General features: G+C 40.4%; 5 protein-coding genes and 1 long non-coding RNA gene across 17 annotated transcripts in view; 5 read left to right on the plus strand and 1 right to left on the minus strand.

Moving 5' to 3' along the window:
• LOC139149934 (activating transcription factor 3-like) overlaps positions 1 to 2,743 on the plus strand; it is a 15,063-nt gene extending 12,320 nt beyond the window's left edge. For both annotated transcript variants that reach the window (XM_070721995.1, XM_070721994.1), the window contains one exon: positions 2,401 to 2,743. In XM_070721995.1, the coding sequence (XP_070578096.1) occupies positions 2,401 to 2,598 (198 nt within the window). In that variant the 3' untranslated portion in view covers positions 2,599 to 2,743. The remainder of the gene's footprint in view (positions 1 to 2,400) is intronic.
• A 15,064-nt stretch (positions 2,744 to 17,807) lies between these two features.
• Positions 17,808 to 22,222, plus strand: LOC139149938 (cyclic AMP-dependent transcription factor ATF-3-like). 2 transcript variants are annotated; one of them, XM_070722003.1, is made up of 4 exons: positions 17,808 to 18,029; positions 18,938 to 19,199; positions 19,719 to 19,826; positions 20,408 to 22,222. In XM_070722003.1, exons 2-4 carry the CDS (start codon positions 18,981 to 18,983, stop codon positions 20,654 to 20,656), a joined length of 576 nt encoding a protein of 191 aa, XP_070578104.1. In that variant the 5' UTR covers positions 17,808 to 18,029; positions 18,938 to 18,980; the 3' UTR covers positions 20,657 to 22,222. The 2 variants fall into 2 exon arrangements, with proteins under 2 accessions (XP_070578104.1, XP_070578103.1); XM_070722002.1 differs by lacking the exon at positions 17,808 to 18,029 and adding an exon at positions 18,060 to 18,200.
• Positions 22,223 to 24,607: 2,385 nt separating this feature from the next.
• On the plus strand, positions 24,608 to 60,581 carry LOC139149935 (cyclic AMP-dependent transcription factor ATF-3-like). 4 transcript variants are annotated; one of them, XM_070721998.1, is made up of 4 exons: positions 24,608 to 24,881; positions 53,198 to 53,485; positions 57,033 to 57,140; positions 58,579 to 60,581. In XM_070721998.1, exons 2-4 carry the CDS (start codon positions 53,207 to 53,209, stop codon positions 58,738 to 58,740), a joined length of 549 nt encoding a protein of 182 aa, XP_070578099.1. In that variant the 5' UTR covers positions 24,608 to 24,881; positions 53,198 to 53,206; the 3' UTR covers positions 58,741 to 60,581. The 4 variants fall into 4 exon arrangements, with proteins under 4 accessions (XP_070578099.1, XP_070578098.1, XP_070578097.1 ...); XM_070721997.1 differs by lacking the exon at positions 24,608 to 24,881 and adding an exon at positions 42,170 to 42,292; XM_070721996.1 differs by lacking the exon at positions 24,608 to 24,881 and adding an exon at positions 44,138 to 44,436.
• Positions 28,639 to 35,569, plus strand: LOC139149937 (cyclic AMP-dependent transcription factor ATF-3-like). Of its 2 annotated transcripts, none has more exons than XM_070722000.1 (3): positions 28,639 to 29,117; positions 29,772 to 29,873; positions 31,348 to 35,569. In XM_070722000.1, exons 1-3 carry the CDS (start codon positions 28,824 to 28,826, stop codon positions 31,579 to 31,581), a joined length of 630 nt encoding a protein of 209 aa, XP_070578101.1. In that variant the 5' UTR covers positions 28,639 to 28,823; the 3' UTR covers positions 31,582 to 35,569. The 2 variants fall into 2 exon arrangements, with proteins under 2 accessions (XP_070578101.1, XP_070578102.1); XM_070722001.1 differs by having other exon boundaries at positions 28,641 to 29,117; positions 30,974 to 35,569.
• An 8,814-nt stretch (positions 60,582 to 69,395) lies between the features above and the next one.
• Positions 69,396 to 72,089, plus strand: part of LOC139149941 (uncharacterized) — a 17,047-nt gene continuing 14,353 nt past the window's right edge. Inside the window, exon 1 of the long non-coding RNA XR_011556172.1 lies at positions 69,396 to 69,566. This is a non-coding gene — a long non-coding RNA (uncharacterized lncRNA). The remainder of the gene's footprint in view (positions 69,567 to 72,089) is intronic.
• Positions 71,404 to 72,089, minus strand: part of LOC139149939 (fos-related antigen 2-like) — an 86,255-nt gene continuing 85,569 nt past the window's right edge. For all 6 annotated transcript variants that reach the window (XR_011556170.1, XR_011556169.1, XR_011556168.1 and 3 more), the window contains one exon: positions 71,404 to 72,089. This exon is cut by the window's right edge. The gene's annotated coding sequence lies outside the window, so the exon portion shown is untranslated.

Consider the following 72,089-nt stretch of genomic DNA (forward strand, 5'->3'; position numbering starts at 1 on the left):
GTACACTGAATTTTGTCTTCCCTGTGCCATTTCTATTTTAACATTGTGGCTATGTTCCCCGCCCTAGTCTGGCAATACAATGGCATAATAGGCATAATATAACTTTAATTTGGAACCGCCAACAAAGAAAGAAACTGTCCCTTTGTTATAGGCACATCAATCGTCTTTTCAAACCATTTTACCACACTTCTTTCAGGCTATTGCACTCACCCTGCGGTTTACTCAATGATTTCAACCGGCAGTGTCGAACAAAAGCATTATTAGGTGGTTTTCAGGGGTTTTTTATAGGGTAGTCATAACCAGACCAGATTGCTCACTCACATTGTTTTGGGCTAACTCAAACCATGGATGCTTAAACCAATTTGCACACGGATGCACGGTCCTATCGCCCACGCATGAGCGTAACTATTATGACCGAGCACGGAGAAGCCGCTGTATGTGTGAAAATGTTTGCCACGGTAACCCGGCTTTATTTGTATAGACGGGTGCTACACCACACAAGAAACAATTTTTTATTTGACATTGTACGGATCAGTCGTCTACTTTGTAACATAGTAAAATATACTGGAGAAACAAAAAAATTTATTCCGGGTGACCGTTTTGCTTATTTTCAGCAGGAAGCTTTAATACGCAAAACTTCACAAACTTGTGTATTGTTGCGCGTGCGCTCGTTACAGGGACGTGTCGATGACCTGTCAATGCATGTTGTGCGACTCCCAAATCGTGAGCAGCGCACTCCGCCGGGTTCGAAAGGTTACAAAGACATACATCAGTTGAATTTTCTCCAAGAGCAAGCATTAACTGCCAGAGCTGACCCTCTTCAATAGCGTCGACGGCACAACTCAACAGAGTTGAGCGTGGCGCCTTGAAAAACCTGAATGTGCAACTTTGTTAATTGGTCGTTGAGGGCGGTGCACGAGACGCTCGTGCAGATAGCGGTGTCGGCGTCCGGCGGCTGTCGCAAAAATTATTACGATGAATGTGACATCGAATATGAAAGAGCCTACCAACATATGCCCTCTTCGATTCGTCGGTATATCCGCTTTTAATCATGTTGAGCATGGTAGTATAGAGGAGAGTATCCTGAGCATCAAGTCGAACGAACAAACAGCGAAATTTGAAGGAAAGACCGCGGGTTAGCGATACACCCATGCATGAGAAAAAATGGCCATTAGTATCCTGTATGAAGGATATGCATTCCCGCATGTATCTTAACGGTAGTACCAAAAAATGTTCAAAAGAGCGAGACGACAATTTTCAGTCAGCCACGGTACAAACAAGCAATAACTGTAGCGACAATCTATATCAGAATAATCAGAATGAAAGTACGATAAAATAAGAAAATTGCGTCCCTGCATCATTTCTACCAAATGTCGAGGATCAGAAATAAAATGTAATTTTTCTAGACACGACCTGTACGTTACAGTGTACTTTCGAATGTTTACAGTATAATCTGTTTGTGAAATGCAATTTTTCACTCTACTCCTAAAACCACGTTGAAATACCTAGCGTTTCAACATGTTAACACGGCCGGATGCGTGTTAAATAACCGATAATATTTTCGATAACTGAATTACATTCATACTTCATACAGTTATCGACAACAACACTGCATATTGTGATAAATGCGCTGTTGGTTAGGAGGATACCTTGTGTTTACAAATACTCCATTAAGAAGCATGTGATCATTTGATTATTTTACAGAATAAAATAATGACAAATATTATCAAACGTTACAGCTACTGTCCTTTTAACGTTACTGATTAGGGAAAATGGCATGTACCATTGGCCCTCGACGGTCTATGGTATTACGTCCAACGAGCAACCTGAGAATGTTTTGGAAAATGCTGCACAATGGACCTATGGACCTCGTTCTGATAACTGGGTGGTACCAACTGTTAATCAGTTAATTAATTAATTAACTACCAAATAATAACATCGTGTTTATAAGGATTGGAGTTGATGACACATCGTGAAGCGTAATTTTAAAAATTTGCTTTCATTAAGTGATCAGCTGATCGAATGAAATGGACGGATGTGACAAAGCCGCCAGGTGGACGACTTCAGACGACTTTGTCAATGAATCCTTACACTATTAAACGTCATATTTAATTTCCACTGACGATCGATGTGAAGTGTCTCTACCATCTTTTCGTGAGCAAACCTCATGGATGATCTAACAGAGAAGCCCGTGTGTGTGTGTGTGTGTGTGTGTGTGTGTATATATATATATATATATATATATATATATATATATATATATATATATATATATATATATATATATATATATATATATATATATATATATATTTTACGCATAGTTGTCGACACAACACAGTCCCGTCGTTATTAACGTCTGTCTTCTTTAGCTAAACGAGACATTCTTTCGTTTTCTAGGAGACAAGACAACTGGAAGAAGCCAACGACAAGCTAAAAGCAGACTTAGCCAGACTGGAAGCTGAAAAGAAGCATTTGTCAGAGACGTTACAATTTCACACTGTCCACTGCCCTACGGGACAGACTCCGCGGTGTGAACAATCACCGTACGCGTACGCGCAAACCACTTTGTGGCATCGTCAAGCGGTCATCGACTAATCGTTCCAGTGTTGGAGTTCTTTGATTGGTCCACGTATATGGGACAACACATATAATCCGTTAGTATACGTTTGCGCGTGATATTTATATTTATCTGTTTATTTATCTATTTATTTATTTATCTATTAAATTCTTGATTACAAAAGTTCTGTTGTCACACTGTTGAATGGACCAGCCGTTTGATAAGTGAGTTGACTTGATTTTCATGTCAAACCAGAATCGATCACTCTTCATCTTCTATTTTCCATCTTCAGATTTAGGACGAATCGCTTCCCGCGACCCTTTCAACGGAAAAGGAAGTTTCCGTCTGCTAGCCAAATGATAAAAATGAATAAGTAATCCAAATGAAAGGTCGAGTTCAGTTAAAGGTGGAACGCCTTCCACTCTGAGTAATATTCGCCTAGAATGGACTGGCCATATCCACTTATTTAAAACGATATCCCATTTTCCTAGATCAAATCCTTCAACTCCAAAATACCCTTTCCCTCAACGCAGGTGTGCCTAATTTCAAAGTCAAACCTTTCCGCAGCTTGCTCACAACTTTGTTTCGCCTTCTTTCCTATTATCCCTGACAAGTTTTACACTTGGCCTTTCCGTGCGATTTTGAAAGAAAAGAATTAAGAACAGAGGAAGTCGTATTTTAGAAACAGAACAAAGGCCATGGAAAATACATCAATGTTACAACTGTAGACCCTTAAAATTACACAATAGCATGCTAAAAATACCCAAAAATATTCCGTGATTTGAAAGATGAATACGCCAGGAGTCGATATGAACGAGATTAATTTAGTCATGCTAATTTAAGTCAACATCGCCAGCTTCCTAAATTAAAATAGTAATACCGATTGTTCATTACAGGGCATGCGGGCAAGGACTCTAAACGAAAATCGTTTGTCTCTTGGTCCTTTTGGTTTGCGACCGCGGGGCATAGAAGGAGCCTCATAACATGAATAGGCCTGTGACACCTTTCATAAATTCTCCAAATAATAAGTAATAGAAGGCAATAAAGGTTGGTCTCTTTTCATCATGGGGCAAGACGTAACTCGTTTAACGTTAGGATGAAACCCAAAAAGACGCGCAACACGTTTTGAATAGCTATGGGGTAGGCCTAATTACACACAATGTGATTTCATCCGCTTCTTTTACATCCAACCTATTGTTGACAGCCAACACTGCTTTAATTTTAGAATTATGGTTTGCCTTTAGCTGGGGATACGCTATACATAAAACAGATTCCAAAATGATGTAGCCGCTTAACTTTTCTATTAAATATGAGAACAAAAACAAAATGATAGCCCGGTGAACTGAATTATATTGTTAAAGAATGTATTCGTTTTACAATGATCACAAATTCAATCTCATATTGACTCGATTCTGGCTCTATCTACCGTTCGCATTGTTGGTCTTTCTATCTCCATCTCTCGTTCGTATCTGTCCTTTAATATGTAAGTCTCTGTCTATAGGTTCGTCCGTCCGTTCTTGTTCCAAGCCCTTTCACAGTGTCCGCCCCATCACTTCACACTAGAAATATACGAATCACCAAAGCCACATCTCTACAGTTTTCTTGTTGTTCATTTCGTTAGATGAGACTCACCTTGGTCTGTTTTGTGTTCAGAGAAAGCTGGCTTGCCATTCGGAATACGAGATCACACCCCGAGCCATCGGGTCTCAGAGCCTTACATGAATTTACAAACGTGCTCCGGAGAGCTACCGATTGGCAGGTCAGGCCGTATATCTTATATATGCAGGTGCTTGCGCGCTTTTTTAGGTAGGCACAATTAATAACGTGAAACGCGTAAAATAATGTGTTCGGTTGGATAATAAATAATGTAGTTTGCAATTCCAGAGTCGGTCTATTATAATACATACATTCTGTAGCCATTTCTTACAGGGCAGTTATGATAATAGCATGTACCAGCAAGAAAGACAGCGGTCAACGAAATTACCTCTTTCATGACAGAATTGTTTACAATGAAAAAAAAAACAAAACAAAAAAGGGAATGCCTCTTAGTTTCGTGGGGTAAGCTGTTGCACTCTGAAATTGAATTACCAATAGTATAGATTTTTTATGTATATTTTGTTCAACTCCCAAAATGAAATTGAAATGCCCACTGTTCAACTTATCCACTCAACCTGTAGGCTTAATTTTAATGTCTAGTGTTATTGTTGACAACTGAGCTTTTTGGTGTGGGCTAGAATTCATTTGTCAACAATAACGTTTCTGTTCATATTTTGGCCGTGCGAGACTGAGTTTCTCGTGTCATCCGAGGGCGGCATTCTTCATACCTCACATATGAAGAGTCTTTCATTGTACCACGCAGTATCTATTATAGCTTTTCACGTGCACGCTCGACAGCAAGCCGGGCTTTGGATTATATCGACCAAAGATGACGCACCACCACGTTGAAGTTCTCGATCAACCGTGTACATCTTCTTTTGAGTCACCTTTCCCATGCGAGTACACATTTTCTCTTGATTCCTACGTTCAACACAATGACGTCTGTGAGAGAGAGAGAGAGAGAGAGAGGAGAGAGAGAGAGAGAGAGAGAGAGAGAGAGAGAGAGAGAGAGAGAGAGAGAGAGAGAGAGAGAGAGAGTCTCGAACATTTATCTGCATCAAATACAAATAGCAAGAACAAGAGCATTCAACAATTTATCCTGGACGCTAGTTACCGCTGCAGCCAGACGTTATTGGTTGATTATAAGGGAGGATGTGCCTCGGGGACAGATATTCGGACTCTCAAACTTGTATACTTTTCTAGTCTGCCACTTGTGAGGGTCATTTTAAAACTCTTAGAGTAACAAAAAAATTCACAGTCTCAGTTTTCTTGAAAATAGATAATTTTATTTTCCTCATAGAGTAAACAGGGATGGCGGCCGTTTTAAATTTCAAATATTGGTAAATGTTACGTAATTTATTTCTCTAATACACACCTTTGCATGGTGACCCGTTGATTTTATGCCCGATTTCCTGGTTTGATAAGAGAATAATTGAAAGGTTTCATCTTGGAAAGTTTGAGCAAAAGTTTAAGTCTTTCATTTTCGAGGTACAAACTACTCTGAGACAGCTTCACTTAGTTTAGTGCTGGGATAAAATGAAACTCGGAATTGAGGCATAAAGGTAGGTTGGTTGAATTCCTGAAAGGATATCAAATTAGGTCACCATAACAGAGGCACACTGCTCTTCTGCAGCGAAGAATATCTTGTTCGGACTGGTACATCTGTTACATTGGGTCAGCAGGCATGCGAGGATTGTTGTCATGTCTGCAACGAAGAGTAGTAGAAAACTGAATGAATGTCATGGGGTGGACATTTGTAATATTTGTCACACCATGTTGCAGACCAATGCATACATATACCCACGGTCCCTCCACTGGAGGGACCGTGATATACCGCTTTAAAGGTATACAGTCAACTGTAATCTAAATATGCCCATATGTGATCAAAGGGGCGTTCCTTGGTATTCAAAATGCCCATGTGAGGGAGCTGTTTTTAAAAAGCGGCCACCCGCTTAAAATCTGTGATTAGTTAGATTTTCTCTTTCCATGGTAACTGTGGCAAAATTTGAACAGGTGACAGTATGCCTTTAAGCGACACTGTGCTAAAAGGAAGAAAGATCTAGAGAAGGAATGGATGTGTCGATGGGTATATGTTTACCTTTACAGAATGGCAGCCATTTGCAAAGTATGATTGTAAAATATTTCCTACTGGACTGAATGGAACTAACTCTGTCAGCTGTTTTCGACGAACAAGTCGTTAGACAAAATGCGAAGGAATTTGTTTATAATAATATAATAATGCTTTATTCCCATTCCAAAAGCGTGTGTAAAAAAACACTTAAAAACACAGTCACATAAAGAAAGTATCATGACATGTCTGGGAAAATGAGAGTGAAAAATAGTTGTCCAGCAACTAATCGGGTCTACTCCCGAATACCTGATTGTTTGACAAAATCACAGTATAGGCTGACTGTTATGATTGGAGTTACATAGAAAATGCAAATTAACTGTTAAATCAGTAACTATGGAGACGCACAGCTCTCGGGAAGACAAAAAAGCAAATGCACATGACACATACTTGGACAGTTGTACAACATGTGTTCTTCGATCGATAAACGACAAGACACTACAATGCAAACTGTGTCAGCTATTATCTGCAAATACATTGAGAAACTGAAACTTTCATCAGCCCGTAACGGAGAGTTAGGAAACATGTTCGTAAAGGAATTCCTGTTACAAAATATGGACGAGTCCTGTCCGTTTATTGGAGAATCTTCTAAGAATGTATAGAAAACGGAGATTCCAAAAAGGGAAAATATTGTGATGCGGTTGAAAGTACATGGACAACGTCGTTTTGCATCCATTCAATAATCGGAAATACACAACCGGTGTTGTCTTAAAAAGCCAAGTCTTGGAAATGTTTTACCACTTGGACATGTTACAGAAAATAAACCTTATCACATAGAAAGGTAGAAGAGAAATAAGTGATGATATACTTATTTTCCTATGCCTTTACCTGCGTAATTTAACACTATTTGTGCGTAATTTAACCCTGTTTGCATGATTTCAGTCTCGAGTTAAATTGTGTCAGATTTTCGAAAGATGTGTTATTCTACGAGTTGATATAACAGTAGTATATGGAGCGATCTGAGTGTGGAAATGATATCTCTTTCTTAATAGTGAAAACTCAATGCCATCAGTCACGCTCAGTGATACTGGAAATGCCGATAAAATGGTCCCTTTGTATGAACCGAACACTATGAAGAAAGGACGCAATTTTTAACATTTTGGTTAGAACAAAAGCCGTGACGAAGGCGCGTAAAGTCGTGCTTAATTTCCTCAACGTTGACGACACCGATTGTTGATCACAAGGGACAGACATGTGACACAGCTTTCATTGTTTAAATGGTGGTCTTCAGGGGAACTGAAAGCAATGTAAATGCAAATGCAAAATGCAAAACGATGTCGCAACATGGGTTTCAAAGTCATCCTGGTCTGCTAAAGTAAACTTTATTTTCTCCGCGGATTTATAATATAAAATTTATAGCTAACAAGATATGTATATGTCTTTTTGGTGACCAAAATTTACTTAAGTAAAGTAATGATCAGTTTTCGTGCGATATGAAATTAATAATGCTTGAGGAACTGTGAAAACATGCAAACCATGCGAAAGTCTAGGTGTTTTTCTCGTCTTCTCCTTGGATTGGCAAAATGTCATCTCATACCATTGTATCATACAACATTAAAAAAGAAAACAAAAGACGCAAAACCTATACGTATTGGTGGCGTCCTGATCCACCAGTGTCTCAACTGATTGCATGATACGGTGGCGGACTTCCACGTGCACACAGAGGGCTGAAGTCAACTTGTTGTATCTAGTGTGGCGACGGGCAGGAACTCAACATACGTTTATAATCCCATACATCTTCTCTCAACCGTGTTGAATGGCGCACTTCCAACTCCCAACAAAAGCAAATCATGGACCTTACAGTTTGAGAATACATATTAGCTTAATTTGTAAAATATCAAAGGTCAACATGCTGAAGAAATCGATGAAAATATAACACTTAATTACTCGGTATGTACGGGCACGGTAATACAGGATAATATAAAGCCTGAGTACGAGGGCTCTTCTGGTATATAAAGACCAACCCAACGATAAAATGTCGAGGCCGCAGGCCGAGACATTTTATCGTAGGGTTGGACTTTATGTACCAGAAGAGCCCGAGTACGAGGGTTTTATCCGACTTAAAAACTATCGCCCCTAACTGATATATTTTCGTTTTCAATGTGTTTATGTCAACCGTCCCATTTGTCAATGTAACATGTTTAGGATATGAATTAAAACTTTTATTTGTGAAATAGCCTTCCAATGTAATGGAACATCCTATAAATGCCCTAGGGCACATTATATAAATGCCCTAGGGCATAACAGATTTTGTGTTGCAGCTGGTTTCCGCTGTGTTACAAATTTGAATATTAAAACGTACCAGATGTCTACAGAATATGACATGTTCACTTTGATTGGACAGTACTTTACTACGGCGCTGTCATTCGTTTCTGGCATTTGGTGACCAAGGCTTTACGAGTAGATAAAACACCCTGAATTGAGCACTCTGATTGGTCAATCAACAGTAGATAGTTTTACAGGATAATATCAATATTTTGTACGCTTGAAAGGAGGGGTTAGGATTTTTTTGTTGTGCAACTTTTCCATGCAGAGATATAAATTATAGAGCGGGTTAGGTTTCAAGGTGCCATCTTTATCTTTCTTTACCATTATAAAGTCGAAATTCCAATCGCTTTAACTTTTCAAGTAATTGCAATTGTTTTTGTAAAATGACATTTTTTGCAACTCATACAATCTTTTTCCGATCGAATCCCAATGTTAAGCCCGTCAACACCGTCTGTCTGTGTGTAATTTCAAACGGTACTTTTGAGAGCAGAATATAAGCTTAGGTCCGGACAAGTTGTGTGTTCAAGGTTAATAATTAACACTATTTCAACTCACTCGTATTTTCTAGAACGCCGAAGAAGACAATGTACTTGTTTTATAGAACAGATCGTCTAAAATTTACAAAAAGTAACGACTACTGTCGATATAAAAATGTCCATTACTCGTTGAGAATAAATCAAACAAGGTGGGAAGAGCTTAAACCGTAAAGCAAGGGTCGAGAAAGAAATGTAGTTAGTACAGTTTATAACAAGTCTATACCTTGTGATACGTTGCAGATTTTACAGTTCTAAACAAAACATGGGATTTGACAAAAACATATAAAGCCAAAGATCGTCCCTGCCAACATTCAAATGAGCACGATGATGTAATTTCTCCATATGGGCATACGTGAGCATATGGCGTATCATTGAAGTCGGGCCGTGTTTACACTATATTGTTTTCATCATCAGCCACGCGCATAGCAACTGAAAAGAAAGTAGTTCGGTTAATTGCCCACTTGCCTCTTTATGAAAGTGGGCCAGGGCGGCGACGAGGTGCGACACGGAAGACCATCGAATCACTATGAGGGGCGCTCTTCCGATGATCTATTGTGTATGCAACGGGAAGTAATAGAGTGGCCCTTAAAATGTGATTGACTCAAAATTTATTTTGGGAAGCAATCGAACAGAGAACTGATGGTTTCTATTCGTTTGAAGGAAGAACTTCATTCAGGGATTTATTTGTATCGAAAAACCTTTCGACACGAACATCTCCTTTCATTGATCGAATAACTTCTGAACGTCTCCTTTTTATTTTTTATCAATATAATATTAATTTGGTATGTAAAATCGTAATTTTCGATGGTTGTTTAATCACCAAAAATGCGACCGCTTGCACGATCCCTATTCAATTTTAATTGAAATCCAGTAAACAAATAACGTGGAAGTCTACTGAACGAGATTAACTGTACACCGATAAATTTTGAATTCGGCATATTTCGACCATGTTTATGGGATTTTCATAGTGGGTTTCTGTGTCGCTTGTTAATGATTGCTATGGTAAAGTTTATTTACACCTGGTTTAACTCGACACGTTTGATTTGCACTCCGACTCAGACAGGTTGATTTGCACTCCGAAGCAGACACGTACGCAAACCCCGGGGCTAATATCGTTCACAGAAAGATGAAAAAAAAAAACAATTTTACAACTCTCGCCTCCAAAATGAAACGCTTGTTACTCATCAGTTCCGTTCATTCTCATACACCCGATGACTAACGTTATGTAGTCAGATTAGGGAATGTACCAGAGCATTCATCAGTCTTTTGAAAAACAACATCCCATGAATGCACATAACGACCAATAAATACACAGTATTTCGTCACGTGACCACAATGCGGGGAGAATGTGAGAGTAAACCGGCCGGTACGAACCGGTAGGAATTTCTACCGGTAATACCTTACGCCATGGCTATATATAAGTGGCGTCAACTGTTGACAGATAAAATAATAAAAACATTGCGGTGACCTACTAAAAAATACCTGGGTTATTTGTGTATGACGTCATGGAGAGAAAAAAAGCTCTTATGTAGCAACAATGTTGACCTCATTGTGCGTTCTGGGGATGTTATCATTGTATTTCACTTCCATCGATTATAATGATCTTAGAGAATATTGAAGGCGAGAAAGAAATGATAAATAGTATTGGAACTTTGTTTCCTGTGTCACTGATATTACATACCACGTGTGCGAGTTGAGAGGTGGCGGTCACTGAAGTTCCGGTTCGAAACTGAGTTTGTCATCTATCGGGTGTTCGAAAGTGTATATGGTTACAGATGGTCTAAAACATCAACGGTACATCTCTTTAAATTAAAAACATTGCATTGATGTCCCCGCCTTGTCTCGCACGTATCCGAGTCACTTTTCTAGGACAGCGTGGACGGCGACGTGCCATATATGCGCATATCATAGTTCAGATGAACTAACAGGTGTGCCTTTGCAAAGGCCCCCCTTGGAGCTTACGAAATCGACAAACTGCGATGCTGTTTGTCATCTTTCTGCGGTTAGATATTTCCCCCTCCCCTATTTTAGAAATGATGTAATGTCTGTATTTGTCCAAACAGAACTGAACACCAAAATCTAGGGCGGTTACTACACTGGCTGAATGGGGACCAATGCTCCTGTTTCAATCAATACAGGTATACATTTCTCATGGATGTCCTTCACTCCGATTGTGGCATGATCGCATAAAACGTTCGACATGACACTGCAGTTTCGATGTACAGTGCGTCTAGGAGACTGTCATATATTTTTACTGTTATTTTAAATGAAAAAAACTTTGCTGATCATGCTGAACTATAATTTTGAAGGGTGTGGCACAAGTTAAGTTTTCACCTTTTTGTTTATAGGTCGGTAGAAATCGAAAATTCAAACTTTCAATATATATATATATATATATATATATATATATATATATATATATATATATATATATATATATATATATATATATATATATATATATATAACACAGTGAACAGCGGCGGTTTTTAATTTCATATATAAGTAAACTTTGGGAACTTTGTTTTTTTAATCGGACCTCACGCAAAAAGAAAACCGTTTTTATTCCATTATATATGGAATCTGTGTTCTTCTGGTGCATTGATAGTGGTCCAAGTTTAAAGGCACTATATAGCGAAGATACCTGACTCAAAGTTTATCGCAGTCCTCTTAACGCTGATTTGTTTTGTTTTTTTTTTGTTTTTTTCGATTTTGTTCTGCTTTTTTGAGGGGGTGTTTTTAGAGGATTATTTTTGTTTTGTTAGCGATATATGAAGGTTTTCTGCTATAAACTCAAACCTAATGTCGATGATTCAGTTATAGCTAAAGATGACGTCATACTTTACACAGAGATTCGCAGCTTGGTAAAGAGAACAATTCAACTCATGGGAATTCCTTTATGAAAGCTGCCGGGTATTGTTATAAGCTTCCTCATATCTTTTCCTTTGTTGACTCTGCCAGTAAAGGAGTTGTACTTGTGTTTTGTCGACATCTCTCTGTGTACAGCGTTTCTGACAAAAATATTCGACACTTGATTACAGGACCTGGGCTATTTGTGTTTTAAACAAATGTATTACCCGTCGTCACACTGTATTTTTGATTTTTGTTTTGTTGTTGTTGTTGTTTTTGTTTTTGTTTTGTAGTATACTTTAGTAGTATGCCGTTCTTGAAATTCGCTGATCTACGCAGGACGAGTATCTTCATTTTGGTACGATCATAAGACCTTTGGCGGCCGATCCCGATCATATAGCGTTTGAACGTTCAACAAGTTTTACATATGACCACGACATGATAATGGTAATATTTCCGATTTCATGACGGCAGAGATAAAATTAGAAATGACAAACAGCCCTTAAAATTTTGTGATCATATAGATAAGGGTAGAGATGACTTAGCAAAAGTATATACAGCAGATTCCATCTGAATTCCTGAAGACAACCGGCCAGTCACTAACTCGCTCACCAAACCACAGAGAGCGCAAGGGCTGCTAATGAGTTTCAGTCAAATCAGCGAATAATCCAGTGGTGTGGTGGTTGGATGTAGAAAGTGCGAGTGACACTAACGGTGGCGTGATTGCTCCTTTAGATAAAATGCTGGGTCAGAATAAACAGGCATATCCGTGTAAATAATGGTTGCATTGATTTAATATATTTGCAATCATTAAAATAAAGGACATCCAACGCTGTCGTTATGCGGGTCTGCACTGACCTTACAGTCGATTACGTGATATGACGTATAGCTATTCAAAATGTCCACGAGTTTCTTGTAGGTCTCTAAATTAAAAGTGCTATCGAGGCAGTACTAGAGTTTTAGGGGTCGCCGAAAAGAGCACGCGTCCCACTAGAAACGTAATTCCTTAATTTTGGTACCAATCACCCCTCCCCATCGAAACGAAACTCCTAATTAATGCAATATTGGTTTCAGGACAACTGTGTTGTTTATTACGTATGGCGAATACCAGCCTGTCTTTCACGGACACGTTGTGCAAAATCTACACATGAATACAGATAAACAAACTTTACTTTTTCAACGTTCCAGGTTGTCTATATTCTTCTATAAGATTTCAAATTATTTTTTGTGGTGTCTACATTTTCTCGATGAACTTCGGAGCCGTATAGTCACATTCATGAGTTGAGTACACACGATTAAAACAGCACATGAATACATGTACCGTGTCTGTATGGTCATTCTTTCCCATCTGTTATGATTTCTGATTTATTTTTTTTTCGGGGGGAGGGGATTAAAGCAGGAATGATCCTTATTGCGATTTTTAAGAAAGCAAAACGAATTAGGGTCTTACTCCTTCCCCCTAAACTACGGAATTGCGTTTTTATAGTGTTAGCTTTTATGATTGACGGTCCCTTGTACGGTTAAAGATCAATATTGAACCCTGAAGTACGGTTGTGTGTAGATCGTCACGCATGTGTGTGTTCCCGGCGGCGGCATTGGCGTGCTGCATCACGAGTAACCATTACCACATCGGTAGATCGTCCAATATCTGTGATCATATAGAAGAACGGAAAAGACAAACTAATAATTATTTAGCGCTGTCGGCTACTGCATCAACTTGAAACCAGCTGTCAAACTATCCATCACCGCTTTGACGAAGCGCGGCAATCTATTTCTTGCGTTGTGTAACTTTGGTTGTAAAAACACGTGAATCGTTAGAATATAATATTCATCACATGTTTCTTTTTTTTTGCTTTCTGGAAAGTTTGAAATTTTGCACAAAACGGAGAGCTGTATAAACAGCATCCATAGTCTGATAGTTTGAATTGGCGAACTTTCTCTCAACTAAGAAAGCACAGAAATCATCGCTATTAAGGCAGTTTGCGCCTCGAAATACTTATAATTTTGATCAAAATTTCCCCCATACCACCGTCAACCATTCCCTTTCCAAATCAAGAATAAAAATGTCAACGTGTAACCATCTCTGTGTTAACTCTAACGGAAAAAACTAAAATTCACAATTTTCATAAAATAAGATTATGAAAGTTGTTATTGCGCCAATAGTTATAAAATGAGCCCCCACAAGTGGTAGGCCAGAAAAGTATTGTACAAATGTTAGAGTCGGGATATCGGCCCCGAGGCGTATTTTACCTTAAGCGGAAAGGAAACAGTTTCTCCGGACAACTCTCTTCTCCTGGCCATATTTAGAAGTCATAGCTCAGGTGACATGAATGATGTAATGATCGTTGCCCGATTGGAGCGCGGTTAGGCCTAAATGGGGAGTTTAGACAAGAGATTACCAAGCACACTAGCTAAGTGGCGATAGCCCACATTACAACCTATCGTTTCTCTAAATTATGTTAACTTTCAAGGCTGTTCGGTTATGGTGCATGCCACGCTCTGCCGTGCCAGGCAGAATACCCAGTGAAAGCAGCGACTATATATTTAATTTTGCAGGGTAGAATAGATTCATATTTCATCCATGTTATGGTCATTGTTGATTTTCTGTGGAGGTTACTCCGACAGGGAAATTGATGGATTGATTTCCTTCGGTCAGGTACACCAAGGACATGGTGGACACCCTAAGCTTTTGCCCTGCCTGTACTCTGGTACCAAACCCTATTTCTATCGTATTGTTCCGGACAAAGGTTTCATTTTGACAACGCCTTTCACCTCGAGGGGCGTCAGTGAATACACGTATCTCTGTCAACAAATGCCGATACATTAGCATGGAACATGTGGAGAAAACACATAACGAACACACGAACCACCACCCTCGCAACTCGGGCGGCACTGAGTATGTGCCAAAGGGCTCCAGTGACGAGTTTGTGAAGCTATCGAGTGTGACGAACTCATCGACTGCGGTGTCGTGTCTTGAAGACAAAGGCACTGGCTCTAATACGTCAATACGTTTGTACACATCGGCTATTGATCATAAATGTCAGTCGCGTTATATTCCAATAACATCGCAAGGGTATTTTCCCGGGGTATTTTTCACCAAGGAGATTCTATTCCCACTATATATCTTCTAGTCCTGCAAATAAATGGACTCTCTCCAAGAGCTTGGAAAGAAAGCGAGTAAATGGCAGCAAGGGTGGGGCAAATAAAAATAGCGATATTTATAAGTAAAGGTGTATTTATGATTTATTCTTTCCCGCAATATTATGCAAATATTCATTTGTTGAGCAACAAAGTACACCAACATATAGGCCTACACATACACACACACACGCATGCCTAAACATACTACATCATACACATATACATACATACGTACGTATACGTACGTACATACATACATACATACATACGTACGTACATACATACATACATACATACATACATACATACATACATACATACATACATACATACATACATACATACATACATACCCATACATACCCATACATACATGCATAGATATATACACACCAGAAAGCATATTTTAGACAGATTGGCCAACATCCAACTGTCATCGATATCGCGACCGCAAAGAAAATCAATTTGCAAATTCTAACCACACTTGTCTGACGGCCAAGTCAAACACTCCTTGTGACAGTCCAGGGCGATACCAATAAACAAATTAGACACTTTTTATACCTTGACATTATCTCGGTCAGGAAAAATAAATAAATATTGTTAAGATGTATTCAAGAAATCAAACAATGCCAGGTAAAGTCCCAACTCCTCATTTCCAAATTTAGATCATTACGTAGTATAATTCCCAGGGACCAACTCATTTGCATATGTTAAAACTTTGTTTTTGCTTCGTGGTCTCCATCAGTGTGCGAGGTAAGCTTTAGGAATGCATCCCTAAAGCGTGAAGTCGTTGTGATTTCTGCAAATTTTGCGACATATGAATGTCTTGGTTGTGTCATGGAGGTCGCTAGTAGGCCTATACATTTCATCGTTACACGGAGTAACGAGCGACAGGGCCGGCCGACAGTTGAGTCGGTCTTGCGGTTAACTGTGATGGCGTCTTGTCTTTCAATACTGCCTCACATCCACAACTTTGACAAAGAAAATGGCAGCCGTAATCACTAAAGCATAAACACGGTAAACCGGCCTCGGCGCGCACCCTGCGAGTCGACGGGGACTCGCTTGCCCACGCAGACGCAGACGTCGCGTCGGGGAAATTTACTATCACAGAAACCACTAGCAACATTCAGTTGGAGGATGTCTCCGTCCCCATACCGATGCAGATTACGAAGATACAGACAAAATGTAAACATGTTTGTTATACATTTCGCATTCCACACATTTCATAAAACCGTCTTTCCCACTATCGACGATCATGTATCAAACTATCAGAGTACCCTGACACCATATTTTTGGTTACCGAACGAAAGAATTACTTGAACATCGAATTTGCCCTTGGCGACTACATTTTAACGAACAAACGAACAAAACGTACGTTCATCGTCGTTAACAGGAGAAAAAAAAACATGACAATAGTACAGATTGACATTAAATGTTTCACAATGAAATTTACATCAATGTCATTGACCCATGATTCGTAACAATGGATCAACCCGCAAATCTTTATCTTGCCATTATATTTTAACTTTCCTGGGTTGCTGAACAGCGATGTGACCTGCTTAAAAGCTTCTACGTCCGGCGCGACGCGATCTTTCCACCTCGGAGGCCCAATGGAATAAAAACAACATTTCTATGTTTCCAGGGCAAATTGACAATAAGAGATGTTACTGGCATGCTAGCATCCCTGTCTCATTCCATAAAAGGGATGCAGGGATACAGTGATACACATGGATAAAGACGAATGACAAGAAGGGGCAATGAAGACAGACGGGTAGGGAGGTATACAGTAATTGCGGAGAAGCAGCGTACACTAAGGGCATGCGATAAATTCATGTTGGGTAAACACATCACGGCACAGGGCTTATACTCTCCATGGACGTGATTATGGACTGCCGGACGATGGAGGACCCGACCGGCACCGTTAGCTCAATGGCGGGACATTGGAGAGAGACATACGATGCTGGAAGGCAATTAATAATAAATGTGAGATGTAAAAGTTGCACAAAAGACCCTGGGAGAATTAGCACGGTCCGTGTAGACGTTAAGCGACTAATGCATTGACGGCCAGCGCGATGTAGACCCATGCGTTGGTTGAGTCATAGAGGAGTAAAATCAATATTGTCATTTGAATCTTTATATCTCTGTCAGGGAGGATTTCTCGAGCAAACCACACAGTCATAGACAACACATCCTAATAAATAAATAAAAGTTAAGATATTTAATGACACCCTGCAAGTGTTTTCTTTGTGTCACTTGTCCCGGCTTCGCCAGACGACTCCGCATACTTGCACGTCGCCTCAACTGAACTGCCAGTGCACTGTGGTTATTGTTGATGTACACCCTCAACGGGCAGAGCGCGAGCATGTACGAACATGAACACACCACACGTCATGGCGGTTAAAAATAGGAATGACGTCATCGTTTGCCAGACACTTCGCAAAATCTTGCTGGGCTGGCCAAATGAGTCAGTGAAAAATCGTTTTGCAGACCAGGGTCGCGGGAGAAATAATAATATTAAATTGGAAACTTGAGCACGACCTTGTCTTCATATATTGTTAATGACTAACCGGCGAATTTCATTGCATTGGAATGCAACCTGTACCAAAGCAGCGCGTGTCGACGCGCGCTGGAAGCAGACTTGCGAGCAAGCCCAAACAGAATATGCAAATCACATACATGCTCATGGGATATGATGTAAATTGTTCTAGCTTTGACAGGAGAGAAACATAAGTCAAATCAGATATTCTTACTGAGCAAACATGAGGAATCCGTCGTCACAATAACCGACTGACGTGTGCTGAGTTGATTTCCACTCAAGAGCGCATGCGCGGCATTAACAAAAGCAAAGGGTAGACTTGGAACAAGCATGTTCAGACTTGTTTTGGTTAGCTCGACAACAACACACACACGTGAAGAACTCGCTCTCGCCTTTGGCCCTTTAAACTGCTAGGTAAGGTACTTGAAATGTATTATTTTAGCTCAGGAAATGACATGTTTCGGCAAGAAGTGAGGTAGATGACACGAGTGCTGTCTGTTCGCTGGTTGAGGTGTAAAATGACGATTTTCGGATTGCCCTGTAATGGTATGCTCGGTAGGTCTGCACCCAATCGATTATGAGCAGGTCTGTAAGTTCATTCATTTGGAAAAGTTGCAAAAGTTTACATGTCCTGCTAAAAATCCAGCTCATGACATTTTCAGCTGCCTGCTAGCGGTAAATGAGCACGACTGCAGTCAACTGGGTGCATGGTTGAGAGGCTGTTTGTGAGCATGATAGTGACTTAGATGTGAGAGCTATAAGGTTAGGCGCGGGCGATATTGCACAGTGGCCGAGCTGAGCTGAGACCCGGGAAATCCCCATATTTGAAATTCTGCTGAGACATGGGCAGTAGCCTCTGAAAAATAGCGTCATTTTGGAGTAAGAAACTGCAGAAACCAAAGCGTTTCACTAAACAGGTTACTGTAAATGTCATCACCTCTTTGAGTTTTACAATTTCGGGTTTGAATTTAGAAAATTCAACCCAAAAAACGCGCGATTTTTTCCCCCAACACTGTTTGTCAACAAATTTGGTCGTCAGCGAATCGTCACAACAAAGCGAAATGCTTACGTCAGGAAATTTTTGCAATGGAAACAAAATGCAATATGCCCCATCGCCAGCGTTTCATTTCATGAAAATACATGTCAAGGTATCGGTCTTACTGTACGCCAGCAGGCCGACTTCTAGATATTCACTTGCCGAGATACGCGGTGACTCATTCGTTGCGGTTTCACACGGGCTTCCAGGCCGATCCAGCACTTTCTAACCCTTCGGTAGACTCGCCTGACTTGTTTTTTTTTTGTCATTCTTTGTCATTTTCCAGGAGCCTACTGCCTCTTTGTAACCCATTCAGCTGCACTAACATCATGGACCAGGCAACTTGCATCGATTTCAATTTCTGCGACATGGCGAATTTTCGCCAAGACACGACCCACACAGCTCCGGACGAGAAGCAGTACAGCATACAAAACGTGATCATGCCGATGTTGATCAAGGAAAGTCTAAAATTCGCCATTAACGCCAAACGAAAGTCTAAAGGACTGGACGAGCTTAGGGTGGAACCTAGGAAAGTAAAGCCAGACAGAGTAAGTGTGAAAACAGGACTTGTAGGAACGTTGAAGTCGCGTTTCAACTGAGCGCTGTTATGTCATGTACCGTGTACGGGTAATCGTGCGCTTTGCCGATGATTCGGCCAACAACCCACGTGCGTACTTTCAAATCTTTCGGCCTCTTTTGATTTACCTATAATTATACTGGCATTTTCATAGTTTTCGGGATTTATGCTTCACTCAAAATGGTTTGAGCTGGTCGATTTACCTTGAATTCGATGGATTTGTTGCGTAGAAATGCAGTGCGTATTTCGCGCTGGAACCGAACGGGCGCCATCTTGGTGTACATGACGCCGCTAAATCTGACGACAAAGTGTATGGTTTTTCTGCGAGTAAAGTCTAACTGCTAGGCTCATGCGAAGGCAGAGAAGTTACCACTATCGATTTCCGGAAATATAGCATTATATTTCTAATTGAATAATGTTACGCGGGAACCGCCATCAGGTCAATGAAGTGTCTCGTTCACTGTTTCGCATTTTTGACAATTTTTTACAGCTTACTCCCGAAGAGGAAGAGAAGCGCTCTCGCAGACGAGAGCGTAACAGAGTTGCGGCAGCTAAATGCAGAAACAAGAAGCGGGAAAAGGCTAGTGTACTCGAAACGGTAATTATTATCACTAGTTGACTTTAAAGAGGTTTACCTTTCAAAACAACAGTCACGTTGTGGATTGCGATGCCTTGCGATCGTCGCATGCCATACTGTACGGTGCAAGTTCCGCAGACGTCGCGAACGACTCCTGCCGCACGTAACGGGTTTCCGTAATTTTTGATAGGCGAAAACAAATTGGGAATTGTCGTTCGCCGGAAGTGGACTTTTATTTGATTATCACACCTGTTCAATAACCGTAGCCGGACCAACATTTCGAAGAGTTTATAATGCACAAGCGACACTGAGTGACATAGGTTCGAATGCACAAAGAGGGCAATTTTCCTCCCATTGTATGCAAACAGGTAGAGTGCGACGCCGCTATAATGAACGTCTACCCCATTGTAATTGATAATGAGGATTGACAAATTTAAAATTACTTCAAGATTCTCGTATCTGGGTAAGAAAACCGAATTGTCGAAGGAAATAAAACACACCCGGTCGTGAATTTTCGTCCCGTTGATTGTCTTCCACCTTGTGTGTTAAAGGTGTTCACAAACGTCGGTGACTGACATTTAAACGCCTGTTTATTTTCTCAGGAAACGAGGCAACTCGAAGAAACCAATGCCAAATTGAAGGCAGATGTCGCCCGGCTCGAAGCCGAGAAGAAGCATCTCTCGGAAGCACTCCAGTCTCACCTGCTGTACTGTATGATCCAGCCACCGAGCCCTTGTGCAAATTCGCCCCTCATTCCAGCCACTGCCGTCGATCACGCCATCGCCACACCGTACATGTCTGTAACAGACACAACTGCCTTTTCGCAGCCGCTCATGACATCTATGTACTAAAAACTACTAGAGTTTGACCGTCGTCAGGTGAACGTTCAAAACGTGCCAGCCAAAAAGGACTGCGTTTTTTTTTTGTGTGAGAAAAACGTCTGGCAGGGAGTGTGTATACCCGACATAGATGGAACGCTGAATTTGCCATCATTCCGATGTTTTTTTCTGTTTGGAAAAAATCGAAAAACAGACAAGACCTAAGAATTACCACAAAACCTGTGACTCTCAACCTGACACTAATGTCTGGAGACATAGTTGATGGGATTTAATTCCTCATTTCATGAACAAAATCTGTCATTTTCCCATGAAAACTCCCATGACCGCCCGAAAAAAAATCAGCTCAAGGTTTTCGGTCGAGTTGCGTGTCGCAATCCTGGCGTTCAGCCAAAAAATGAGACATTCCATGTGTTTCCTACCATCCTCAGTTTATTGTTTCATTACCTACCTCAATTTACCCTACACTGTGTCTTTCTTTGCTGATTTTCGTGTATTTCACCTGGTCAGTCTGTCAAAAGTCTTCATTCCGTGAAAATTTTATTTTATTTTTTGTCCGTGGCCGTGGTGGGCGACAAACATTGAAAATATTGAACCTTGAGGCCACAATGTAAACGCCAGAGAGAGAGAGCGAGAGAGAGAGAGAGAACAGAGAGAGAGAGAGAGAGAGAGAGAAGTTGAACTAAAACAGGGAAACAATAGATTGTTACTGGGGAAAGGAACACACATGCCACCTGATGTACATATCAACATTCCCTGTCATACTTCAGTTTGTTTTCTGGATGGACCGATTGGTAAAAAAAAACAATTCGACCTTTCCATTCAGAAGAGTTTTTTTTTCCTCTAACAAACTTTGGTGACATCGATCGTTTAGAGTCTCATTACCTTTCTTGAACTCACCTGAAAAGAACATCCTTCACTTTGAAGAGACCAATCCCTTTTGTTCGCTGTCCGAGAAGTTAAGTTTGTTTTCAACGGTCAGCAAGGTCCATATAATTGTTTTCAAATGTTTATTCTTTCGCTTGTATAGCCGCGTTCTTAATTCCATGTTACCATTTCACACCATGGGATAAATTCTGTTTTTTTCGGATTTGTGAGTGTATTATTTGTGATCTCATCTTAAACATCTGGGAAGAACTTTTACACACAGAATTCTACCATTCTTAACCTGTTGTTGTCGACTGAAAATTAATCATTTCCCATTGTCGATGAATAATCGCCTCTTTTTTTTCTGAGCATGTTAATATTTCTTCGATGATTTATGAGAGCGATGCGGTGAAGAATGAATCAGGGCGTGTGCGTTATCAGTATGCGTTTACTTTGATGAAAATCATGTACTTAAAATTAATTTTCACGAGGTATTCGTGGAAACTGGTCTTTTCCTTAAAACAGACGGCAATGACATTTCGTTTTGGTACTTAAAGCCATTTTGCCTTTTACTATCGTTGTGTAATATTTTTTTATTTGTCCATTGTTTATTATGGTAAGGGGATTACTGTCTTTTTTCCTTCAATCTTAAAAAAATTAGGACATAAATCATGCTATTTCCGTATTTTTGTACAATAAAATGTTTCAAATGAACTGGTTCACGGTTCCATTATGTTGTTTGTGTGTTTGTGTTGTTTTCTATTCTGTTTTGCTGTCCTTATGACTCGACTATGAAATGAATGGACAACACACAAGCTTCTCGTTCTTGACCGACGGGAGACGAAAATCCATCGGGGCCCCCAGCCGACTTTTCACCGTGTGGGACGGTGGACGTGATCGCTCCATGGCCGATAAACACGTGCAGGCTGTCCCGGCTTGTTTTTCACACAGACAGAACGATACAGGGATCGAGCGACATCAGTGATAAATTTATTTACTGAAATCTGCATCTGCGGGCCGCACTTTTCTCTCCCCGATGCCCTCGCTTTATAGGTCGGGAGTATTTATCCTGTAAATCAACGAGACAATCCAGGCAGTGATCCGATGACTTGTCAAACAATGTGCCATTAAGTTGATTTCTTTTGAAGTCTTTTATTCCAAACCGTCGACTGAGATCTCTTTCAACAAATTCGGACAGGCGGCAGTCGCCCAGTTCACTGACCAACGATTTTTTGTTGTTGTAATTCCGAATGCCCTTCCTTTGTCTTTGCCGACTCGAGTCGGCTTCAACCACTCTTAATGTTACTTGCGCCGCCCAGCTCAGATGTCGGCTACCACATAAAGTACCGCTCTTTACCTTGTGGCACAAATTAAAATAGGCAATGATAACTTTCTTTCTTTGCTTCTCGCACTCTGCCGTTGTGAGAAAATGAAAGCCCCGCCGATATCGGATTGGAAAGATAGAGCAGCCGTTTTGGCGCGCAATATACGCTATATGGCTGGCGTTGCGGCGACAACGCGTGTTATGTACGACTGTATGTACTGAGTATCAATAAAAGAGATATGTCTAGTCGCGTGCCGGTCTGAAGGCCCGCAAAAATGACGCGACAATAAACAATCCCTCATGATACTAGTAATTCGCATTAAATTATCCAGACCTCAGACGACCCGAGCTGTTTTGATTGACCCGGAGAACAGTTTCACGTGTAACAGTAGTCAAAAACTTTCCCTTTGTTCGATGATTTTGTTTGGTTTTTTGTTTTGTCACCCGCTACAAAGACGTCTCCCAGACGAGCGACTGCTTTCTTCTGCAACGTTCCGGTGTTTGGTGACATATGTAGCGGCGCATGCGGCGACAACGGTCTGATAAAAACTCAACAGCGCACTTCGGCAATACTGCTCTCAAGGCGCGGGTGAACCGGAACGTTTGTAGCGGCGCGCGGCTACCATACACCATAAGCTACATAAACCTTGTCTGTGGCCAACCGTCTAAATTAAGGGCCATTACGCATCGTCACCCCCGGCCCCGAATCAAGATGACATACACCTATTGTTGTCGCGACACCCGGAGGTTACCGATAGTAAGACAACGGGTTACTGTTTCTCACTCGGGGTCATTTCCAAAATCAAATTTATTGACTTGGCGGCTTCCGCTTAGGGCTTATTTTGGTTTAAGTATTTGGTCAATGTCGGAGGTGTCTTCCTGTCTCGCTGACCGTTATTAATCAAACACCTGTTAACGGCCCCCTGTCTGCACCGAAGAAATCCAATGCACACGTCTGACACGGCGACAAGGACATCGCTGGTATTATTGGCTCAACTTCCAGTCCGGAGGCTTATTGTGATCATTTGCGGCGATAATCAACCAGATTGGAAACACACAAAAAAAACACAATAACGACCTACTTTTCTACATGTGCCTGCCGACCATTTGAGGACGAAAGCAAACAAAGTGCAGACACGCTTGATTACCAAAAGAACAAAGAAATTGAACGAGGAAAAATAAATTCAACTCCAAGGGTGACAAACACATAAATTTTAGCCAACTGCTGAATGCGAGCGATGTTTTCAGCGCTCTGCGTGCCTGCAGAGGCACGCTCTTGCATTGTTAAGCCTATATAGGCAGACAAGTAGGACGAAAGTTACAAGTTAGAAATACTGCCAAAAGAACCAAACATCACAACAGAAACAATTATTCTTTGAGAGAACACCACACAGAATAATCGTGGAACATGTATAATTTATTGTCGGCGAGACAATTATCACACCCGTAGTGAATTCTAAATTTAGATATTAGTGGACGCGCTAAAATGTACACCGCTACGGCGAGGCATAAGATTCACGGGCTAGAAACGCGGGAGATTGATCGAGACAATTATGTCAATATCCGCTCGCGAAATTTCAGTACAACAGCGGGACTTCTGCTATGATAACATCGATGTAAATTAGATTCACTTTGGAACAGGCACGAGACAAAAAAAATTACGTTTGCAAATAAAGCAGCAATGTTTGGTAGCGGTAAGTAAGGAGTGTTTGGAAACCACCCACACAAAGGCCTCCTCTTCCCTAGTCCGCATCTGGTTTCTATACCCTGGGAACGAATCACACTGGTCGCGGGGAACGGACGTACCGGTCTCGGTTGCGGATTTTCATCGTCCCACCTCTACATCAGATACGCCTTCTGGCTGAATCACGAAGATCCCGACATGTACGTATAATCGACTGATGCGGTTGTCTTTCCCCTAACTGATGCGCAAACATCAGCGAGAAGCCGTGAAGTAGGAGACATGCTGTACGCTGATTACACTTAGACCGCCAAAATGGTCGGCTCAACCGAAAGGTACAAAAACACGAGACAAAAATCATCGTGAGGGTAAGTTATTGCTTTTCTTAGGGATGTTTTATTTTTCGAGACCAAAAGAAAAAAAAATAGCGTCCAAATAGGTAAGCAAAGGAAAATGTAGTCAAGAGACATCAAACAGTGACAGTTGCGCTTTCTGCCGAGAATGCGCAACGATCCGGGGGTCTGTGGACGTGAGTCGATAGAGAGCGGAGTCGGGAACGGTTAGCGCAAGCCGATGCCGTACTGCGGTTTTCTGACGCGAATACACAAGGACAGAGTGCTCTAGGTGTTGTTGATTGGCAGGCATGAAACGCAGGCCTAGCCTCTCATCCCAAACGTCTGGGTTCACTTTGACGGTACACAATAACCTGGCCGTATCAAAACACAAACACCTCACTTGTGTTCACATGCATTGCACACACCGCCTGCCTCCATCACCACGCCGCCGCCGCGGCGATACCCCACAAAATGGACTTGCAAACGAAATCAAGCGAGATCCACAAATATAAAAGAATTATTTATATTCTCTCGGTTTTGTTCATCCTGGCCTACGTTTAGAGCGATAATCTGCCAATAATTTACAGCGATCACGCCGACCAGCAACGAAAATCAGCCGCAGAAGTGGCCCCCCACAGGTAAATACTACTGAAGGTAGTGGAATTATTTTCGCTTACTCACCGAAATAATCAACAAATGCTGCTTTTTTAAGTTGAACAAATAAAATCACTAAGCGCGTCTCTCCATGAATTAACATAAAGATATACCGTACAGCTTCAATGTTACGATGCACTAAGACACCTGACGGATTCTGTTCAAGTCAAAATATTCATATCTCAAATATTCTACAACTATAGTATGCAGCTTTTATCCTTCAAAATCTCCGTATTTTAAACAGAGAAGTATTCTGTGTGCGCTATAGAACCCTTTTCACCAGTTCTGTAATCAAAAATTCACCGTGAACTCGAAATTTCGATAAAGAGTGAGAAAAAGTATCAGTGTAGAAAAAAAATGTGTTCTTCTATGAACCTTCTCCGTAGTAGAATAGGAATGAAGACATGTACTACAAAACAAAAAATTGCGATCTGAAAATGCACTACTACAGTGACGTGCTTATTCCTCGGCTTTTAGATTATCCCATGAAATGCCATGATTGTCGTTTTGCTTGTCGTAGTTCACCGTCGACGGAAAAATTCAATCAAATCCGCTTCGCGTGTTTTTTGAAACACTCGACTGCCTGCCCCCAGCTTGGTCACAACGTAAAGCAACCATCAAAGGTAGAGAAATTGTTGATTTACAAACAATACTGACACAAAACTAGTCCACATTTAAAATGAAAAAAAAACAATCGATATTTTTCATTCTACTTTTAGCACCGAGGTCCTTGAACTACGGCTATATTGCCTCAGAGGTCTTGATTGACACAATTTGGCCATTGATTGGAGTCCCTGATATTGTTCGTCTAGCCTGCGGCTTCAGCGTTCACGGTCGCCAACCCTCTCCCACGGGGATGGCACATCTTGTCCAGCAGCTCCGCTCATCAAGCAGTGGGCACGCTGGCGCGTTAAAGACTCCCCCCTCCCTACGGCCCAATCGTGGGCCATGGACTTTTTGAATGACTTCAGAACGTGCTGAGCGCATTTGCAATCTCCTTGTTACCGCAACAAAATTATGAAAATTGACCCATCTTGCCTTGAGCTGTCTATAGTTTGAAACTGTTATTCCCGATTCGGCCCTGAAACCACAGCCGTTAAAACAGTTAGGGTGGCAAGTTAATTACATTCACCGTATTCAGAGTTATTAATGAAACATTGAGCAGAACAATATTAAGTGCGGCTGAAGGCCATGTTCGGAGCTGACCAAAACATTGTTTCTGTAACGAGCAGTCCGGCCATGGCCGTGAACTCAACTCCGACGGCGCAGCCTATGTTATTAATCATGATACATGTATGACTGTTGTCATTCCCGTTTCACAGTAATCAGCGTGGAATATACAGAGACTCATTCCTACATAGGTAAACATGATCATTCGATCGGGTAAAATTTTCTCACATCTCAATTTTCCAGGGGAAAAATATTCTTTTCACACCAATAAGCATTCAATGAAATCTAAGCCGTCGCATGTATGTCAGAGTATAGCCTAAGTAAACTTGTAGTAAGCCCAACTAGAAGAAATGTTTTCCTTGTATCGAGTAATTTTGAAAGCAATGTGGTGTATAAAAGCCATGAAGCAGCACATCAACATATCTACAGATTGTAATTTTTAACATTTGCAGTTTTACAAATGACGAAAAAAAAAATTAATAATTTACCATAACTATTATTTATTATTCGGCATGCCATGTAATTACACATACACATGCAAAAACATTAGACTTGGACCGAGCTCTCCGGTTACACGCTGCCCGCATGTACGACTTGTCAGAGTTGTTTTTTTAAATAGCCGCAAAGTAGCTACTAAATAACTACCCTCCAATCTTTAAGCAATTAAAAACTTCAACAATGGTACCATTTAATTCCAAAAGTCGTTGACACCCATAGATAATTTGTACAAATTCACAGTCAAAGGGGGAAAAAAAGCTGGTATTAGTCTGTGAATGCTGCACAACCAGCAATCAATATTTATGCGTGTGTCTTGTCCTTGACCAGTCATGCGGACGTTTAATTCTATCTTGACAAGGTTGTCGCACATAGCCGCGACCTTTGGTCAAACAAGACAATCTGTGGAACGCAGAATTTAATAACAATAATAAAAAAAATATTATAATAATGGAAGTTCTTGAACGTCGGCGTCATTCAGTTTACTGATTAGGGTAAAACACTGAAAGAAATTCAGACCTTCATATGCACATGATAAATAACCCCAAAACACAAATTTTCATTGCTGAAAAATAAAACAATGTCATATTGGAGATAAAATATGGTGCAAATTATAATACTTTATATTGGAATGATTGGGTAAAATGGTTGACCTTCACAAAATAAACTACCTTTACAGGAAAAATTATATCAACAGTTCTCAAATTTTCTTTTATTAAACCAGTGCGTTATCATGTTTATTACATTACTCAATGTTCCCGGTATTTTACTCACATTTAATTGCGCGATTTTTGTGGCTCTAGTGGCATTTTACATCTGATTTGCAACAGTTCGAAGCTAGCAGTTTTCACAAATTTAGCTATGCTACGGTGTATTTTCTCTGCCAGCGTTCTGCCTGTGGGCCCCACTCGGTGAGGCCTTCGCAGGGACGGCTGTCCATTGTGTCCGTCTGTGTGTCAATAAACATTGTTCTCCGCAACCTTGACAGGCTGTCATTGAAATAGGACGATTTCGATTTTGTATGTCAACATACCTCTAAATTTAGACAGTTATTTGTCGGCGTCTTCACGAATCGGTCACCGTAATATTAATTAGCGTAGCGGCCGCGTTCCGCGCTGGCGTACGACGGAATGTTAACTGCAAAAGCAGACGTCGATCGAAAAAATTCGAGACTGCGCGAACTGAAATCACCAGACACTCAGGTGCGCCTAGACTGAACTTTCAGCGCTACGAAGGTCACACTGCTCCACGGACGACTGTCGACGTCATTTTATGAATATGAATGAGCCAGGTCGCAACATGCATCAATTTGCGCGAGAGGTGTCTTCCGCAACGCGCTATGCAAACTGGTTAAGTCTGAAATCCAATGGACCTAGGGGGTCTACAATACGGTGCTGGCAAGATTGCTGATGCAACACTTTTTGAGGTTTACATCATCGTTCTGGAACATTCCCTTGGTGAAATTTGCATACGGTCATGCGATCGATGACGTGTAATTACAAGCGCGAGCGTCGTTTACCGGGGATCCCCGTGACCGATATCATGGTGTTGCAATACATAGCCTGGATTGCGAGAGACACGGTTTTGATGCTGCGACATTTCCGAGGCCGCACCATTCAGCGAGAAACTGTTGACTAAGCAAGTCGCGCGTCTATTATGTTCGTGAACTTCTTCCAACTTACGACAAGCCACTGCGTGATAGACAGAGGACACCACAAAATGAACGGCAACACACATCACCACCAGCATCATAACAGTACGCATACAGCGGACAGTGGGGATATTACGAAGACGCCCCTGTTGTTGTTGGCCGCCGGATCGACAAGCTCTGGCTGGCAAGACTTGGTCTGTAGTGGCGGTCACACTGCTGGGTCAAATGCAAGTGCTCAATCCGGAAGCAGCAGCCGAACTGAGCTGACAATCGACATGGACAGCGTAAGAAAGGAACAGGTGAGATCTAATACCATTACCATTACGGTATAACCTTCTTAACTACGGGGGGGGGACTGTAGTTGGTGATTGGAAAAATATGCAGCATCGTATGAAAATTACTGCTAGTCGGTATCTAACCTACCTACCTACCTACCGCCGTGTTCAAAAGACATGCTGGGTAACCACTTCTCAATACTTGATTCTGCATGCACGTGTATGACCGGTTGTCTGGTTTGACATAGAGTGAACTTTGCAGGGTCACTAACATGAAAAGCCGTGTGTCGATAACCATCGCCCCAGTGGAGCGCATGCACTGGCAGATAATGAGAACGCGAAACCCTGTAGCTGATCGACCCACTTTGACGTAGTGATAACGAACAGCTGATTTTCATGCTCTCGTAAGCTTGTACAATTATCTGCCCTCACACAAACCTAGTACAAACCCGGAGTCGCACGTAGGCTTTCATTTTTGAAATTGATAGCGGATGACGTATGATCTGAACACGTGGGCGGGTGTTCACTCAGATTTGAAACACCCACCTAATTGACTATATCAGTAACTTACCCATAATTCGGCATGGCCTAGTACAAGAGGTCGGTCCTCCCCAAAGCAGAGGCACATAAAAAATCTGCGTGGCTTTTTACTCAGTGTCCCTTTCTGTCATCAAACAGAACGCCGAGGAGGAGAGACGCCAAAGAAGACGAGAACAGAACAAACTCGCCGCCGAACGATACAGAAACAGGAAGCGAGAGTCAACAGACTCTTTGCACAAGGTAAATACAGTCTTCGCATGATCACGTGACCTCAGGCCCAGTTTACGCGCTTGTGAATTATTTTGCCACACTGAGTCCGATGTCGCTTCGAAGACCGAATTGGGCAAAACTGATGCAACTCTATCTCAGGAAGTACTTACATCATCGTGTCAGGTCCGCCCCTATCATCGGAGATGATATCTCAAATTATTTATCGTGCGCACTGAGTAAGTACAAACTTTGTACTCAGTGAGCAGTTTTGGAGACAGGAAACATTAGGCCTTCATTGACACGCCGTTTGGCTGTATTTCTCCTTAAAATTGTCAAATGTCTATCAGCTTTGTCAAATTTTGTCCTGATTTTCTTGTTTGACATGTTTTATTCGTTCCCTCCCCTCTGAAACCTATCTGTCATCAACACCTGACATTTTGTGCCCGGAATAGAATTTCTAACATCGTACATCGTGTATAGAGAATGCAGTGTTTTTGTGTAACTCAACACACGAGGGAGAAAAAGAAAGAAATAACACTTTTTTTGAATGAAGATGACATTGTTATGAAAAGTCACAGTTATTGTTACTAAAGTGGAAATACGTACAGTTTTATATGCTAAAACAAGAGTGGCTTCAACGAGCTCGAGGTCATTGTCCTGGTCCAGTTGTCGCTCACTCAGCATTATATAGATGCGTGACTGTGATTGTGCGTTCGTGCCGCGATAAACGGACAAAAATGTTTATCGACAACATATACAACAGGCAAAAATCATAACTGCAGAAATTTTACTGTATTTCGTCTTGACCTTCTTTCAAATTGATATTTTCTATATTGCCGAGAGCATCGATGAAATCGACTCTCACAGTCATATGTCATAGCACGGGATATGTTGCTGTTGGTTATAAAGTGAAAGAAAGCCTGTCAAGTGTTCCACGATCGCGTGAATCCCGAGCGTTAAGGCGAATAAACAACGCTGAGACAATACCTCTGAAAGCTACAAAATTCCAACACCATCACATTTCTTTTCTGTCTGAAATTTTAGCTGTATTACAACAAACTTTGTTTGCACCCCATCTCTCACACCTTTACAAAGTTTGCCCGTTTTCTGGTTTGCCTTCACATGTACAGGAGTCCGAACGCCTACAGGAAGCTAACGCCGCCCTCCACGAGAAGATCCGAGCCCTTGAGCATCACAAGAACTTTCTCACCCGTCTCCTGGGTCAAGTGAGACCGAGTGCAATTTTGCAGATGCCTTCGTTTCCCGGCTCCATGAAGCTGATGTTCTGAACATATGCACACGCAATCACACAGCTCACTAGCCCATACAAGCCCTCATCTGCTTGTCAGACTATATCAAAGCGCGTATTTTATTGAGGGAGCTGAGTGATCCGAGACAATACGAGCCCCGAAGGCAATTTTTTTTCAGGAGCACAAATCTACCGAGTAAATGTGAGTTCAAAAAGTTCTCTGATATAGCTTTCAATGTTAACTCTTGTGTACAGATGATCGAGGACCTGCTGGACACCAACATCGCCCTGAAGGCAAAACTGCGCCTCCTTGAGGACAGGAGAGAGCACTGGGTCCACGCCATCAAAACGATGCGGCTGAGTTGTTCTGTGTGCGAGAGGGAACCCCAGGTAGTGGCTCTCGACCACAGGCACCATCCTCGCTACCAAGAACAGTCGCATTCTGCAGAACAAACAGAGGCTCTGTGCCTGTCAACAAAGGTGCGGTAACATTGAAAAACTGACAGCAATCACTGTCTAATGATGCCCAAGACTTATGATCGCTTCTTAAGGTATTTACCTCGTGGGGGTGATAAAGGCCCCCTGCTCCATCGCCTACAAGTCAGGGAGACTCCCAAGTTGAACATCTGCACCCTTAGAAGAAGTAAACCATATTTACATGCGACAACACGAAACCAGAAGATAATAAAAGAATATCTCGACAATCACCTATTCCGACTCAGAATGGCTCTTGGGTCCTAGTGAAAACGAAGAAATGCAGCTGCCCAAAGATGCCCCAGTCAATATTTGTTTTGTAACACACCTCATCCAGTACACTCACTGCAAAAATCAAGAAATTTCACTGCTATAACTTCTCTCCTGTAGCCACAATTATATATACCATGCATGTGACCGTAAATTGACGAAGCAAGACAGATTTTGGATGAGGTGTGTTACAACTTTGTCTACCCCATTCGCAATGTATTTGTACATTTGTGTGTACACACACAGATATATATATATATATATATATATATATATATATATATATATATAGATATATATATATAGATCACATGCCATGCTTGTTCTCAATGTTATATGGGCATTCTCCCCACAAAATATCACCAGTAGGAGTATTAATGATTACAAAAGCAGTAGATATTGACCACTTTGATTCATCAAAGGATGAGGCCAGTAGAATAGCAAGGCCAGTGGGAAACGACATTAAACATATCTGACTGTCCACCAGATATATGTATCCTTTCAAACGTTCACTCTCCTGAGGCCAATTGTGCACAGCACTTTCTAACAGCTGAGGAGCAAAGTTTCCATCATTTGACGTCAATATTTTGTTATTCCACTTCACGCGGGAATTAAGTTATTCCACTCGCTGAACGTGTTTGCAATATGGGCATTCCCTTTAAATCCTTTCTCAAACCTGGGTTGTAACTATGAAAGAAAAAAAATTGAAAATGCACGGCATTATAACAGTCAGGGCGTTATGTTTTACCTAGAACAGTGACCGGATGCCCAACAAATCGGCCTCGGCATATGTAATTAAGTAGCGTAAAATGACTAATGACTGGAAAGATTGCATTGATGTATACTTTAGGGTTAATGTAGCAATGCTCTGTTGTTCTCATAAGCTGATTGAAGATAATTTTATTTTCCATTGTCTCATTGAAGCAAACGTTTGGAAAGGATTCTTGAATGCTTACATTCTGCCATTTCATTTTTATCTTGTTAACTTGAACCTATAGTTTTTAGTTGTCTTCAGTGTAAGTAGCTCCTTTTTTTACGTGTTTCAAACCTTTTTACGTTTACTGTTGTAAGTTATGAATTTTTTGAATAATTATACAGTTCATTTGACGGGCAAGGTTGATGAACTTTACTGAGCGCGCTACAATTATAATTTAATTGTGCGAGGCAAACGTTAGACAGGAAGTGTGTGCTGTAGCTAAGATCATTGGCCTTGATTCCGGCCTTGATGTGCAGCTGATACTCATCGACGTAAAACCGATGATTCAAATCACCTGGGTCCGTGTACGACAATTGTCCGTATGAAAGTGGTCCTGCGCAGACCATTGCCACCCCTACCAGCAAATATATTTGTAAATTTTGTCCAACACTCTGGTGATTCATCAATTTTTCGTCGATTGTTTTCCTTTGCACTATTTCTTAGTTCTGCGGAGTTGTTTGTGACGGGACATTTTTTATTCCCATATTTTATATTCTTTCCATATGCGATACATACTGAGTGTACATACATATAGGCCCACGTGATTTTGCGAGTGCAGGATTGCAAGCAACGTCACCGGCGTAAATGTCGGCAATGGGTGAAATCACCGTCGTCGTCGTGATTTCCGTGTCATCTACTCTAAAACATCGCCTCCTTTCACGCTCAAGATGAAATTGTTGCACGACCAAACCGTTGTTCTCGGGACAATTCACCGCTTGCCTTTTTGTGTCGAAAATTAGAAGCAACGCTTCATGGGGGCAGTACATGGTAGTACAGACTTCAGTAGTCAGACCGTGAATATTGAGTACATTTACTTCTGCATATGCGTTTTTACTGAACGGCCGACACCCTGACAGGTCCATGAGGCGTGTTCGCAAGTGATCTATGTGAGTGTCAACAGACCTACCTTCGTGGGCGACACAACTAAATACGTCTATATACGTATTATATACGTGAACACTTGAGTCAGTATGAAATGTAGAGTTAAAAATATGTGCGCTCCTGCAATCGTCAACCATCAATATCAAAACACTCACCTTGATATTCCTATGGCGTCCTGTACATGGAGTAACAACCATGTCGTTTGTATGGCATCGATTACTTATTATTTCAATGACAAATATCCAATAACTGTGCGTCAGGCACTCCTGAACTGTCCAGCAACCTTTATTGTCCAAGCCACCGCCCAACCGACACTACTGTGGTGGTCCATTCAGTTAAGTTCTCCGATACAGTCGCTCTACCGCATGTTTGCTGGGTTTTTTTCTCTCGATTACTCCCTGTAGCCAATCGTCGACGACATGTCTTGCACAAAACAGAAATAAATAGATAAAGAAAAGGAAGTGGAATCTAGATATCAGTCATCCACACTTCCTCTTTCAGAACTTGCCATGGTAGGATAATGGAGAAAGACGAAGCCATCAGCACATGTGGTCCTGCTTTTGTCGGGCTTTCCAATCGACCGTAGTAAACGTAGGTGAGGTGGTGCGATGCCGACGCCGCGTTTAATTGTTCCAGGGTAATTAGGCACCGATGAAATTAAATAAAGAGAAATTGTGTTACGTATTAATCTGGAACAAAAGCAAAGCAAAGGATGTTTGACGTTTCTGCTGTCGGCTGGCCGGTACAGGATGTGAACGGGAGAGAATCTGATCGATCGCGCAGAGACACGTCAATGTTCGCAGTTGTGATTAAAACTTCTGCGCAGGAAGTTAAACAGTTCACTTGGCTCGATGTGCTCTCGTGGCACGACCACGTATGCAGCAACGTCAAATTTTGCTCACACTGTTAAAATTCGTTACGTGTTAGAAATTTCTCAATAATGCATGGAGTCAATGACCTTGAACGTTTGGGTCTTCGGTAGTCGACATTCGTTTGTACCGAGCTTCAAAGACTGTTTTCAGGGCTACATAGGGAGGTACTAGATAGGGGTAGCTTTGTGCCATAAAGTGCAGGATTTGCTATTTCGCTTTGTGCACTTCACCCAATAGAAAGTCTGACTGTGCTCCGTCAGCTAATGATGTAGCGGTAGGATTGGGTTTATGACAATCACAGGTTTTCCGCTGTCGCCTGGTAAGGGTGACTGACCCCTGCTACGTGAGAGAAATGCCAGACGATGGATTAGGAAAGCTTTAAAGAGTCGTAGTCACGCCGACATCCCGCGGTGATAAGTGTCAGCATCCCGTTGAAGTCAAAATCGGGGTCAAATTTAAAGGCCCAGGCTGCACCCTGTATGTGCTACTTTGGAAAATCCTAGCCAAGTGGGTGCATTCCGTTGTACAACAATGTACCCATCGCTCATTTTGTCTTATTTTAACCAAGTTTGATGCGTGAAGGGCGACTGTGCAGAATGCTGTTCTCAGAACTTTCATAAATTTGGATTAGCTTGTATTTCAAACTATCCGGAAATATTGATCTTAGAATGTCGAATTGCTCCTGGAGCATTTTTCTTAACCCCTAGAGTACGAACTGAAATCTGTACTATTTCAGAGCTAGAATTCATCATCTTGCCAGTATTCCCAGCTGTCGGATCTTCGTGCAGATGAGTGTTACAATTCACCAGGGACCAAAAGTCAATCAAATTAAGTTAGTGCTTCAACGCAAAGTATGATAATCTTTGTGCTTTGGTATGTTTTTTTTGGTGATATTTGTGTACATACTGATATGAAATTTTATATAGATATGTAATGCAAAGATTTTTTTGTACATGTGTTTATCAGCTACAGAATTTATTAAAATATTATGAGACGAAAGTAATCTGGTCAAAGTGTGTAGGCTGTCACTTTTTTGTTTGTTCCCTTCCTTTCTGTGTTTCAGTAGAAATCCTTTGAATGGATGGATGAAGGAAAGATATCAATGAATGAATAAATTACATTTTGATATGAATGTGGCTCGTACTGCAACCATGGAAGTCAATGCTGTTTATGCACAAACATGAATTTGTGCCACCTGCGAAATGTTTGCCAAACAATTGACTCTGGTATTTCCTCTCCCCCTTTTTTATTAAGTCATTAATCCTAGAATGTCTCAGTTAACCACTGTCAAAAAACCCCGCTGAAGTCAGCTGCAAGAGTATAGCATCATTGATTCATTTCTTAATTTGCGGACTCTCTCATCAAAACATCGGCCAGGAGTGTACAGTTTTTCATTGGCTGTTGTCAGGGGAATCCCGGTTGTGAAATAGCAAAATCTTGAAACCTCACACTCACTTCCGTGTATTGTGTTTGAAAGCATTATCTAGAATTTTGTCTCCATGCCAAATATGGTTAAAACAAATGTCAGCAATACAGGTCGCTCCAGACTCTGCCTTGCGAAATATTGATTTATGCAATTCACAAACATTGAACAAAGTCAGGGATGAATCATGCTTCCCTTACGCGTTTGAAATATGGCATATTGTTTAAAAAGACAACAATTACAGAATATGGACGACGAAGCGAGTCGTTTGCATTCCCTGGAACCTGATTGGCTGTTCCTCAATGTATTCAAGGTGATTCTAGTCGAATGATGAGCACTTTTACGCACAATTGCAAAGCACGCACGTGCTCAGACAGGGCGTAGACTTTGTAAAAAGTGTGATTCATTGAACCCCCAGGGGGGCTGCAAGCACAAACAGAAAGGCACAATTTCACCTTTATGCGGGCCAAGACAATGAGGTCTATTTTGAACTAGTCGGTTTTGCAGTCTGCGATTTACCTGGTCATTTGACTGGAAGAGACCGACCTTCGAAATAATTTGGCATGACTGTCCCAAACGCCACCAAATTAGACCATTGTAAACGCAATTAAATCGTCCACGCACAACTTGAACATCAATAGAAGTGAAAATTTCGTGTACCAAACAATGATATGATTTTATTTATCCCGAATTCAGTCAACAGATACGCCTACATGGGTGCAAAAGGCAATACCAGTAGTATATGCAAACAGGAAGAACCCATACAGGACAATAAACCATAAACAAAAGAAGTGAGGGACGAAAAACAAGTAGACAGCCTCAAACATGATACTCTTCTATGGGGGCGTCATCCACAATTGTAATTCTAGACATATGAAAACCAATGCTGAATCGAGTCTGTTCAAGTAGCATTGTGAGCATGATCATGGAGCTCTTTTTTAAGCGCCTTAGAATTACAACAAGGAGCCAAAGACATCATTCACACAGGTAGTAAGGGAGAGCAGAGATGTCATTCACAGCCAGAAATTTTCTCTCCCCGCTGCCAAGGATGCAACCTTCCGCAGTCCGTTTATCGTTTAGTATTTCGTCAGTTATTTAATCCCCCCTTGCTTCGCCTATCCATCACATGTTGTACCGTCCCACCCCACCTGTGAATCACCATTTGCTCACGTGACCGAAAATTGAGAAATGAAAACAATGACACAATTTCCGATGGACGACAAATCCGACCAAATAATTTACAAGTACACGTATGGACTGTGATTCATACAAAAACAATTTTAAAGTGGGATTTAATTCTTCCGTGGAGGGCGTCATGATTGCTATCAAGCTTTAGGTATTTTTATAAAAGATGATGTCTTTCTTCAATTTCATGTGATTAAAGAGCGGTAATTTCCATTCCGTTGCGGATTGGCTCAGTATAGACTACAGTTTCTCGTCGGTTCGCTTACCAACAGCAAACATCTCTAGACGTGTTTATTTGCCATGCGATGAACCAAGCAACACTTTTTCCCGGGATTTCCAATTAATTTCTGTGATTTTAGTCCGGAAGCTATACCTTTTAAGTTTGAGTGTATGATGTTATTGAAGTCAGGGTTTTGGGGAAACAAAGAGAAAGAGACATTAGGAGTATGTAATCCCAATTATAAGTCAGCCAAAGATATATTTTTGTCGTTCACCCTCTTTTAAGCGAGGAGCCTGTCACAGGGTGATTTTGTGGAACAATTTGTGAATTTTCAGTCATTAAGTAAAAACTCAGTCAATTTTGCTCGTTTTTGTCATGTATATCGTCTCTCAAACAATCAACATCGCGGCAATTACTTCACTCAGCACGACAAGGAAGTATTGGTAACAACTGCGTCGATTCCATTCGCAGCGAAATATCTGTCTGTAAGATCATTGCTCTGCGTCAGTTTTGACGAAACATGCATGATGAATTCCAGTTCCGTGCTTCTTCTTTGTCACTGGCGTAGAATTCATGGCACAACTACGAGTTGTCATTCAATATTTCGTTCAATACGTCATTCACTTTCAGAAGCTAGCTTCGCTTTCAGATCGATGGCATCTTTCAACTTCCGCTTCCGCACCAAGAAGTCTGAGATTTAATGAAGGGCGCGGTTTACAAAGCTCAGCCTGTTTGGCAGCTGCATTAGTCATTTCATTTCTCTGTAAGGGCTCTCAACAATTGTCAAAATTAAGCCAATTTTTCAGATAATATTTTCCCTTTAGACACGGCTAAAGCACAGCAAGTTTCCACCATTCGTTGAAGCATTTATTTCAAGCGTGCCGTGATAAACGACTGTTATTTTCATCAGCAAAAGAATGTTTGCCTTTTTGCCAAAACCATTATACTTGTGTCAAAGGTGTCAAATCTTGAAAATCAGGTTGGTTTACCTCGTGTCAAAGGTCGAAGTATTAAAGCGGAAGATGCTTTCCGCTTGTGAGCCACGGCGCTCCACCTTGTAGAATTAACAGTCCCTCTCAGTATTACGGTGTCACGATATGACAGCTCAAGGGAAAGCTTCACAGAATTGTTAGGAGACACGAAGCTGTAACTTTTGACGATATCCCGGATGTTTTATTGTTCTACACATAACTTTAAAGATTCATCTTCTTCTACTCGTACAACACACTGGCCCAGTATTCAACTCGTCAACGTAGCAGCTGCTTTGACACGTCGCACGTTTTACTGTCCATTCGAGGCTTTAAATCCCAAGAGAAATTTATACATATTTTATGCTAATGAGCCATATGAGTTATTTTTTTGCGCTGTACACTAAGAGAAACAATTATGAGCAACATGTCACTCTGAAAAAACGAAGCAAATTGTCTCTTCTGAAACAATTCTGCTACCGCAGGGGTTTCGAAATTAACTTTTTTCCCTGGTAGTGCATTTGGGCTACCATATTCTGAAGTTGGTAGCCCAGTGACAACGGGTAGCCCATGCATATTTTAGTTCAGGGTTTTTTTTATTCATGAACAAGAGAAGAAAAGCTGTTTTCCAAGATTCTGCCCATGAAGTGAATTTGTTAGTCATTTGATGTGAATACTTGCACATCTTTATTACCTAAAGGAGCGAGACTGGTATAATTGACGACAGTGACACTAAAAAGTTTGGTGACCAATCATTGTATTGACAACCATTTCATTCTCAGAGTTGTATGTCAATTTTGATAGTCGTCATGGCAATGACCACCACCTTCTCAGCAGGGCTAAAACAGACCATGGGCTTTATGTAGTAGGGAGGAGTTTGTGATTGATACATTTTGATCAAAATACAATAAGAATATTCTTTTTCATTGGCCATCATTTTCTGTGCCTGTCATCCAAGTACATCAGTTGAGATATTGCAACTTTGTTGCAAAGTTCCATCGCAGGGTCGTCTTTGTTCTTTGCAAAACAAAGTCATACTCTGGCCTTACTGTGTCCACTGCATTTAGCTGGTCCAAAAGTGAAAGACCAGACATGGCACGCCAAGTACTAATTGAATTTTATGTTCCAGGCTTTGGTAGTTCATGTGGGCTACCATTTCATGGCTTTTGGTAGCCAAGAGAAAAGGTGGTTGTCTATGGACGCGGGACTACCGCTAATTTCGAGCCCTGTACCGAACACCCCAACTCGAGTGATTTAGGTCAGTATAATCATCATGCAAACAGTAACGAATATCGGTGCTCTCAATAAATATGTGAGTGAGCTAGACTTCGACGGATACTTTCTGACGGCCACAAGGAATTCTCAAGAGCCGACTTTCATATGATAATTTCGGTAGTTGTTTTTGTTTGTTTGAAGCCGTTGTGACAAGATTCCGATGAAAAATTGCTCTTCTCTATACTGTGGTGGACACAAATTAGACAGGAAACATTGTTATGGTAGTATGAGCCTCGAAAGTGAAAAGTTTTAAACTTTTTTCTCGAGCTTTCCCCAACGAAAATTTTTAACCACCCTCTTACCATATCAAGAATAAAAATCAGGGGTCACTGTGCAAAATTTGGTACTAGAGCAACAAATTATCTAAGATTTCCAGATGTTCAAAATTCAAAATGGCCGCCATCCCTGTGATAGTTAACTCTATGGGGAAAAATAAAGTTTTCAATTCTCAAAACGCCAAGACGATAAAAAAATTCTCACATCAATAGCTTTAAAATGAGCCCCAACAAGTGAAAGATTAGAAAAATATGATAAAATTTCACAGCACGAAGATCTGTCCCCGGGGCGCGTTCTACCTTAAGTATAAACGGTTTAAGGTGCGTTAATGTAAAAAGGCGTTGCGTAAAGAAATCCACAAGGTTTTGCCGATCAAAGGAAACTTTGGGATGACAATGACAAGATGCTTTAGGATATGAGAGAGACATTTCAGGACGATATATTAAATTATCCGTCCCTGATGAAAGATGAACTTGCAAACATGGGCATAACGTTTTTATGCCCAATCGACTTTAACAGCTTGGTTCCTGCGAGACTTTTTTCAGCTGCACAACACAAAATTGCATCGCAGCTCACGAACGTATGGTAGTTCCTAAGAAATGCATGAATGAAAACCAATTTGAAGCCATTTAATCGTTCAACTCCAGCGACTACCTTTTACGCCTTTCTTTTATAAAGTTAACGTCAGTACCCTTAGCAGAGTGCTACTAAAATACAACTTCACAATGCTCTTAAAGTTCTTCATAAATGTGTTTATCAGTTCCCGTCAAGATTTCTGCAACCCTCGAGTTACAGTGGACAAAGAACTTAAATACACCAGACACGATACACGGACCATAGACTCTTTATACACTCGGCGTTGCGGCTGAATGCTTGCATTCTACAATTTAATAGGTAAATCCTCAATCTTTCGTAATTTTTACACCTGAGTTCCGCATTAACCGACAATGCCATTCACCAAAACATTCCCTTCACCCCAACGAGTCTGAGCTATTCTCCCAACCAGTCTGACCCCTTCTCCGTCTTTTGCAATGTTTATCATATTAATTTTCGTCGGCCTGACATAAAACGAGAGTAAGTTGCGCTACCGAGATATAGCTTTATAATATTTAATATTCTCATTTGGGGTTGTGTATTTATTGTTCTGGTTGGTGATAATCTGACATCGCTTTGTCTCCAAGTTTCATGACCCTGCGATACCCCGGGGCGATACCCAGTATCTATAACATTCTTCAACATAATTGACTGAGATACTGGTCTTTCTGGAATAGAAACTTTTAAGCTTTACTTGCCCTTGGGAAATTTGACCGGAAATAAATGTCACATTGTCGTTCAAATACAAAACATGTACTTTCGTCGTCCATGAGTAAGATATGCAACACTACCAAAGGTATTCTTAGGGCAAAATTTTGTTCAATGTTACGCTAACTTCAAAACTTCGTGGTTTTTCTCGTTCAAATGCCGAAAATCTCGCTAATATTTCATCTTATTTTGTTTTATTTTGTTTGTGTTAAAACGTCTCACTTCGCTCATTGTTGAATAGTTTGAATCACGTTGCTGACGTGGCAATGTGAAATGATTTAACCCCCCCCCCCCAATTTGTCTCTCGTGACATGTAGCAGCCTTCGTGTGATTGTGACTGAGTTCCACGTGGCTCGGCATGTTTTGTTGGCAGTTTTCCAGTACTATGAAGAGTTAAATTATATATCACCCTTTGTCTGAACATAAGCCCTGGAGCGAGACCTAGGGTCTGTGGTCTGACTAATAAAACCCGTTGATATATTTTTTGCTTCACCAGACCGGACCCGTTGACAAAAGCGAAAAACGTCTGTTTAGGAGTCAGCATAGTTGTTCTATGTCATTTGTCAAATGGTCAGTCGTCCTTCAAAGGTCAGACGTGAAACTCCCGCTAAACAGTGACTTAGTTTTGCTATTGTTTTGACCTCCGCGGGCCACTTACCATTGTCAGAGCTCAGACGAATACAGCATTGTGAGTAAGACCAGCCACTCAAATTTGATGACGTCATAATTCCAACTTAGTAACATTACGGCGCTTACTGACAACAACAGCTAAAAGGCTATACAAAGAATTTAAAATTGTAAAAAGGCATAATAATACTAGATTTTCGTGCGTTCTTATCAGGGTTCCAGACTGTAACCTTTGCGCAAGCGCAGAATTATTTCAAGGCGTTGAGTAATCAAAGCGTGATTTTGCACAAAAACTGCTGATGTCAACATTTCTGGAGATATCATTACAAATTCGTTGCTGACAGTCAAACTTGTCAGAATTTTGTTGCTCTTCGATCAAGAGGTGGTCTAAGTCTTTTTGCAGTTGAAAACCATTGAAAAATTTCTACTATGGGAGAACCTCAAAAGCAGGTGAGACAACGCAGCTCAATGTTAGAGGGCGCTGTATTTAAACTTTATTAAAATTGTAAATTCGTCGCTTTTCTCCCTTAGCTATTGAAATTCTTGGATTCAAACAATGGCAGGACGCACATCTGGACTATTTTTTCCAAGCCAGAATCTCGTTTAATCAAGTCCGAATCTTACACTTGTGTCAAGACATCGAGGGGTGCCGTCACGTCCGGACAAATTATTACTCTTCGTTGTATTCATCCCGTGCCCTAATTTGTCATACTAATATGAGACCTGTTTTTGCCTGAGAAACGCGCGGTGTACTTGTAACTACCACTCAGGGTTGCATCATGATAAGAGGAATGTATGTCAGTATATATGGTGTATGTATGTATGTATGTATGTATGTATGTATGTATGTATGTATGTATGTATGTATGTATGTATGTATGTATGTATGTATGTATGTATGTATGTGTATGTGTGTGTGTGTATGTATGTATGTATGTATGTATGTATGTATGTATGTATGTATGTGTATGTGTATGTGTATGTATGTATGTATGTATGTATGTATGTATGTATGTATGTATGTATGTATGTATGTATGTATGTACATACATATATATATATATATGTGTGTGTGTGTGCGTGTGTGTTTGTGTGTGTGTATCTATCTATGTATGTGTGTATATATGTCTTTGTGTCTATGTATGTATGTATGTATGTATGTATGTATGTATGTATGTATGTATGTATGTATGTATGTATGTATGTATGTCATTATAATTCGAGAACCAGCTCATGTAACGATGCTCCAGGGTGGTGAAAGGATGAACAGTACATGTAACAAACAAGACTGATTAAATTCAATAAACTCACATCGTACGGCACCTAGTGACCTATGTATGTATGTATGTATGTATGTATGTATGTATGTATGTATGTATGTATGTATGTATGTATGTATGTATGTATGTATGTATGTATGTATGTATGTATGTATGTATGTATGTATGTATGTATGTGTATTTTCCCTCTATGTATGTATGTATGTATGTATGTATGTATGTATGTATGTATGTATGTATGTATGTATGTATGTATGTATGTATGTATCTATCTATCTATCTATCTATCTATCTATCTATCTATCTATCTATCTATCTATCTATATCTATATATCTACAGTGTGTCAATGTATCTATGTTCGATGACGAGTTTTGATGTATTTGTAATTCAGTCGACATTACCATTAAGTGATTTAACTTGTTTTTCAAATATGTCCAATTGTGATAACACCCTGACTAGGACAATAGTTCCTTGCATGAACATTGACAGCACAGAAGGGTCTCTTCATAAACGGTCCGTTTGAGACGAACCATATATAGTGATTTTTCTTAACTCTTTAGATTGTTTGATATCACCCTACAGTTCATCCGCCGTCATTTTCACGTGGTTTTGCAAAGGGCTTTGCTTTTCCTGTCGTTTTAATAGACAGGCTTTTGCTCAGACTGGCGGGACACATTGTTGACATATGGAAGTTAAAATTTTATCTGTGTCACACATTTTGCATTAATATTAGCAATGAATGAGTCATCTCAACCAACACTGCCGATTCATAAACGTCTAATACGATGGCTGTCGTCCCATGTCGTTCGTAGAACGGTAGATTGTGCAACACGCGTGATATGTTGTTGGTCGGCATAGTAACTTACAGTTCCAACCGGTATGGACACTTGAATTTTTTTCATACAAATAACTCCAAAATTTGCTTTTAAGTTTACGTTTGATCGACTCGTCTTACAATGACGTCATCGTCTATATTTAGAACGGTCCCCCTATATAAATCGCGGGCAAGGGCATTTTGTCAAAAGAGCTCCAAACGACCGTGGTAGACGTTGACGTATGCGCATGCGCACTAGATGTAGGTCGAAGTGATTCATCGCTTTCTATTGTATACAAACAAGCGCTGACGTTTGTAACTTTCAGCATCGATTTCGCCGACATATGCCTTTGCCCCGACGTCGAATTGGGCCGAACGCAGTGTCAAAATCACCCTTTTGACGAATAGAATGGAAGGAGAGTGTACTCAAGAGGTCAACTTTCTGCAATCATCCATTTGTGAGCGTGCTAACAGGTGTTTAAGTGAAATAAGTAACCAGGTGGGTACTATGACATGACGTAATTCTTGGCGGGTGTATGTTTACGTCTATTGTGAAATACGGCCAACGTTCTCGAAACGTCTTCCTTTGAAATGGCGCCAAGCGCCTTCTCAGAGGCGAAGGTTGCGTAAGTATTTCGCAGTACACGCATACTCATGTCGAACTAAAATACTTAGACAGTATTTAAGTCCAGTAGTTTGCCTTTTTTCGATTATTATCGGAGTTAGCCATGTTAACTGCTAATGTTACGCAATATTTCAGCAATATTGCATAACGTTAATTAATATATACTGTCGGACCTCTGGACCTCATGAGCATTTTATTTTTTTGTCGAAGGCGGTCGCTAAATTTTCGGATTGAACTTAAGACATGTTTTCGAGATGATCGAATGGCTCTTCCGGCATCTGTCTTGCCCGGGTCACTCCTTATCTGATGAATATTCCCGGGGTCTGGAAAAAAAAAGCAGCCAACCGAGTAAAGACAGCATCATTACTTCCAACGTGGCCTGTGTGTGCGCGCGCATGCATCCAACCGGGGTGGGCGAGAACGGCACGGCGAAATTCATAACCTATGAAATCATTGTTAATCGATACATTGGATTGCCGCAGGACACTCCTCGCAAGCCTACAGCAATTAGGGGTATTTTATCTAATTGACCAAAACAGCTATGACAATGCTCAAACTTTCTTTCATGTTGAACTGGTAGAAAATAAGGCCCAGCAATATTTCATATCGCAACCGTGGATTTGATTATTTTCACTGCCATTTGCCTGATTAACTTGCCAACACATAGTTAATCATCGGAATTTGAGACCAACGCCCTTTAGCGGTTAGATTGAAATGTTTTACTGACATCGTCATTTATTGGTATAACCTCTGTGTACTTTTTTCCGAAGGTTTGCACCGGTCTGACCGTGACGAATCTCAACTGTTCGCAAGTCAGTTGTGGGTCAAATACTAATACTTGAAAACTAAACTACACCGCTATTTAATGATGACCGGGGCAGGGTATCGTGGCGCCCGAGTTTCCATGCGATATTCGTAATATCCGTGGAATATAAAGAAGATGTTCGCAAAAAAGTCATCCAAACGAGACTTTACATCCTGATCTTACTGACTTTTGAACTTGACCTCGCATCGGCCCTGAATATATTCGAAAATTAAATAAGAGGTATTTCTGTCAAACAGCTATCTCAAAGCTAATATTATTATGGAAGGTATACAGTGACCTTTTTTCAGTGTGAAATTCTGTCGGTTTTTTTTTCGCGGAAGCTGTGAAGGTCTCATTGATCGATAATCTGTATTGTTCTCTAAGTTGCCTCCTAACGAGCTGAAATAATCAAACACATGTATCGCGAAAATACAAGAGGACAGAACGGATGTAAAAACAACAAACTGAAGGACCTCGTTATCACTCGAGGACACTTTCAAGGCCCCTGGAAGGCGGGAAATACAGTACGTTGGCAATGTTCGTTGATCCATAAATTTATTCCTTTTTTTCTATTGTCACGTGTCTCTGCTCATATAATTTGATTTTTTTATCAAACCAGTCGAACTCAATTTGAACTCAGAGTAACTGAATGAGAAATATGTTTTAGAAATAGAAAGTACCGCGCCGGCACTGTTCCGAATAATGTTTCTCGTCGTGTGCGCCGTTACTGGGCAAATTATATATTGAGTTTAGTTATGAATCGTTTACTTCAAATTTCCACGAAATTCGTCAGAGGAAACAAAATATACAAACCTCTCGAACTGGAAAGCCGTTCTTTGCTCCAAAGATGTTTCAGAGCTGTAATAAGGGGCCTGTCTGGAATAAAAATTGTAACAAAGGCCAATAAAATGCCATAGATGCAGTGACGAATAAAATTAGGGAGCAACCCAGAAATCATATAAAATAAAACTGAACGACTCTTAATTTTTTTTGAAAAACATCAAAGAGTCGGCGAAAAAAAAAAACACGTCAAGTATATTATTTCGCATTATACATACCTGATGGCTCCCTTTTTGGAAGCAAGTGTGCCTTTCGCCTCTTTATTACACTCCTCCGATATTTGATTTTTGGCAACATATGCAAAAGTAATAAAGGATATGATGACAGCTTTAATAGCTCAGAAAAATAGTGTGATTGATTGCCCAATGCTCTTTTGAAAATATTTTTCTTTCGCGTGTTTCCAATTACGTCTGGCTTAAACGTACGATTATAACGGTTCGGGGTCGAAAGATACCAGTTCAGCTAAGAACTGCTGGGTTGGTGCCAAATCGTCGATATTTGGCACAAATATATCAAGCTGATTTCACCGACAATTATCACCGTCATGCATGGATACATGAAAATTTCAGCAAAATCCTGTTTGCGCGACGCAGGGGCGTATCACCTGGTAATGATGACTATGTGAAATTCCTGAGACCTGAGTAGAAATGGGACATTGAAGTTGTTATGGAAGATCACGATGACGCTTAGCAACCTGTGCATGGTTTAGTTGCCATGGTTGCATCCGCCCGCTTTCGCAAACTATACAGAGACAAGCATATATAATTCCCTAATTAGCTCTGCACGTATATTCTCCATGCATTATGCTGTCTGTGTCATTTGGGGGCGTGGCTTGTCAAAAGAAAATCAAACACAAACGGGGAAAAAAACTGGTCCATAGTTCAAGAATATTAGCACAATGAGACGAGATAGACATTTTCGCAGTCACGAGTCCGTGGCTGATTTGTTGGTCTGCAACTGATTCCTGAGAGAGTCACCAATAATTTATAATAATAAACTTTCACCGATATAAAAGTGATCTGGGTTCAGACTGGCCTTGACGCTCGTCGTATGTCAGACAGCTCGGATGCCTTTCCAGTTATTCATCAATGTCAGTTACCATAGCTACAGCATATCAAAATCGGTTTCGTCTTTTGGCGGTAGAGGGCGCGCTTCATTGCGGCATCACGTTTACACACTGTCGGGTCACAGTGCCCTCTGAAGTGCCAACTCCGTGTGACTGGCGTATGTATATGTTTGATAGCCTGATAACCTTCTTGTAATGAGTAAGCCGACCAGCTCGACTTCACCCAAATTGATCAAATTAGGGGAGTAGGATGATGATCCTTTAGGACAAACAAACGATCTTTGCAACCACTGTTGGTCAATTTTATCATTGTTTGTTTTTAATACTCTTTTCCGTTATGGCTCACCACCTGTTGACAGTGTGCTTCCGTGACAGTAGCCTGCTTGAATCACTCACAGGTCAATGAACCCTAGAATGTAATGCACGATGGAAAGTGTGTCCCAAATTAGGACGGCTACACTGCCGGCCGTAAAGAATATTGGATTTAGAGTCACGCAATTGTCGGGAAAATTGAGGTCAGCATCTAGGGTCTTGCCGAGAGGGGGTAACATAGCAAGTCTTTCAGGCCACAGAATGGTGCCAATGTTTGGGGACCCGATTATTTGTTGTTCCCTTGACAATGAGCTGATCGGCTCCCACAATTGAATGCTTATCCCGGTATAGACGGTTTCGAGATTGCACTATAATATCATGTACAGGTGTTAACATATTTGAGCCGCTGGAGGGCGCGCGCGTCATCCATGTATAGCCATCGACACTCAAGTGTTTATTTTGCAGGAGATGATCTTTCTCTTAAAGGACCAGTGGGTGTAACTTTTTTAAGGTTTTTTCAGTATTTATTTATGTCAACTGCAAGTTCTTTTTGTACTCCCTAAAATATTGTGAAATACGCGATATTTAGCTCGTCAACAAGTGTAAAATGCACTGTTATTGTTTACTTTTGAATTCAGAATTCACTTGTCAGCACAATGTAGTTTACAAATGTACAGCCTGTGTTGAGACGCTGAACACTGTGTATCGCAATGCGCTTTAAGGAATAGGGCATGACGCTTTATTTGAGATTAAAAATAAAATTGATGAAAAAAGTATCAAGAGTTCAAGTTACCGGCCCTTGATCAACGTCGAACTCAGTAGCTTTCGTATCGAAACAGGAGAATTCACGAGAAATCAGGTGATAGTAACAGGTGCTAGCGCTGTCATGGGAAAGGGGTATCCATGCATCAAGCGTGTTTCAAAAATCATGGAAAGGGGAAACTTAAGGTGGTTTTATTCATCATAATGGTCCGTGCATACAAGAAAATGATCATTATAAACATTTTCCAAAGTATTTGCCCGTTGAAGGAAAATAATATCTTATCTGATTCTCAAAACTGACAAAAAGGTAAAATAAAGAGTCTCCTATTTTCAGAACATGTTCTAGGATTTACAGGCATGGGAGTGCTAAATTTAAAAAAACATGAGATTGTTTTAAATATTGACGTGACACGTCATCAGTACACTTTGTTTCCAAAGATCATTAGCTTTCTCCAGACATGTACTACACGAAAGTTAGTTAAGACAAAAATAGTGGACTACATTGATGTGTTAATACAAAACGATTTCATTGATCTATTCAGCATTGGTACAGCTGTAACTCTATTCAAATATTATCTCTCCCTCTCCTGGACATTGTAAATTAGGGATGTGTTTTGGTTTGGTTTGATTTTCTCCTGTATTTCTGAAAAAGACGTCGTTTTGAAAAAAGGTCCCGGCAAAGGGTAGCGGAAATTTAACCATGGATACCCAGCCATCCTGGGAGTGCCAGCGCTTGGCGTAATCAATGACTACCAACTTAACCGAAAAAATGAACAAGCATTAATGTAGACATATAGTGAAGGACATCCGGCTCAAAACATTGCCAGGAATGCTATCGGTTGTTATCGTAAACGGTTAATACGTCGCAAAATTCAATCACACCGATCGACAATACTACGCTGTGACCCACACAACCAACGGAAATCTGCCGCGTGTAACTTTGGCGTGTGCGGTATGTTCATCACTACATGTGAATCAAAACTCACATTCAGTCATAAATAGTTAACCCAGTGTAAGATAGTCATCAAACACTGTTATATGTTTAAAGCAAAAGCTCCATGAAGATAAACTAAATTTTATGAGTTAGAATGGGTAAGTCCCACAGACAAGTGTCTTCGTATGATACTTAATGTTTCTGAGCAGATCCAGTGTTTCCGGAGTTAACCATGTGTTGAAGCGTTTTTAGCCATGGAAAGACAATGGACTTTTTGACAATAGCAAAGGAAAAAGTTTCGAATAGATGGAATAGATGCGGTGTTGAACCGTGTTCTTGTTCGTCTCGGTTTACCCAGACTGCACTTCAAGGCTCTCGTTGGAATTCCTCTTATGGTCGTCACCGCGCGGTGGCTCCCTTTCTTATCGATCGGATCTGTGTGACTAAGTAGACGTCACCGAAATAGCGTTTCCTGCCCCATAGTCATTGTATTGGTCGCTCATGTGAAGCTCAACTCAAAAGAATCTTGAAGCTCCAATAGATTTAGCTTCAATCCATGGGACACTGGTACGTAGAATGCGCCTGGGGGACAGGTATATTCGGACTCTCAAACTTTTACAACATTCTCTTAGCCTTCCACTTGTAGGGGCTCATTTTGAAGCTCGGGTAGTAAATAAATAGTTCAACCGGCTTAGTTTTATGAAAATCAGTAATTTTATCCCCCCCCCCCGAGATAACACGGGGATGGCGGCCATTTTTTTATTTTCAAATATTGGTAATATCGGGTATTTAGTTTCTCTAGTACTAAAATTTGCACGATGATCCCTGATTTTTATTCTTTATTTTGAAAAAGAACTGTTGAAAGTTTACTTGAAGATAGTTCAAGTCTTTCATATTCGAGGTGCGAATTACCTGAGTATACAGATTGGAGAGTTAAAATTTGATTCAATCAAACTACCTGAAAGTCTCATGAGTATTTCAACATAGTCACAGATAAGGCATGAGGAAACATAGTCACATTGACTACGCCGCTCGCATGGTTCGTGACACAGAATTTCCTTTATTCCAAGCAAAGTCGATTTCTTTGTGAAATTCGTTCCATTGTACTTTTGTTCGGTGAAGGTGTACTTTGCTCGGGCGTTTGGGGGCGTCTTCCTGTACAAGGGGAACCCCCTGACATAAGTACGCCTACTGTCCATATCGTGAATAAAAAAGTCTTCGTAAACTTTGCTTTTTCAAAAAAGAACACTACATTTCAATATTATTATAAGATAACTAGACAAGCATCTTGGAGATTACTTTTTAGCTCTGATGTACACAGCTACTTTAAATACTTTTCACATTGTTATACCGCCGCGTAACTGCATGCTGGCTTCTTTTGGCTAGAACAGAGCGCCACCTGTGATGACACCATGAGATGACACTTTAACATTTTTCTAGGATTCTGTGAGTGATCGTTCGCTTTTGTCATAGTGTTCACTAAAATCGAGGAGAATGTCTCATCGCGTTTGTTATTTTAAGATGATTCGGAACTCGGATGTATGTTGATTTCTCCGGAATCTTTACGGGCGCGCTACGCAAAGTGGCTGCATCATCATAATTAATGGGGCCTAACACCCCCCACCCCCCAAAAAATAAAGTGTTTTCATTGTCTTTACAATGTGTATGTTACAGATGGGAGTGAGAGTTGGCAATTTCAGCCACTTTTTAAGGCATCGGATTTACATAAATCTTAGCTTTTGCTTTATGTTGTCAATATTGCCTGGTGACAAATCAAGTTGCATCCTTCAGAGAAACAGGAGGTACGTTGACTCTGTCTGTCACCCAGTCCCTTCAGCACGCATTTCAAAATCATCATCATCATGCCTTGCACAAGCGACTGGCCGATGAATGAAGACATATATGGAAAATACAAAATCACACATTTCGTTCAAGAAAATGTCGGAACAATAGTTAAATCAGCATATTTCTTTCTTGCATGAGTTTTACAGAATAGAATATCTTTTTTAAACTTCAAATTAACAACGGCTTCAACTTTTGAAAACTTTTTTCCAGTATCATGGGGTCAAATGATGCGGTTCCAAGATAATGGCAATGATACGACAAGTATTTTCTTGCATTTCTTCATGCAAGTTAATGGGATGGGATGTGAGCTAACGCCACACTACGTGGAAATTATTTCGCCCGGGCGAAAGCAAAATTTCACAACGAAGTCGTACGAGAGTAACAAAGTCTGTATAAAATGACACAAGCTTATCTTTTTTGCTTCGTAATGAGTGATGAATATTACAAAGAGAAATTATTAATATGTTGTAAACAGTCAAGATTTATATCTCTAATCTATTCTTGACTCTCATTTTTAATTAATTATTCCTTTCTTGTGTTTTTTTCTGCAAACTTGTAAGTTACATACCTAAAACCTACGTAAGAACAGGGGGAATGGTTAAACATCAAAATTATTGAATGAAAGGGTTCTTAAGTTTCTTCCGAGCGACAATTGACTGAAAAGGACCCATCAAGATGGCGCCTTCATATAAAACATGTACGTTTCTGTCACTTTGTTTGTTCATATTAAAATTAAAAGACAAATTTTAGGGCTGGCTCTATAACATGGAAGTGGGCCAGGTTACCGAAAACGCACACTAGCTTTCATAATTTCATTTTGTAGTTTATCAGCTATAATACATTCGGCTTTCGAAAAGCATTAAAACGAAATTATTTTGAGTAATTAAAGTTAGCCCTTTACGATTATGTTCTCGCTGAAGTGTTGTATGTCGGAGTATATATGGCATGGCTATAGAAAGAATGTTGTTGTTAAAATAAGTCTGACATTAAGCCATTTCGGAAAAAAATTAATGTACGTGTACTTAACCAACCTGTAAAACACATCAACACCGTATTGCACGGGCGTACTTATTTATCCATTACATATGCTGGACTTTCGATCGACGAACGAATTCCAAATCTCGTTTGATCAAAGGCTCTCCCCCGACACTATTAAAACACATTGGCGAATGAATGCATCATGTCAAGTTTGTCATGGTAACTGAGTTTTTCGCGAACGAATGAAGTTTTCTTTCTTTCATTTTTTACGTTTATCGGTCTTTTTTCGTCATTTTTTCCACGGACGGTGGCGATGCGTCTGAATAAAAATAGGGTGATGACATCATCTTTCTGGGTAAAACTGTCATTTGATTGGTCAAACAGGCAGCTGAGTACAATGCGATTGGCTGACAAGAAATCAACTTACAGGCAAAGAAGTCGCAGAGGAAGGGAGGGACAATGGCGTTAAATATCCCAACTTGTCATTTTTTTCCATTAGCATTGGCATTTTTGTCGTTGCAATGAACAAATATCGCGCCATTTTACAAATGTTCGTACTCCATTCGCTGTTGTCGATTTTCCTAACGTGGCAGGACACGCGATTAGAATGATCATTCTGAGGGATTTTCCATATTTAAGCCCGGACCAAAATTACCCTACACCTCATCGATTTCAAGACCAAGCACTCGCCTGGATGTATAAAACGCGGAGATGGCACCCTACGAATGGCACAAAGCGAATCGAAGTGTTGAAGTCAATTCTAGTTTCTCGACTGCCCTGACCGGTCCCAGCAAACTTGTAAAACACACTCAGTGGTTCTTCTATCGTGACTTCTCTGTTCACTACTAAACAGTAAAGAAACACTCGGCCAACGTACAACTTCCTACTCAAAGAGGCAACTTTACTTCAACTGTGAGTTCTAGACTTACAAGATAAACATATGAAATATAGTGTTGATCATAAACAGAAACTTATAACTGAACTTTCCTCCAGACTGTCGATTTGTTGTTTTGATTTGTTTGGTTTATTCTTTTTGTCGTTAACTAGGCTGTATGATTTAAAAGTTCAATTTCTTTAAAATCTCTCAACCCAGGAAAACATCATGACTAGAGCGAGACCAGACGGCGAGAATTGCGGAGACGAGAGGCCTAGTGCCGCCATGATTTTGCTGCAAGCTTGCGGCAGCGACGCCGACTGTGTCCAGACAGAGCAGGTTTACCAGGACGGCGACCTCGCCGTCCTCGGTGTAGCCAACGAGAAATCAGAAACTTCGTTGACGGCTGTACTCAAAGAAGAAATCAAATACACCATCCAAACGAAGAGACTTGCGAGGGGACTTTCTGAGCTGAAGGTGGAGCAGCCTGCACCAAAGAGGGAAAAGGTAGGCGAATATTCACATCGTTCCTTTCGCTTCGTGTACGCCCATAGCTTGAAAGTTTCCGTGCGGCGCGCATAGTGTTGCCTACCACAATTCCTACAGCGGTGGGTATGTGCTTAAGCCAGCTAGCTCTTCTCAACGAAGAAGGGTGTATATAGCATGCCCTCTATAGCAGTTGGCAATGTTGCATTCAAATTTTGAACCGAACAATGATTCGAATAGCACGGTATTGAGTCAGTGCAAGTCGGCATACAACCTTTTTGTGACGTTAGAAGAACTGCTTCATACTAATTTGGCATGTTTATATGAACTTCATATTATGTCGGCATGCAACAGACTACCTTTACTGTTCACATAAAACAATGAAAAAAATGGCAGCCGAACATTAGTGACAGGTAGCGGTACTAATTTTCCCGCTCAAGTGGCCCCTGGTACTACATACGTGCAGTGTTATCCAAAAGGTACGCCAGCAGCCCTGGTCGCTGCCGTTCCATTGTCGGTAAACCACAGGGTCAACTGACCCAGGTGACCGAGGGACTACATTGACGTAATCCGTGATCGTAATTTATCCCGACCAACAAACAAAACTCTAAATGAAATCAAGAAAATAATGAACTTCGTTCACATTGTTATGGTGTTCCCTATCGATGTAAAGAGTTAATCATGGTCGCCCGTTAGACAGGCTGCCAGTCCGGATAAACTTCAATAAACAACGTTTCTTTGCCAAGTTTGCATTGGTACCGGACCATTTCTCTGAAGCGCTTAAAATATATCAAAATTAACTACTCAAGTCAGCACATTTCAACACTAATTTGGCGGTTGCCATTCTGCAAAGCAATGAAATAAATGGTTTGTTTTCTTTAACTGGTGATAATTCTTTGAAGTAAAGCAACTTCGGGGAAATCCGTAGTCAAATTTCGATCAGGTGACAACACGTGTCGTAACATTTACCTCAGTACCTGCCAATGCTCGGCTTAAGCCACGGCATTTCACTTACAAGGCGGCAGAAGAACGATGGACGAATGTCGTGCCACGTCTACCGCCCGGAAGCTCGATGTCTGTGCGTGGGAGGACTAGGCCAGGGCCGGGAAACGAATCATATCAGATTACGCCGTCTGTGTGGGTATGTACTGCCTGCCCTGGTTCATGAGGTTGGTGTTATTTCGTTTTGATTGGTCACTGCACCGCACGATTCAGAATGAACAGTATATCAACGCAGTACTCAAGCTGCAAGGAAAGTTTCCAAGCGTTTTGTGATGTTTTCACTTTATACCATCAAATGACACCTTCGACAGAACTTACGTGACGGTAGTAGAATCAACAAAGGTAATACCTGTGTGGTTTCACTTTACTCAGGTTTAGTTTTTTTGTACTGGGGTAAAAAATCATGATGGCGGGTTTTGCAGTACGTGTCAGAGGTCGTTAATGTTGTTTTCAATGTCCCCGGCACTCGGAGCAGTATCGGAACCATCAGAGCCGGCTCAAATTCGGCTCGGAAGAAGAAAACGCCCTGAACAAAATTTACAAAGAAATTCGAAAATGACCGGGCCAAAATCTCAAAATCATGTTCTACTTTCGCTATAGTATGTTAGCTCGTGACGATGAAAATTTAATCATTTCCTGTTTCATAATAAATAACCATCCGCCCGTAAGTTTGCATCTTAGAATTCCGAATTTGCCGATACATCAAATTCATGACAACTGCTATTCTGTGTATTCTTTCGACGGGGAAAACGACAATTTTAGATTTTGCCCAAAATGAAGACAATGAAAACTTAATTTTCCGGATAGGTGTTTAATATGTCCATATAAGCCCTGTTGAGACTACAAAGGAAGTCAAAATCCTCTGTCCCTAAGATACATTCTTCATTAAGATAGTATGCGCCTCGAAAGTGAAAGACTTAAATTCAAACTTTTCAAAAGAACTTTAAGCCATTCTCATGTCAAAATAAAAAATAAGAATCGTCGTCACCGTGCAAATTTTGATACTAGACAAACGAATTACCCAAAATTTACCGATATTTGAAATTCAAAATGGCCGCCATCACTGTGTTAACTCTATGGAGGAAAATAAAATTTTTCAAAAAAAAACTAAGATGGTGAATTTTTTTCTTACACCAACAGCTTTAAAACGAGCGCCCACAAGTTGTAGATCAGAAAAGAATTGTAAAAGTTCGAGAGTCCGAATGTCTGTCTCCAAGGCGCGTTCTACCTTAAAACCGAATGTACTCCAATACATTTGACGTCATAATACATAATTGTTAATTATATTGATGGCACGTACATTTCCAAACAGCCAATTATCTAGCGACTATTTAAATATAATTTTCAGCGAATTGATAGTGTCTGAAACAAAAACAGCGGCAACATGTTTTTCGGGAATATCATCAAACCACATTCGCTTCCATCTCATCGTTCAACGTTTTGACATTCATATTTTGTCATTCACTACGTTGCTTTCTGGTTGGGTACGGAACGCATTAATTTCCAAATATGCATTGTTTCAAAGTAAATACATGAATTCTATTTTCAAACATGCAATTACTATGTGCTGACGCAACTATTGGTGTTGCTTTCTTTTGCTATGCATGGACGGAAGAAATTGTGGAGATTTTACTTTCGTTTTCATCCGAGGCCTCAAACATGTAGCAAGCGCACCCGTCGGACGCGTATGTGTTGATCTAATAATTTACCGAACAATTTACCCTAATTCCAGCATAGAAATAGTTCGGTCAGTGTCGACTGAGAACGATGACTGAGTGGTACCATTAAATAATGTTAACCAAATCCAAAACGTGACTAAGTATCACGCTGATCGCGTGGGACAGATCCCAGAACAAGGTGTAAGTTGGTGGCATCAAGTATTTCCACTCAGGTACTTGGTGGGTGGACATGCGTTCTCGCCGAGCTTGAAGTGCGCTCTCTGCTGTCAAAAACTTTCCAAGCTAAACCTCAAACCCACCTTGCGTAGTGTGCTTTACTCAGAACCTTTAACAATTTGTAGTCATTTGCGAGGAATAACCGCGGTTCCAGGTAATGGACAAAATATATAAATGCATACGAACGCAACTTCCGGTGGCGTTAGAGCGCCTGCGCACAATAGGGACGGACTTTTCTATATTTGGTCGACGTGGGGAATGCCTTGCTCTGAATGCGTTGGAGTGTTCTATATATGTAACTCAGCCCACGGATTCGGAATACTGTCAAGTTTGAGCTATAAAACAGGCAATTATATTCAAGCTAAGAGATTCGAGCGCTGCAGTGCGAGCGAGAAGCTACAATAGAATGGACTCTCAGCAACAAATGACCGTAGTACCTAATTTTGATCAACTACAGCCGGACGAACAGGTGGGTCACCACGTGTAGCGCGTCTGCATCACAATTTAAACCAATTCTGTATGCGTACATATAAATGTATGCATATTTATATATGTATTAATACATATTCACTCACATTGATATATTTGTACATATGTGTATATACACATATTGTTTTATATATTACGTTTCAGATCTTTACTTATTTATTTATTTTTTTTTTCACTTACAGTTGTCACCTGAAGAAGAACAGAAAAGACACGAGAGAAGAGAGAGAAACAGACTCGCTGCGACGAAATGTCGAAATAAAAAGAGAGACCACATGCTGACGTTAGAAAAGGTAAATATTGAGATATAGGCCTACTTAGAATAATCAGCACGGGTGTCTCTCATTTTGGGTCGACCTACTTAACTCGGTGAATGTAACGTCACAGCCATGGCTAACAAGGTTGATATCGCATCGGATAAGCTCAGTATAGTAACGCTGACACCGGTAAATTGAAGGTGTTGTGTTTGAAGATCGCGAGGAAAACTTAAATTAAAGTCACATCAAAATTCCATCTGCAGTGTTGCGTGTTTTATGCCCGTTGAAAAAGGTTAGAAGCGTTTGACACGCGCAGTGCGACCGACGTTCGACAACGCACACTGATAACAATGGTACTCACATTCATTGTCTGTTTCGTGGAATTCAGCTTCGAGGAAATCGCACCAGTTCGGCAAAACTGATTAAAATTTAATGCAGGTTCAAGGTCGCAAACCGCCTCTCGCGTTTTTTTCGCATTCCAGCAATCGTTAACTTTAGCTGCCTGACAAGAAAGGTACCTGACAAACGTGAACTACGGTAACACGCTGAGCCAAACCGGGACGCAGCCGCCGGTTTGTGAAATGAAATCAGCGGAATTCCTAGCTTGCGCATGCGCAGATCGCCGAACGCTTCGTTCTTTCGTTTCAAGATTTATTGAAGGTCGGTTTCAGCGTATCGATTTTCAAAGAATAGCGCTGCGCTTTCTTTTCAGCAAAATCGTTGAATTAGTCTTGTTTATTAGTCTTACTTGTTCAAGCCACATTTTCTTGAACTGGGAGCGTTAAGTGAGGGTTAGATTACTCGGAACTGTTGTTGAGTTACACAGGCGCTTGGGAATCCGTCAGCCGCGCGTTCCTCGGGAAGTCCGCCAATCAAGGGGGAGTCCTGAAAGTACGTGTAGAAATTTTCTGACCATGAGGGGCAAACCCTTGATCACGTAACAGAAATTGTCACCCAGCGAGGATGAATCATAATTAATCATGCGAGTGATCCAAATTTTTGCCACCGTAGCATCATTAACCATTTTAATTCTCCCTTACATCTGGTTATCAGTGACTTTATATCAGTGTTATCGGAACTTTAAAACTCATGTGTGATGTGTCGCATAACACGACCCGTACCGTTATCGCTGTCGTTATTATTGCGTCGTGCCGTTCGAAACTAGGCCGCCATACGGACGAACAGGTCACTGGTTTTGCCGGACAACGTTGTTACAATTTTTACTACTAAAAATTTACATAAATGCATATAATACTCAATGCAAACACACGAGAGATATATGTCGCCATCGAATTTTGTGTTAATTTGATTTTAAACAGGGGAGTCAGTGTACGTTAGGCGAAAACAAAAATTCACACCTTGTATATATTTTAATTGTTTATGATCAGCTTTGTTACACAGATCAATGAATGTAGACTTGAAATTATCTGAAAGGTCAAGCAATATTTTTTTTTGCTGATTTCCCTCCCATCAGGAAACGCATAAACTTGAGGTGCAGAAGGAATTTCTATTGGATCAAGTGGAAAAGTTACAAAGAGAAAAAGAAGAACTAACGTTCCTGCTGGATGCCCATCTGATTCAGTGTACCAGAACGAACAATGTTGCGTGTACACCTCAATGTAGCAGAGACTGTTGACGAGACATTCGTCCGATGGGAACAATTTTACGACGGAACTTTTCGATAACAAGGAGAAGATTGCTAGATTTCGCATCAGCTTGGAAAAACCTTCATTAACTGTGTATAATCAGAATCAAAATGACAGAACAAGCTTCATCATCGCTTCTGTGCTCATCTGATTGGTTAGCTTTAGCAGGTGCCGGTGGAAAGACTCGACCAATAAGAGGTCCGAATTCATATAGCGTCGCAATATTAGGAAACCGCTTAAAGGACATTTACATAACGACAGCACATGCGTTTCTTCTGGTGGCGTGTTTTTGTTCAGAAGATTTCATCTGAAGCATCGAGTACAGATCTTACAGATTATCGTCAGTTTTACTCTCATTGTATTTTTTTCTAACTCAGGCAAATTTCGGGTAATTGCTGTTGACCCCTCCAGGTGTCACAGTCAATGAAAGTTAGTATCGGTATTGTGTTCCGATGTATGATAGTCCTAAAATGTTACTCAACTGCTTATAGAGCCAAACAAACATGATTTCTTCGGATTTTGAATGTGTTGAGTGTATTTACATTTTGACTAAAAATGTACATATTATTGGCGACAGAAAATGCAAGGATTTAGGAAGGAGAAGAAATGTATAGAAGTGTAAAATCAGTGTTCATGAAACATTCAGGGGTCGAATGACGTATGCTACTTAAGGCCAGAGATGGCATCATGGCATCTTGAGACTATACGAGAGATAGTTTTCATCTCTGTCTCTTTACATTGCAATTTGCCGGCGATGTGGTGTCGCAGTCAGCCTTCCGATTAGTCACTCTGACAGTACAAAATCCCTCGCGGTTTTCGGAGAGAGTAAGGAATGTAAGTGCGATCCAGAGAAAGAAAAGGAACACACTTGTGATCACACGAAACAAAGTTCAAATATTTGGCGGTAACGCTTTCTATTTTAATGTTCGGGTATTATAATATCATGCAGACCTGCCCCAGATCACGTATAAAACTGAAAACTACAAGAAGGCTGAACAGATGACATTCTTTTTGGTCACATTACCGAAAGACTATCTTTCAAATAATATTTACAGTAAATGAGACGAATCAAGGAAGAAATTTCCAGCTCCGGGATGCCAGGACAGCGCCATTGAGAGGCAGTTCTTCACAATTCAATCCATATTTGATGACATGACACGGCTGTGACCCAAGCGTAACAAAGCAGAGGTGGAAGCTCGGCTCGTGGTCAGATTTCCCATACACGTGTCTTTGAAATATTCTTTGCAACGGGTTTCATGGCAGAAGTTCACAAAAGACACCACAATCGTTGAATTGTGCGTCAAGCAGACAGATCAAGTGTCGCGTCGCCATAGGATTTACAATCGATCAGACACCATTTCTACTGAAGGTGTATAATACAACACTATTCTCCATTGACGTGTCGACTCCAGTTTGGTCGGTCATTTCAATGGGACGGGTCCGTATAATTGACCTCACGTTTCCTAACCTTAAAAGTCAATTCCATCAAGTTTGGAGAGGAATTGGCTGTTAGTATGCCGGGGGACTTAATCATAAATTACTTTTATTGCTGACGTGGCAGCAAGCTGAAGCATTCTGCTGTAGAGTTATTTATGAAACAGAACAAATCTCATGATCATTATCATCATCATTATCATCACTACCACAACCGCCATGGGTGATGCTCATACTACCTTAGTTAGTTTCTTGCTTAACTGCAAAAATGTTACTGTCTTTCAACTTGTAGGCGAAAGCAACTTCTTTTTATCACATCGTGTGTGTTACTTAGAGTTTTACCATAGTTGTCAATATTTGTATTTTTCTAAATAAAGTTATATGGAAGAAACTATGATGGCGTGGTGCTTGATTTTCCAGAGTCTACAGAGAAGTAGAATGTTTGGTATAAGTATCGATATAAACACAAAAAGTCAGGGTCGTTCTGATACACTGGTCTCATCGGCATAACTCTCCAGGCAAAAACAGTGAAGAATGGGTTTGGAGAAAATGCGTAGACGTGACCGCATGAATTGTTTAAAGTGACTCTGAAAAATTGAAATATATTTATCTAAAGGTATATTCTTGAAGTGAAAAGAGAGGGATGGAATGAAAGACGTGATCATGATGACAATTACAAATGTATGAATTGATCATCGCCCGCTCGTAATTTACCTGTAGCCATGGTAACGACACGAGGAGTTGGCGACGGATGTATTCGTCAATTGAATGCTTTCTTTGTAAAATGATGGATTATTCTTTGGCACACATCTGTTCTTCAGAAACAGACATTTATCATAGCACTTCAAGGCGGACATAGATCTGAAAGAATGTTTGACTACACATATGCAAGGAAAATTTCGTAAGATGCGACAGCCAGCGGAAATACAACAATGATACGACTTTTCAAATGAAACACACTCTGAGGTCAAAGCGGCAATACTGCAAGACAGTTGATGTCAAAAGTACAGTATAGTTGTAAATGTTGACAATATTTTGGTTATTTTTGTTCTGACGACAAGAACCCTTTCTTCTGCTTTTTTTCCTTGAAGTATTAAACATAACCCTGGCCAACACATCGTACTGTGTACTCTATGGCAATATAAGTTATTTCAGAGAAATAGATTGCTTGTCAGAAGCTAGAAAGGATTTATAACTACTCACATACAGCCCGTGTAGACACCTGCCCTGACATTGGGACATGATTTTAAGAATCGAACAAGTAACTATATTACAGATAGAACAACAACAATGGAGAGTACATCAAATTTAACTTTCAGTGGCGCTGTAAGCGATACAAAAATTGATAAATCGTCAATAGAGAAGAATAGTACTGTACTCTCTCTTGTTTCAACATCGTTTAGGCAGATTAACGACCCACTATAGGAAAGATTTCTCACCTTGGAGAGTTCAAGTTTCAATGGAAACAGTCCAAGATTTGGCAGTGTGGATTTCAGTATGGATTCTAATAGTCTTTTAACTTTCTGAAATTATTGCTGCATGTCTTTAATTCGATATGATTCGGCGATGAAACTGTCGTTGACAGATAACTGTCGCCTATTGAAGGGGTCGATTGTCACCTTTTTTGTTGTTTCTTTTGATCTACCTGATGTCGATTAGGTCAAAACAAAAAAGGCCATTATTAGATTAGATCAAAACAAAAACGGGAAACAATAGCCTCAAATCGGCGTGTATGCTAAAAAGGCAATGAAACCATAAACGTGCGTGACGTCATACCTTAACCGGCTGCGTGATTATCATATTGTCAGCCAATGATTTATATCACTAAAATAAATGTTTTTGTCAATTAAGGACTGACTCTCATATACAGTTGTAAACAGTCATGTAGACCGTTGCTAAGTATGATTGCGCGCCCGTTTACAGAACCGAAACTGGCAAAGTACACGATTGTGTATATGTAGTAAGGTACTTCCTACCGCTACCTCTAAAGACAATTTCGCGCGCATTTGTTTAGCATTTTTATAAGACTGTAAATTGACAATAAGTCGCGAATGGATCGATTCATGGTTTTGCTCGGTGGGTATTTTGATCTTACGTCATCCGATTTGATTGGAAATTTTGGCCCTTAGGTTTTTTTGGGATTTGCGCCAGGATCACAAAAAGAACTTAGAAATTCTTCCACGGTAAATAACCCTTTATAGCAACTGAAAGGGGAAGAGAGGGGTGAGGGGGAGGAGGACGGAAACAAGATTCGGGAGTGCGCGTTGTTCAGTCCGTGCGTGCTAGTATTGCGATATACGCAATAGCCAGAGAGTAATAGAGTGGAATAATACACAGGTCATTTTTTACAGATTTGTTTAGCAAAGATATTTACAAAGTTTGTTTTTCCCTAATCAATCTCACCAGCTATCAGCTACTTCCGCCATAAACTGTCAAAAACCTGCACATGTTATGATAACTGGGTCAGTTGGTGAACGCACGGCTACACCATAAAAGGTCTTTCTAAATTTAGAATATGGCAGGACGTGTAAAGTTCGTGTCGATGCATACCAGTAAAGGTCACGTCTATTGAAGCGTACTGCGACATGATAGGTAGTTATTATTTTAGTTTTATCACAGAATAATGTACCTAGGTTGAGTCAGATATTTTTGTCGAAAAAGAATAAACAGATTAGAATAACACAATGTTGTTTTAAGGTATGTGTTCTATCGGATTCACGCCATGTGGCAAATTACTCTCTTAACTTAAGATTCGATTGGAAACAAGTGTGCATGCTCATATTGCCAGTAGAAAGCATTTCTATCGTATATATTTTGGTATAAGCTTACGTGATATACATCAGGAAAACTATTCTTCATTTCACAAAGCTTGAAGAGCCGGGTTTTCCAGCACCATACTCATACTACAGACATTTGACACCAGTTGACTAAAATTATTTTGTCACTGTCATTCAGTGTCTCTGCTAACCAACGAGTGGGGTTTTGTTCTGTGATTGTTGTAATACATTTTAAGACTTTAAAACAAAAAGCGAAAGAAATTTTGTAAGTGTAGATAAATCGATAATGTACCACAATCCCTTAAATTGCATGAATCATTCGGGATTATTTTCCTCCCGTAAATATAACAACATTGAAGTTGTAAAAGTACCCATTCAACAACGGTGTAGGGAAACTCCAGTATTTCGGCCCTGTTTGTTACGACCGGCACTGTCATTGTGTGCTCAAACTATTCTTTCAGTTGTAAAATACTTCAAACAACCTTTTCGGATTCGCTTGGTCAGTTAGGAACACTGTTGTCTGCTAGAGTTGTGTAGTGTTGTATTGGGGGAGGGGGGTCGCCGCTTGTGTGGATTTACAGGACATAGCCGCTAAGTCTAGGGAAAGCAATGAAAGTATATACCATGCGCGGTCGGAGTAAACGCAACATATAACATAGGAAATCTGTCTTAACCTTATTTGTGTGCCCGTAATGTCGGTTTAAAATTACTATTTTCTATACCTTTCTTTGTTGAAACAAAAGACGAAATGTTATCACCGTCGTGACAAAGATCATACCAGGGGTTTGAAGCGGCTTTAAAAATAAACTAAGGGGACAGGGTCAAAGAAATGGAACAGTGCACTTTAATCATGTTAATAGCAGTAGGTCACAAAAGAAACATATATTCGGTTTGTACACAGGTGAAGGGCACTGTCACTATGGTGATGGTTGATGAGTTTAATACAATTGTGATCTATTAACGGTATAAGCTATGAAAAGGGACGATCAACTGCCCTCGAATTTCCTTCTTACATTTGATATGAGTGGCTCATCCAGAATCAACATAGGTTTTCTTTAGAGCTCCTCCTATATACAATACAAAAGTTGTCGACCCCCTCGAGAAGAGCGGAAAGTGGGATGTGACCGCTAAGACCGAATGTCATAACCGTCACAAACCATTTTTATGGCCTGGTTAGATCACATTAGGCATACCCCTGACCCTGGAAAAATAAATCATTTGAAGTGTCGATGGTAGCCCAGGCCGCGGCCACGTATCAACAGCTGGTATAACAAACAGCACGGCCGATAAGATGACGGTTCGAAACAGAGAGCATCGACACCGCGTAGCATATTCCACTAGAGGACATCATAGCAAACAAAAACATGCGCCACGTACAGTTGCGTCCGGAGAGAATTCAAGACAACTTGAAAGTAAAATTGCCTGAACACGTAACTATTTGGTCGGTTTGTTTTTATTCAGCTATTCCACAGTCCCCAACCAGAGACTGTGGTACTTCGTAGCATTTACCGTCGGTTCGCTGAAATACAATGTATATGTTGTTCAGCCAATGGATGTATGTGAACTCTACGTGTAAGTATTCTGTAATAAACTGCCCTGCTTTCATTTGAAGTTTGTGTATAAATAGTGTACATGACAAGAACTGATTTATAGAAGTTACTGCAGGACAACCGCAAAGGATGACATGGTTTAGGGTTCATAATCTGACGAGTGCAATTAGGGGTGGACCATTTGATATGGGGGGCGCTTGAAAGATTGACTGGAGTATTTTTTTTTTCTTCCTGCTTCACCTGGAATTACAATTTTTTTCGATTGAGTGAATTCTGGCATCTCTTTTTTCACTTTCACGCGCGCTGAAATGCCATTATTTGCTGTTCTTTTTGTAAAGATGCTTTTCTTCATATGACATGACAAAACTGAATAAGGAAAGAAATGTAAAGCATCACAAAGTTTACGTGGAACTATAGGCAAACAGCATCTGCTTCAGAATACTGGAAAGTTGGAAAGAAAATAGAAGCATGCTCTACTACAGCAAAATTACTGATAGAGACAAATAAGAAGTCATGGAGGTCTCAATCTGTAAGAAAAGCACTACCACTGTTAATTGGTCAAGTTTGTTCTAGGTACTATAGCAGGCTGAGAACAGGTTGCACAAACCGACTAAAGATTTGAAAGACTACAAATGTATAGACGTAGTGGAATACTGAAATGACACAATTAATCTAATTACTTGGGGTGGTTAGGAGGGGCTGTCCCGTCCTGATACAGAAAATTTGGAATTTTACACTAGACAAAATGCTTGATATGCGCTTAGCATATTTACGTATATTGATGTATATGGAACAAAATACTAATTGCATATGCAGCGTATATCTTTGTATATGGAACATTCCAATACGTTGATGTGCGTAGTGTATTTCTATGCAGATCATTAGTATACGTAATGCAGATCTTTGCACACTAAGTGTACTCTGTAGTTTTGCATTTTATTAGCATACGTACTGTATACTGAACGTATTTGACACGTGTACAGAATCAGTATATGTGTATATATTGTTGTATATCAAGCATTTTTCACATATTTCTAAATGGGGCTATTCGGTGGCAATTGGACTTAAAACGTATTGGACACAAAATTATTTCCCAATTATTACCTTGTCGACAGAGACAAATGAATATTTCAATAGGAACATTTTCTACAAATTGAAACACTGAGCACATGTGTAACAAAAGTGTGAGTGATAATATTAATCAAACTTTGAATCAGGGCATTACTGAAATGAAATGTAATGAATTCAAATGTTATTAAAATGTCGTGACCAAAGGATGCGGCGAAAGTGAAAGATGTTATGAAAATAAGGTGCCCGAAGGGCGCGCTGACATTAAAAGATATTATAAAGATCGTGTGCCTGAAGGGCATGCCGTAAATTACAGAGGTGATAAAATATAGAGAGAGCGCCCGGAGGACGCCCCGAAAATTTTAAGTGAAGACTTTAGTACATCCGTGCATTATTTTTTTACTTCATGCTGGCATTCTTTTTTTATTCTTTTCTGTCATTCTTGGCTGGATTTTTTTCAAAGACACCTCTCGGAAACTTTTCCCCAGAATCATCCTAGCTTCCCCAAGGACATCAAATGGTCTACCCCCTAAGCTTATGCTCCTGAAATTGGCCGCATTTCTGACAGGCGCGTGAGCGCCATCCGAAGAAATTGAGTGGTGTGTTACTTCGGTTCACTTCAACACGCAACCGCTTTGCTTTCAACCGTATTTGATGAATACCCTTGTTCACATGGATTGTTGGCACGAAGTTCATTGCTGTTTAAGAATGTAAGTGATAATGTGCCATTGAACTTTATCTTCACGGAGCCACAACACAAATCGTAACGATGTGATCGACGCTTGTCGAGGAAAGTCCTGACAGCGGCATGCGTGTGTGTCGTATTTTACGACAAGGGGAATCCTACCAGGACGTAAAGGAACGCCATGTATAGCGCATGCGGGCAAACCCCCATAACGTGGCAAGTATTTTCACGCCAACGATTGAATCATGGACAAGCTCAGCGGTAAACTGAAAATGATTCGCTATGGTGACAATTGGTAAGACATCTTAAGAATAACATCATATCGAAGATGAATATTATCAACAAGGAGATGTGACTTTCGTAAATCCGCACTTCTTAAAAGTTTCAAGGTCGCCATCTGACGGTCATACTGGTGAACGCTTTCAGATGACTTATTCGACATCTCCAATATACAACACTTCATTTTTAACACAGCGTCATACCAGTAGGTACGTAGTGCACACTGAACCGACAACAGGTCATCACGATCCCTATTCGGCAGATTTTGATGGTTTGATTTAACAGTAAATGGTCATATTTTTAATTTCATGGGTGTCTTCTCCAGATCTCACAGTGACGATGACGAATTGCTGAGTGCTCTTAGTCCTGCTATATGATATTTAATGCAGATAAATGTTCATAGCTATCGTCTATTTTCAACTTATCTCTCTCTCTCTCTCTCTCTCTCTCTCTCTCTCTCTCTCTCTCTCTCTCTCTCTCTCTCTCTCAGATATATACACACATTGAAAGTGCGTAGATATGAGTGAGTGGTGTATTCAACACTTTGTTTCATTTTGGTGTGTTATCGCGTCGGTTGAAGTAATTACACTTTCTAGACCTGTAAACTAGAACACCATTCTGAGGGAGAAATTGAACTTACGTACTCGAACAATGTCGGAAACTGATAAGCCAACGTCAAGATCTGAATCGGCATTTTCAAAGAGGTGCCAAAATTGCTCTCTTCTTTGTAGAAGCGTTCAGATGGAGATCCATTCTAAATAAGGTGAAAAGCACGTGAAAGCCTTGCCGGTTGTTTTTAGTTTCGATTTCTATTCCACGTTTAACATCGTCTTCGTTTATTTGCGGTAAAATATGTCACGGGTTATTAACCAAGCAATGAAACTACCATGAAAATGACAACTCTATAATCTGTGTATCATCCGCTCTCTCCTATCTCAGCCTCACACTATCTCTCTATATCTATCGCATGTATCTATCTAAGTGTGTATCTTTATGTATTTGTCTATTTCTCCCACTCTTCCTTGCTTTCAAGTTCTCTACCGTACGTATCGTTATGCATTGACTGTTTTCAGATTAAGACTCGAGATGAACTTTGCCCTATCACCTTTGACTTTCTGTTCAAAGCTGGGCGTGTTTACGGTCACTGTTTTGTTATAACACACATTCATATTATCAGTCCCGCTTGTGATAATGCCAAAAATTTCAGTCGTCGATGATAGCGTTTGACCTCCAGTGCCTACAGATTGTGTCGGCGATCTGAAAACCAGGCCCAGTCATTTCGACATGTTTTTGGGAGTAGATCAAGAGAAGTTTTGTAAAGACGGAACAAACATAGTACAAAATGGAGCTTACAAATTTAGAAGTAGTGAATGTTCAAAAATAGTTGCATATATTTTCGACATCATACAGAAAACAGATTTATGAGAATGTTTACCATGATCGAAGTCACCATATAGACGCAGATGTACTGTAAAAGTCGGCATTTGACATGGATTGCACATTTAATTTGCTTGCAATTCATCTGTACACCCTGTCTGGTAATGGCAAACCTGACGATTGAATTTGACAGCGGCGACATTGACTGCAGGGAGACAAACACTGCACTGAGATGTGGTACAGACCTTCTTTTAAAAAAATGTGAAATAACTTTCTCTGAAACGGTACCGTGTTCTCAAGAAGTTATAGGGAGTCAGAAAATCTCAGGCTGGCAGCTGAAGCTCTCGCTGAAATCTGGCTGACATGGTGAATACAATTTTGGGGTTTTTTGTTTTCTTTTTTTTTTTTAACTTTTATCCTATTTTTTGACCGACGTATCACCTGCCGCGGAGCCCATTCGAAATTTACTAAACGTTTTAATAATATTTTCGGAAACAGCACTGGCTCTGTGTCGCATCCTAAAAAGGCGATCCATTGTTGACGATTGACGCGGAAGTCACTAAGGCAACGATATAGGAAGTGCAATTATCACAAATTCCATTTTGCAAATCAGTTTCGGTTCTGTATATAAGGTCACGCTCCAGTTGCTAGGGAACAGTCTGTCCTTCACGTTTATGATTTGAAGTGGATGTGTTCATGATTGGCGTCTATACCCCTTGTAAAACATACTCACTGAATAAGTGAATGAGGTCACTTCGATGAGCGCCGACAATCGTGTGCTTTAAAGGATTGAAGACAGTCCACACACAGTCTGTGGATGGAAGTATGACTGACTGTATTGCTTTTAATACTGAGAACTTTCTGCAAATTGTTCTCCGCCTGATGAGGGGATTTATTTAATTATTTATTTATTTACATATTTATTTATTTATCTATTTATTCATTTACTCATTTATTCATTTAATATTATTTATTTATTTATCTGTTTTACATGTTCATAATTGATTCATCTATCTTGGTTAATTGACATTGTCTTTGAATGTTTGGCAACATGGAACTCTTTCCTTGTAAGTATATGATGACAGCAAGCACTGTCTGTATGGCGTTGTGTCGAACGCTTCTGAAGGCTTCGGCACTGCATCAATTCATGACTGGATGAACACTCCAATAGGCTTATGAAGTAAGATAATTTGCAACGTCTGACAGGTTTGATTATGTCGTCAACAGGTTTAAGGCACCCGCTAATATCACAAACTTCTGCGTCGTAAATCACTTAATTAACGAAACGCCCTGGTTCTGAGGGTGTGAGTTCAGTGAGTTCGAAGAAAGACGCATTGTCTCGGCAGCTGCTTTCGTATTCCCTGGCCGCGGCTTCCAAGAACCATAAATACCGCCACGCCATTTTGTTTAAAGGTGCGCAGGCGCGATTTCGGCATGTGAATAGTGTTAAAATGTATTTGACCAGTAACGTCCCGATGATTTATATGAGTAAGCCGTTCAACCGCCGTCAGATCAATTACGATGACGGAGGAGCTTTCGACTAGGTCTATAAATTTTGAACACCACTAACACTGCAAACCTTGCGAACCATTTCATTCTTGGCAATCATCAACATGAGGGCTGGATACTTAATTTTCGGTTTACAGGTAAGCTTAGACTTTGTTGGACATTGACAGGAAGGCCGACTTAGACGGATAAGCTAAAACTGTGATAAGAATTACTTCGAATACTTTCCTCCACAGTGTCATTCACTGGTCTTTCAGTTTTGAACATGTTTTTAAACCCACCTCTCCGGATTGTGAATCGCGCAGGAACTGTAACAGCACTACTAGGCAAGCCAAAATAACTAGGTCAAAGCACTTTTCGCTGACGTCATCATTCCAAGAACCCTTCCTCGCATGTGTTCAACGAGCACTGCTGTATGCGTTTCGTAGAACAACAATATAAATGGTAAATAGCATTTAGGTTTTTGAGAAAGCCTATTTCTTTCTCTTTTTATTTCATTTCTTATAAATTCGTCAACTGCTGCAGCCCTATTGTCAATTTCGGAGTATCGGCAATTAATTGATGTTCGGACCTGCTTACTGCTATACAGTGAACAAGTAGTGCACAGCGCACTAGGAACATGTTAGGCATGCTGCTTAAGGCATTGTCATATAGGCAGCGGCTTCTGTCAGCAACAACTAACACGGTGTATAGGGGCCACCGAACTCTGCTAATTTGTCACTCGTTTATTAATTTTTCGAAAAGAAAGTAACAATTTCACAACATCGAACACATCATAACATCGAACGGTGGTTGCAATGGTGGCAAGGGACGTCTCAAAAACTTCACATTTTCTATGAGTTCAAATCGTTCATTGTGCATTTTATAATTATATGGTCGAAAAACGCATGCATGCATGTACATACATACATACATGCATGCATGCATGCATGCATGCATGCATACATGCATACACACATACATGCATGCATGCATGCATGCATGCGTACGTACGTACGTACGTACGTACGTACGTACGTACGTACGTACGTACGTACATACATACATACATACATACATACATACATACATACATACATACATACATACATACATACATACATACATACATACATACATACATACATACATACACATCGTGCCTTTAAATTCAATGTTAGTTATTCACTTCATTTTTTTGCAAAATTCTGTAAATGCAGGAAAAAGTACTAGTTCTTTATTGAACGTTAATCTCTTATTTATGCCACTAACTTAAAGAGAAAATTTGTTACATATATCTTAAATTTCATTTCAAAATAAGTTAGCCTGTTGTAAACCCATAAAAGGTCATTGATTCATATTATCATTCAAATAAATGCTTGGTCTACGGCCGAAGTAAAAAAAAATAGACAAGCGTATTTATAGGCACTTAGTGTCATTATGGTCAGAAAGAGGGACATCTTTTATGACCTTCAATAATGTCTGTACTAATGCCGATACAGTGGTCTAGCCATGATTACACACAGCGGTGCTGAGTGGAATTTCGTAAAACTGTATTTTTTAATCGAGTTGTTTTGCAAATGAGATTGTCACAAAAATGTGTATGTCTGTCAAGTAACCTCGCAGAGTACATCAGCCATGGCTGTTTCTTGTCTATTTCTAACCTTCGAACCTTTCCACCTTTGACATTATGTCTAGTGCATCCGTGGTTTTCCCGCCAAAGCCCATAAAGCAGACGTGATGCACACGGGTAAAGGCGTGTACAGTCAAGAAGAAAAAGAGGTCGATTTTGACTTCATACAGATATCGCTGAACCGACCTAAAGTTGGATTAAAATAACGCGATTTGAAAGAACCGGCCTGCACTGAATGTAAACGTGTGACCTCAAAACCCATCCATTATCTACCCCTAGTAAGCAACTTTTTAAGGCCAGCGAGTTCCAAGATGATGTTCTGTGCACACATTCAATCCTGCACTCAGTGAAGACCAAGCTGAAAGTTGGCATTTTTCAAACCATATTTTATTTCGTTTATATATGTTAACACCGTATTTAGACACAAGTACTATGAACGCCAATGCAACATAGAAGAGGTAGGAAGGAGGTCATTGAATTTCATTTGATTATATTCTTGTAAATTGGTCACTTTCATGACCCCATACAAAGTTACATCCCAATACTTTGGTATGAGTGGCATTAAAAACTAAATATTTAGTGCGAGAAAAAATGCACTCGTTCGTTAAAGTCAGTGACAGTGGTAATTCGTCAGCGAATTGTGTTAATATGGTTTGTAATCACTGAGTTTTCAACCGGAATGTTTGAGCCATAATTCATATATACCACGCTGTAAGGTCATGTAGGGTCATTGAAATGTTACTCCTTATCGTTCTGTTGACTTTCTACAACATTCATACCTGCGCGTCTACGCATGCGCTATAAAACAGACTCTACGCTATCACATCTGTTTACCTGAGCAGCTACAACAAGTATCTTACAAACAATTTGAACCCAAAAAAAAGTCATGCAGCATTTAAAAGGGCAATGTCAACGTCCTTATCCACTTCGAAGAATCCTTTATCACACTGTATACCTACTGCAGATTTGAAGGCTTTAAGTTACTCAATCGTGGAGGCAGACTTGCTCGTAGGAGGCGCCCTTTCGTGACAGGGACCCCTTTTTGCGACTC

This window comes from Ptychodera flava, chromosome 14 (genome assembly GCF_041260155.1).
Source record: "Ptychodera flava strain L36383 chromosome 14, AS_Pfla_20210202, whole genome shotgun sequence".
Taxonomy (NCBI): Eukaryota; Metazoa; Hemichordata; class Enteropneusta; family Ptychoderidae; genus Ptychodera; species Ptychodera flava.

Bases quoted from the DNA above. Each gene is read 5' to 3' on its own strand.
- LOC139149938 (XM_070722002.1), top strand. The intron at 19,200-19,718 runs GTAAGTGTGAAA...AATTTTTTACAG, and splicing joins GGAAAGTAAAGCCAGACAGA to CTTACTCCCGAAGAGGAAGA. The intron at 19,827-20,407 runs GTAATTATTATC...TTATTTTCTCAG, and splicing joins AGGCTAGTGTACTCGAAACG to GAAACGAGGCAACTCGAAGA.
- LOC139149937 (XM_070722000.1), top strand. From the start codon at position 28,824: ATGTTCGTGAACTTCTTCCAACTTACGACAAGCCACTGCGTGATAGAC. The intron at 29,118-29,771 runs GTGAGATCTAAT...GTCATCAAACAG, and splicing joins ACAGCGTAAGAAAGGAACAG to AACGCCGAGGAGGAGAGACG. The intron at 29,874-31,347 runs GTAAATACAGTC...TCTTGTGTACAG, and splicing joins CAACAGACTCTTTGCACAAG to ATGATCGAGGACCTGCTGGA.
- LOC139149935 (XM_070721996.1), top strand. From the start codon at position 44,347: ATGGAAGGAGAGTGTACTCAAGAGGTCAACTTTCTGCAATCATCCATT. The intron at 44,437-53,197 runs GTGGGTACTATG...CTCTCAACCCAG, and splicing joins TAAGTGAAATAAGTAACCAG to GAAAACATCATGACTAGAGC. The intron at 53,486-57,032 runs GTAGGCGAATAT...TTTCACTTACAG, and splicing joins CTGCACCAAAGAGGGAAAAG to TTGTCACCTGAAGAAGAACA.